This window comes from Dermacentor variabilis, chromosome 11, assembly GCF_050947875.1.
Source record: "Dermacentor variabilis isolate Ectoservices chromosome 11, ASM5094787v1, whole genome shotgun sequence".
NCBI lineage: Eukaryota > Metazoa > Arthropoda > Arachnida > Ixodida > Ixodidae > Dermacentor > Dermacentor variabilis.
The window spans coordinates 123,326,320-123,398,408 of record NC_134578.1 but is presented as its reverse complement, the minus strand read 5'-3'; the positions used below and the strand labels follow the sequence as shown (position 1 = coordinate 123,398,408).

At 44.6% G+C, this 72,089-nt stretch overlaps 1 long non-coding RNA gene across 1 annotated transcript; it reads left to right on the top strand.

Moving 5' to 3' along the window:
- Nucleotides 1-20,940: 20,940 nt before the first annotated feature.
- Nucleotides 20,941-49,912, top strand: LOC142563620 (uncharacterized). Its single transcript, XR_012824358.1, has 3 exons — nucleotides 20,941-21,071; nucleotides 25,039-25,065; nucleotides 49,427-49,912. It is a non-coding gene; the product is annotated as an uncharacterized LOC142563620 (long non-coding RNA).
- The last annotated feature ends 22,177 nt before the right edge of the window (nucleotides 49,913-72,089 follow it).

The following is a 72,089-nucleotide window of genomic DNA, read 5'->3' as shown; positions in this document are numbered from 1 at the left end:
AGCCCAGAGTCGCTTCGACAAAAGGACTTGCCTGCAATTTGCGTCGCTATGTTGTAGGTCACTATAGCAAGGGGCATGTTTTGCTGATTGAATATCACTCGAAACAGCTTTATTACTTGTACTAGAGGTTTGAAAACAGAGCAAATTGTAGAGTTCTTCATAGAGATTTCATATATGTCATTAGTATTTTTTTAGGTGCTTCTTGAGTTATGTCCTACACAATGGGAAAATACGGTGATCTTTGTGGACACTTTCTAGTGTACTAAATTTTCCCAAAAAGCAGTGTGCTGTAGCTAACTAAGCTCTTTGTAGACTGCAAAGTGCCAATATCTATTCAAACAGCATGCAAAGTTACTAGAAGTATGCAAGATTAGTAGGCAGGCAGACAGGCCTGCCTACTAATCTTGCATACTTCTCACGCTATTGTAAAAAAAATTATTGAATATACTTCAAAAACATTATATCAAAATAGCATCAGAATAACCTTATGCACTTATAATTCTCCTATACTAACGAAATTTGGCATACATACTTTTCCAGATATGCAGAATACTGATATCTAATTGAAATTGCAATCTGTAAAATTATTTATAGTGGCCTAATATCTTTTGCATAGTTCAAGTAATTGTACAAGCCATTTGGGTAGGTATCACCACTTTCTAGTATACAACTAGCTAAATAAGATACAGCATGAAGCTATTTCTGAAAATTTTATACACCAGAAAGTGCCCACAAAAATATTTTGCCACTGTGCAGGACATAACTAAAAAACAGCAGCTACACAAAAATCAATGACAATTCAAATCTAATAAAACACTTCATGAATGATAGTATATTCAAATCCAGTACTAATATATAAAAAAGTTGTTTTGAGGAGTATTTCCCCTTAATAAGTGGGTGTCAGTGTATTCTACCACAGCGTTAGAAAATGCCTTCAGGCATACCATGGGGAGCTTTATAAATAGCACAAGCACGCATCTGCCTAAAAAGCCCCACGCCCTGCTTGCATTCTTTAGTCAGTTCTGCATTCTGTGGTATGTCACCATTTGCATCCCTTTACATTGAGTGCGCAAAACCAAAAACAGCCTATTACCATATTTACTCGCATAATAATCGCACCCCTAAATTTTGTCGTCAAAATTCGATTTTTTATTTCCAGTGTAATGATTGCACCTCGAACTTGCCGAAGCGATATGTCATGTGCCAAGTCTAGCTAATAATGATCGCGCTTACCATCTGTCGACTGCTATGCGAACGACTCAAGACAAACCAAGCGGTCTGCATGCACCAAACATTCTTAAGCAGATGCCCCTTTTCATTCCTTTCATCACTTTCCGCACTTCTATGACAAAAAAAAAGCTACAACCAAACTTGCCTTTATTATGTGCAGGCTTTATAATGGTTGTGACCAACAAAAACAAAAAAAGGCGTCTTTTGATTCTTCTTGTCTGCACTCCTGGGAACGCAACAAATCACGAGCGGCAATGATAGCAGCCACGTTTACACTGACACGTTAGAAGTGTACCCTATTCATTCGCCGACGTTTGTAACGTAGCTAAGATATTCGCCCACCCTTAGCGGAAACGTGCCATATTAGGATAGTGGTGAAGACAAATGCCGCAGTTTCCGCAGCATGCCCGCCATGTGTTCCTATGTCACTGGCAGCTAAGCGCCCATCTGTTTCTGTCCCCTCAAAGTGGACATGGCTATGTTATTGCCGCAAGCTTGCCGATATTATTCATTACTGATACGGAAGAAACTGTTTGAATGCACGTAATGTACTCACGAGAAGAAAAAAAATCGCGTGCGGCGCATTCGGCTTGCTCTGCCGGCCACCATTTTTTTCTGTGTCCCGCACTACATACAGTGGCAGCCGCCTATTTGCTGACCTGTTGTCATCCTGTAGCAAATGCCAGATGAAATTCTTTTTCTTTTTGCGGGAAATTTAACCCGCGTAATGATCGCACCCCTGAATTTGAGTCATTTTTTTTAAAAGTGCTATCATGCGTGTAAATAGGGTAACACTCTGAATTTTTAGCCTGTAAAGGGGTTGTATACAAATGGGGCAGCCAACCCTAGTGTGACAATAAACACACATTTGTTCTCACAATAGTGAAGCCACTCATAAAATATATCCTCACAAATTTGGAAATGAATGCCCAAAGAACCTTGCTGATTGTCACATTAGAACTCTAATAGAAAGGAACCATTAAAAAGTAGGTACTAAAGACACATATGAATCATAGTAACACAAGTATTTGCAAGTTTTGATGTTTATAATTCCTAGTTTAATTCACTTTCTCTAGTAAATGGGCTCTGACCTAGACTACTCAGTGCAGGAGACTAACCCAGACCTGGAAGCCAATATTTAAATCTGAAATAAAGACATTCATCCCACTACCATGTCACTGCTATGTCATCAGAAGCATGCATCCATGGACATAGTCTGTAAAATAATTTTACATGATCTGTACTGTTACTCTTGCACTAATAAATTAAGAAAGGCATTTGCTATTTAGAACACTGCTGTAAACCTTTGTGTTTGAGAAATGCAATACTCAAAAGTGTAACACAACCAGTGCGTGCATGAAACCTACAATGCCTTTGACATTCGTCAGTGTGGCAAATAGGCACTGAGAAATGCCAAGGGCACCATAGCTTTATGCTATAGTTTCTGCTATTTATATATATGTTTCTCTAGTTTAATATTTTTTTTTCTGTGCTCCTATATTCTTAACTTGTCCAAAAATAATGGGTGTTCGAAATAAGTACCCTATATTGCTCTTAAATTTTTCCTGCACCAAAGCCCACGTTAGGCTACATTTCTTGAACACTTTGCAGTGCTGTAGATTATCAAAATGAAGAAAAAAATGCCATAAGTTTGCATTTTAGCCTTCTGTATAACAATTATGAACCTATCAATTACATACACAAGTGCAAAAGAACTACGAAAAACCTGGCATAAAGACAGATATACATTATAATAGCAGGAATCGATGGTGAGAACTCTAATAGAAAGGAACCATTAAAAAGTAGGTACTAAAGACACATATGAATCATAGTAACACAAGTATTTGCTAAGAAGTTGAAGAGACACATAGAAAGCCTCTTCAAATCACTCCACCCCAACATTTATCCATGGTTTGATGAGTGACCACTGCTGCTGATGCTGTTGGGATAGGTGGGAGCTGAGGTACAGCTGTGAAATAGGTGGAACATGTAGAGGGGTCACCAAAGGTTGCACGCTGGTTGCACAGCAGGTTGCCTTGATCTCCGGACTCACTCGACACTCATGCGTTGAGCCTGCTTATACGTCGTTTGCAGGAGGCCTGGCCAGTGTATGGCACGGCTTGGGTAAAATTTCGAGGCAACCTGAAAAACACAGATCCATATCTATAAGCACCAAAATATTCTTCACAATAGGGCAAACCTGAAGTTTACCAACGGTACATAGCAGATAATGAAAACAGACACAAGACAGCAGACCTGAGGTATACAAATGTGCAAAAGTGTAAATGAATGTGAAGAGCTGCTTATAGGATGGAATGTTTCATTTTGTCTTTTGTAGGTCAATAATAGTATCTTAACATGAAGTCAAGTGTACTTGGCCCTCCCTAAAAATTTATATTATGGGGTTTTACGTGCAAAAACCACTGATTATGAGGCACGGCGTAGTGGAGGACTCCGGAAAGTTCGACTACCTGGGGTTCTTTAATGTGCAACTAAATCTAAGTACATGGGTGTTTTCGCATTTCGCCCCCATCGAAATGCGGCCGCCGTGGCCGGGGTTCGAGCCCGTGACCTCGTGCTCAGCAGCCCAACACCATAGCCACTGAGCAACCACGGTGGGTATAGCCCTCCCTATTTGTGTAAGTAGGCTATTCCATGCGAGCTGTCCCGACCTGGCACACGACCACTTGAATTTTTTTTTTTGAAAAACTGGAGGCCCTTCAATATAGGACAAATGTTAATTTCAAGAAATACTTAAAAAGTTTTTTACTGGCGCGAGCACTACGCGAGATTTTGTGTAACACACCAAACTATGCATCATAAAAGGCATAGCTAAAAAATTGGTTCCTTCATTAAGGGGGCCAAATTTTTCAGGACAATAAACAGAGGCCTTACACCAAAAATTGAACTGCTTATTAGCCACTGCTCAGTTTAATATGGGCCACTAAAAATGGACAACATGGCCTATTAACTTTAATTTCATAGAACTGGCTTACAGCAAAAGCTGCAAATTTATGTAATCCACATATTTTTACTTGTGCTGCATGCAAAAACTGGTTTCAGGAAGGTAAATTATGCAGCAGTGCACAGAGATGAGGATGAACTAGCAAAAAAAGTCAGTTTTGGTGTAAGTTTATCAGCATACTAACTATTGAGGCAGTCCTAGTAAATTTATGCCCAATACCATGTATGCGAGTACACTGTATAGTTTTTAAATTGCTAAACCTTTATCAGAGCAGCTTTGTGTTAAGCAAGAAAAAAAATTTACAAGTGGTCTCCTACTAGTTTCAAAATTTGCATCGTGTTTCGTCTAATCCACATAGCCTCTTGGCGGCTAAAGCAAAATGCATGGACTTGAGCATTCCTGCAGCGATAGCAGGGAGTCTAAACTGCTTTAAAGTTAATTCTTTCATTGCTGAGTGGCTACAAGCCATTTCACTCAAAAAGTTGCCAATTAATTACATGCATTTACCTTAATCTTTCTGTCGGCTTCCAGCCTGCTTGGCATCATCACGAAGGCTGCCAACTCCCTAGTGGACGTAGTCAGGACACGGTGGTGGCAGGAGCCGCCAAAGGCTTCGAACTCCCTAGTGGACGTAGTCAGGACACGGTGTTGGCAGGATGCAGGGGCGGGAGCCACCAGAGTGTACCTGCAGCAAATTTCCACAAATGCGCTTAGTCCTACCATGTCACAATTTATAAGAAAAAATCAGTTGTCTGTGTAACATGGATACCAATACAAATAAATGTAAACAGCTACGTCCTACAACGCAACTAGAACGTCGACAATAAAGAAATGGTACTCATGATTATGAAAATCCAAGCAATGACAAAAAAGAATGTGCATTCGATTTGTGCATGGAAGCTCGGTGGAAACCTGAGCTGCTAGTCAACTGCAAGCCTCCTAAAATGTCATTGTATATTTTTTACACGCACGATGTTAAGCTATATTAAAACAAGTTCAACATCTCTAAACATAAGTTAATCACGAAGCAATTCAATTAATGAATCCCAGTGGTCGTTAATGCAACAAAATGCAAGCTCTGAATGAAGCTGGCCAAACTGGGTAGTGAAAAATAACAATGTGGTTCTCTATATTTTGTTTTTCTGGCTTTCGCTGTAGCATTAGAATACACAAGAAATTTCACATTCCTGACATTTCAACCTGTTAATTTTTATTCCATAATGCATAATACTTCAGAAAGAACAATAATGCTGTCTTTTAATCGTAAATAGTGATAGAACAAGAAATTTTACTGGAGCCAATGTTTTGACAAGAAAACTTATCTCCTTCTCTTTGTCAAAACATTGGCTTCAGCGATGCTCCTTGTTCTACTGCTCTTCATCTCTCAAGTCTCTCTTCCTGTGTGCCTCTGTACTTTCAATGTTGTATCAATGAAATTGTAATAACGGAGAATTAGTAAATGTAGCTGATGAAGAACTTGGGCTTGTTGGTAGATAACGAAAGATTAACTGCGCAACATAGACATACGGACAAAGGAGGCTTATGTGTGTCGTCTCCTCCAGCCATGTCTCTCCTTTGGACAATTACTCCACATCGATGTAAAAGTATTACCCTTTGCCCAATAACGCTGAAATGAATAAAGGACAGGAAAGTGGACACAAAAATTACAACTAATAGCATCATATGTTAATGAGGTATGCAAAAGTGCCTGCTACGATCTGTCTCACCCATAACGTGCTGGATAAGATGGCGTCTTCTTCTGGATGTTGCCATTTCTTGAATACCTAAAATAAAGTACATTTCAAAATTACAAAAATACACAGAACAACAGCAGTAGCAGAGGAGATAACGCATTGTGTAGTAAAAGAAGGTAAACTAATCTCTGATATACCGCAGACGAAATTTCCTTTATTAAATTAGTACAAGAATACACCACACTTCATTTCATTCAATGCTGTGAGCGTTTCTTTGTACAAGAAAAAAAGGTATTTCTGCATGAAAACAGTAAAATAATCATAGCCTTCTACTTTTAAAAATACGCGACAGCGACTAAGCCAACTACAGCTGTATATACTTAAAATTGTTATATGCACATTACAATAGCCAAGACAGGATAAACTTGGGTTCATATGCAGCTCACCGGGAGGTACAACTTTGCAATCAACTCATTTCTGCTTGCCAAATATCTGCACTAACATAAGACTACAAATAAAAGACCCTCTTTTTCATAAAATACCGAACTCCAAATAGAAAATCCAGTAGGAATACCACAAATTCTCTACATGACACAGCCAGGCTTTGTAAGCCTAGTAGGATTTACAATATAAAGGTTGCAACAAATTCATGCTTTTGAATATTTAAAACCGTGAAAATAAAGATTACATAAAAAATAACATTATATATCGGCTTATATTGTGAGCTAATGTGTTTCCGACTTGCAGCCAAATGCACATTAAATTTGTTCTGTTTCAGCACTTTTAAAGCGTTGCCTCTGTTCGCTCGTGCATGCAGCCGTCTTAGCGCTACGAAAATATCCGTGCTGCCACGTCGCCTGACACTGCCATACAGCGTTGTAGCGTTTTTATTATTCGCGGTAATATACCTAAAGCGCTAGTAAATCTTCAGAATACACAAGCTGTTTTTTCGAGAACCTGTCTTCGCCAGCGAAAGTCACACTGGTGCTAGTATTGTATCTACACTTCAAGTTACGCAATACTTGGTATTCTACGGATTTTTCGATGCGACAGGCCACTCGTCATTGGAGTCGTTAAGAACGATGTTTATCTATGGCAGTACAGCTTTGCTATAATTTCAGATGCTCTCCTGAGGCTTCCGTCTGCCAGTAGTATTTTCGCATACATACGCGCACGCATGCCTATGAAACGTCTGTGAACTGCTAAGAGAAAAGTGGCGCAAAATGTAGCCGTACCGGAAGGGCCGAGTACGTGTCGTTTGCAAACTCGGAACAAAAGCTGATACGCTTACCTGAGAGGTTAAGAGAAATATGGCACAGGTCACTCTCCGCTGGTAGTCCTTCGTATGCATCTGGTCGTCTCTGCGTTGCGATCTCCCATATCACAACGAAAACGCAGTGCAAAACGCAACGCTTCCGGCGCTTGTGACGGTCCGGCAAGCTGCACTTGCTCGATGTCGGCAAAGACGAAATCGGCGACACGCCGCTGCTGGCGGAAGTCCTCTTCGTCGCAATCACACAGCACGGACAGACGTTCCCACCGTAACTTGCCGCAACGCCTGGTTGCAGTCGCCCCTAACGCAGCGCTTTCAGAACCACTCCATAGAATAAAGAACCACCACTCGACAACAACGTACACGCGCGAGATGCAACGCAATCGCAAAATGGCGTCATGCTATTGACGGCTTCGGCTTTGGATCATTCGTATCCGCACAACTGAGCAAAACAGTTGCGCTAGTTTCGGTTTTCTTTCCTCGCGTTGAAATAAAAACTGTTTTGCTGACTGATAATTTTACGTCACGTAAGTAATGTTCACGAATGAAACAGCCATGAATTTAAGAGCGTCTTGAAATACCCGCTGCGTTCACTTCGCAGAAGCAAAATTTGCTCTTCCAAATATGGTTACGTTTGAAATATCTATCGTTGCGCTGTCGGAGCGTGCTCGAAGTGGGAAGACGCGGCCTAATTGTGCTTAATTTGCTTAGCTATAACGGTGCGGCTGCCCTTGATCTATGTCGAGTGCAGTTTGCTCTGATGTAAGGTAGAACTACAAAGCCGCCGACGTTACCGAATAATGTAGTGCACCTGAAGCTGACAGAACTCCTGTACTTCCTACACAATTTCTTGCAACTGCGTTCCGCTGTCACCAAATGCGAGCGTAGTCATTTGGCGAGAGATTTAGCAACACATTTTCCAGAAATCTCGTTCACCGCTGTATCACGACGTGGAGAAGAAGCGTTGTTGGTCGTTCGAAAAATTTTGTTTATTGCGAATTTTGCGATAGCAGTTATATGGATACAACCGTCCAAATATATCTAACGGTGTTACCGTGAGCTTACGTATAAAGTCAAGTTCGATAAGATCATATCCCGCGCCGTTGGCTGTGCGCGTTAAAGGAAATGTTCGAGGCTGAGCCGGGCTGGATGGGCGCCCGAAGTCAAGTGTCTATCGGAGGTCACGTGATAAAACGCGCGCACTCTGGCCGTTGCTCTAGCCCGGTCTTGCGCCACCCGCGCTCTGTTTTGGAGATAATTTCCGAGGGATGCAAAGCTGGGGGGGGAGCGCTCAGATAGCGCAATTTTTCGGAGACGCTTTGAAGGAAGAGGCAGCAGAAGCGTTCGGTCCGCTCTGTTCGCGCCCTCCATCACGCCAACGCTGTGACAGCGAGTGTTCGCGTTCATTGAGTGAGATCTGTCGATGTTTGCACGTGCGCGCGTGACCCAGTGCTTGTTAATTTAAGGAGTAAGCGAATGTTTACTGCAGTTTATTCAGCCGATGAAACTACGAACCTTGGTTCGTGCAATAGTTCGTGGAGTGGTTCATGCAGCATTGGGGTGAAACTGCTACATTTTTGTTCTTATATTTCTAGGGTGTTCCAAAGCAGTGTTGCGCACGCTAATATTTGTTTCTGGTCGCGGAACGCAACGCACTGCGGCAGCCCAGTGGATTTGGTGTTGCGCTGCTGAGTTCGAGGTGACGGGTCCAATCACAACCCCGGCAGTCGCTTTCCAACGGGGTCAGAATGCGAAAACGCGCGTATACCGTGCATTCCATACATGTTAAATAATCCGAGCTGCTGAAAATAAATCTGCAGCTTCCCATTACCGCGAGCCTCATAACAAGATATTGATCTTGGAACTTCAATCTTCAAAATTTTGTTTTAAGTCGCGGAATTACATTTACAATCGACACTGTTGAGTGCGCCTATTGAACTTGTTATCTCGTTGCTGTGCTCTGTTTAGTAGTCAATATCTTTTTTTAGAATTACTTATGGTAAGAATCCAGTGTGACAAATCCATATCTTCCTTAGCATAGGAAACCAGCTATCCCTTAAGCATGTGAGGTACCAACAAACATGGTAAACGAGAATCAATATATAGAGTTCGAAGTAATTGCAGAACATGACAAGGATGAAAGAATGATACACCGCATTACAACCAGGACAGGAACCAGAGGGCCTGCCTAAAACAGAAGAGGTTATCTGGTATTTCTTCTCCTGCATTAAAATCTTTCTCTCGCCAGACTCATCTCGAATATCAGAGGAATCGCGATCTTCCACGACGACTCTTCGCGTGCTATTGAGAGTCAAACGACCCATGCGCAAATGTTGACTCTTGTTTTCTGACTCTACTCGCGCAAAAGTGGGTCTTCGGAACAAAAAAGAGAGTCAAGTTGCCGTGACTCACATTTTACTCTCTTTTTTCTTAGAGTGTAGCACCAGCAGGGCTGAGGTCCTATTATGTTCAGATGGCAGACGAGAAGCTGCCACGGCACAACCGCCAACTCTTGCAGAGAACGAAAGTACGTCCACCGCGAAGCATCGAAGGATGAATCGAGTGACAACTCTGATGATGATGCAAATCCATCGGCTAAAGCACACCTGTCGTCAATAAACGTGCTACTGCCTGCGATACCATCGCGGCCACCCTAGTCTTAAAGAAGATCCCACAAGCAAGTTAGGCCACTCGAACGCTTGGGCTACATGGGAAGCTGCGAACAATTCAGCGAGCGACGGGGAAAGTTGCGCACCTGCTTGTGCGCACATCTATCCTTGCATCCGGACACAAACGTGCCGATATTTCCTTTCAAGGTAACGTTCCCTCCCAGCGGTACTTTTCCTTTCACACTAACCCTCTCGCCCAACGTGGCTCCATATACGATGCAAGAAACGATTGCTGGCATTCATTCTGTCAGCGCGAACTGGCATCCGTCATTAGAGTGCCTTAGTTGAGCATCTTTACGGTACGCTCCGCTCCGAGCTGCCCCGCTAAGACACAGCGGAGCGACGCGCAATTTTCACGTTTTAATCATACGTTTAGCACAGCGGAGCGTACCTCTCGTAGTTTCAGCGCCCCCTGACCAAATTCAGGATAATGAAAAAAATAAAAACACCTATTGATCACTCTTATGCAGTAAAACGTATATATGTATATATGTATAACTTCTTTCTCCATGAAGTATCTAGACGTGCACTTGTAATGCGTTACCGGTCCATTTTATCCAATCGAAAATAAAGCGCCGTCTTGAGGAACGCCACGTGATAGCCAGCGCGCTTGCTTTCTCCAGCCAATCCATTTCTTTCTCACGCCAACGCTAGCCAAAGCGCTGCGCAGCACACTGCACAGCGGACAGTGTTTCTCGTTCCGCTAGCCCGCTTACGGCTGAGCGGACGGCGCATGCGTATTCGCGCTTCCGCTCGGCTTAGCTGCACAGCGGAGTGTAAACACGCTCAACTAAAGCACTTTATTACGTCCGTCGACTTGACTGATACGGAGCCTAGCGGGGGGAAAGGAGCGGCGCGGCTGGGACACGGGGTGTTACCGCACTCCTCTCCAATAAAAGCCCACGCGCTCGCTTCGGCGGTCTTTTCTCGCAGTGAAAAAAATAAAAATAAAGCGTTATTGTCTAATTGAACGCCGCAGAGTGGTCCTTCGAGTTACGGTCTCCTCGCGGGCTAACGAGCGCGTTCAGACGCTTCGCGTGTTTTGATTTCGCCTTGGCGAGGCGTACTCAGAATGCAGGCGAGAGCTTGCGCGGACAAGGAACGCGGGGGAACATTTATGCGTGGTTCTGCTTTCGCAGAGACCAGCGGAGCTGGGGAAGCCCAGCAAAAGTTAGATTGAGCGCGCGGTTTCGCATTACTTTACTGGCCTTCCCCCCGCTCCGCTGGTCTCTTGTGTTTGCGAAAGCAGAGCCACGCATATCTCTTTTTTTTTTTTGTCCCTAGGTGGTGCGCCATACGTTAAGCAATCAAAGCGGTTCCAAGGTCGATTCAAATAGGTCGCGACGCTTCGGGCGAAAGGCGGTTCAGCACAAATTGCCACCGACATCAGCAAGGGGGCTTATGGGAGCAGCGATTGAAGCGCGACTAGGTGTGGAGGAAACAAACATTGGGAAAGGAAAAAGCGTCTTTTAATTCAAGCGAGACATAGTTAGATTCATTCAATGAAAATAAAATTTCTGGTCAACTTGATATATTTGTGACAAGTTAAGAAAATACAAGTTAATTTAATTTTATTATTATTAATAAATGCATTTCTTTTCAGCGCCCATCCTTAGAGGGGCCGTTGACACCACTATCACGCGCAATCCAATGCACGTCCTGAAATGAACAAAAAGGCGTGCTCGTAAAGTTGACCTGTTGAAATACGCCCCCTCACGCGTTGTGCTTTTTTTTTGCTTGTCGAAGTTTGTCTGAACTTGGTGACGCGAATAGCTTCATTGCTTGTTAATCTGTTCAGTCAAAAGTAGTGTGTTACGACCGCCAGATAATTGTGTATCTTTTTCGTGCGACGGCGCAGGCCGACGGGCTTGGCGTCCTACGATAGGATCAGCACTCCACACCTAAAGCTTTCGTCGGCCTCTAAAGAATGTTCTGTGCAGGGGTGCGATTTCGACAACCGTACGGCTGGCCTTTTCCAGCTTCGCTTTCCGCGCTGAAAACTCGAAACGCCCATCAAATCGAATGGCAGGGCACTTGAATATATAGCTCCAAAGGCAGGCCAACAAAACAAATTTCGCGCCTTTCTGCTTTTAACGGACATGACGTCACATTATTTTTTCTTCCGCCGGAAGTGTTCCCACCACATACCTATGGCGCTAAGCCCCATGAACCACCGATGGACCGCCATGTTTTGAACGTATGGGTTCCTATGGAAGCTTCGCTATCAGGTGTAATTTACCTTGGCGGTTCTCTGGGTTTATGTCGCGGCTCTAATACGAGTTTGTTTCGCCGGGGCTGAACTTCTTAGGGTTATCCCTAATGGCTGTAGCGACTGCAGTAATCAGGTGGCTGGCTGACGGTTGCGACAGCCCAATAGGTTCCACATTCCCGACGCACTACTGAAAAAAAAAAAGAACGTGGCGAAAAATCAAGAACGGCGCAGTGCGCACAGCACTTGCGTCGCAGTGTCAACGCTACTAAATCTTGTGGTCCGAGATGTATTAGCTCGCCGAAAATTCATTACACTGTGTTTTTGGGGAGCCTAACATGCCTTCGGAACTCTCCTTCGCCAATGGAGAACGCGTGGCGCCGTGACCTCTTGTCATGTCGTCTTTTGATAACGCTCGCCAGCAACGCAACCGACGGAGACACACAGGTTGCAATCGCCATCTCTCTTCTTGCGTTGGCAAGGCGAGACTTGCAGACGATCACAGTTGTTTTCGCCACCATTTATATGATCCCGACAGCGCATGATGCTCGAGCTAGCCACTTTTCTGCGGTTCCGCTCACAGCCTTCCGCACGATGGAAAATGGAGCGAGACCCGCCGTGGTTCCTTAGTGCCTGTGTTGTTGAGCTGTGAAGCGCGAGGTTGCGGGTTCGAAATCCGGCCACGGCGACTGCAGTTTGATGTGGGCGAAATGCGAAAACACCTGTGTGCTGCACGTTAAGAAATCTCAGGTGGTCCAAATTTCGCGAGTCCCCCGCTATATGGTCTGCCTCATAATCAGTTCGTGTTTTTGTCACGTAAAACCGCATATTCTTCTTTAATTCAAATTGAGCGCTGTCTTCTTGTCTTCCTGCCTTGCACGCGCCAAATAGGGCCACCCCCCCCCCCCACCTCCTCGGCTCATCTCTGCACGCTTTCACTCCGGCCCACAGCATAAGACGTGCGGCAGCGATGTTATCACTCTTGGACTTTATGCGATGCACTATGGTGCCGACGAAGCCGACGGCCGAAATTCGCCGGGAGTGTCTGTGGTGCTACGAACAGGAAACCTGATGCGCAAATGTATTAGGACTATTTATGGGGAAAAGCTAGTAATAATTGCGCAGGCTCGCACAAAGTCACAGCTCCAAGAGCTAGTCTTCCACTTGCTCTTCGTCTCCCTCTTGCGCGTATGGTCCTGTTTATATACACCGTAACATAACCCGCGAGGGCTAGAGAGCAGTGCCGGAGCTTCTTAGAACGACAGCAAACCGGATGAACAGTACGGTTTTAAACAGAATATGTGGACGACGTCTGTTCGTAGCTAGAGCGAGGACGGCATGTCTTCAACAGGGGCGGTTTCGTAATTTAATTGACCTAATCGTTGCAATACCCGGTAGGGCCCGTTATAACGTGACAGCAGTTTTTCGGACAGGCCCGCGTGGCGACTCGGAGTCCGCAGCAGAACAAGATTTCCGGGAGAGAACTGAGGGGTCCGGTGGCGACTGTCGTAGCGAGTCTTTTGTGACGCCCGAGTCGTTGTAAGTCGATCACAGGCAATCTGGCGAGCCATAGGAGCCCAACCAGCGGCGTTATGGGCGTATTCAATGGTGTCTCGACACCGAAGGTAGCAAGGTGTTAAAAGTAAGAGTTGGATGGCGACCAAACAATAGGTAGAAAGGCGAGCAACCCGTGGTATCATAACGTGACGAATTGTACGCAAATGTCACTTAGGGCTAAGTGCTTTCCCAATCCCGGTGGTCTGCTGAAACTTACATAGACAACATCTCTGTAAGGGTGTGATTCAGTCGTTCAACCAGTTCAACCAGATTCAGTTGTTTTGCCTGGCCCGCTGTTGAAGGGCCTTTTCCATAGTAGTGGCTTCGTCATGGAACTCTGCAAGTGTCGCCGGCGGATTTCGAATGAGGCCAGCAAAGATTTCCTCTTTGACGCCGCGCATGAGATGGCGCACCTTTGTTTCAGTCACAGAAGGTCCCACACGCCTGAAAAGCCGATTCATGTCTTCTAATTACGCCGTCACTCGCTGATTCTGGCCTTGAATTATTGCCTCCAACGCTAACTCCGCCCTCTAATTCCTGTGCGCCCTGACGAAGGCATTGAGAAACTGTCCACGAAATTCTTCCCATGACGTCAGTGTCGCCTCGTGGTTCTCAAGCCATGTTTTCGCGGAATCCTCAAGATGGAAGTATACGTAGCGTAGCTTACGCTCGTTGTTACAGTCGTTGAGGTGGCAACCCGGTCAAAATGTTCAAGCCAGTCGACGGCGTCCTCTGAAGCACTTCCGTGGAACAGACTGACGACAACGTGCGATGCTGCAGGACGGCAAGAGGTGGTTGGTTCGTAATTCTAGTTCGTTCGGATAGCAGACTGTGCTGCGGCTGGAGTCCCTGGAGACGTCGGCTGGCATGTACGTGCACAGGGGTAAGCTCGGCTCAGCTACTCGCCGGGTTTAGGTCTAGGGTATGCTCCGGAGGTCTTAACATACACCGTACCCAGCGCCTCCACCAGAAATGTCACCCAGCTATTACAACTAGAACAGTTTACCACCGACATACTGGCAAAAAAACGACTGCCTTTTGCGATGCCTTCGTCGTTCTCGTTTTGCGTTTTGGTTCGTTTTGCGAACTTCGTCGTTCTCGCCTTAAGTGCCCCGTGTAATCACATGCAAACTTATTTTGCGTCAATATGCAGAAGACAAAGATAATGATAAATAGCCGGGCAAAGGAACACGAGTTCAGGATCGCCAACCGGCCTCTAGTGTCTGTGAAGGGGTACGTTTACCAAGATGAATTAATCACAGGGAACCCTGATCATGAGAACGAAATTCACAGAAGAATAAAACGGGGTTTGATTGCATACGGCAGACATTGCAAGCTCCTGACTGGGTGCTTATCATTATCATTGAAAAAGAAGGTGTATAATGCGTGCATTTTACCAGTGCCGTCATATGGCGCAGGGACATGGAGACTGACAAAGAAGCTTGAGAACACGTTAAAGGGACAGTAAAGTGAAAAATGATTTCTTCTGCATCAGTAAATTGCCGTTCGACAACACCAAAATCACCACTCTCACCACGATAAGAGGTTTGGTAAGAAAGAAAACGCGCAAGAACGAAATACGGTGGCGACGCCTACTTATGTTCCCTCACCTGGGGGCTGTGACGTTTTGGATTTTGATGGCATCTTCTAGGTTCTACTAATTAACATAGCGGTACAGATTGACTACATTGTGTTCAAAAGGAACCAAATATTAAACATGGCAAGTTTCGACAACCTTTATTCAGCCGACGCGGCCAAAATGCAAAAACATACTTTGGAATCCCTGACGTCACGCTGACGTACCGGCGCTGGGGTTTCGGCGCGAATTTCAAAAACTGATACTTGGAGCTTCATTTTCTCATCTAATAATCAAACTATTTTTTAAATGACTGCCTGCAGGGTTTTCAAACAATGCTGCATTAGTCTCAAGTGATTTATTGTTTCGCTTTAGTGTCCCTTTAAGGACCGCGCAAAGTGCGATGGAACGAAGATTGCTAGGCATAATGTTATGAGATAGAAAGAAATCGGTTCGGATCAGAGACCAAACGTGTATAGACAATATTCTCATTGACATGAAGAGGGAAAATGGAGCTGGGCAGATCAGAGCCGCTGTTAGATAACGGTTGAACCATTAGGGTTACAGAATAGGTATCAAGAGAAGGAAAACACAATCGAGGACGACAAAATACTAAGGGAGCGATGAAATTAGGAAATTCGCAGGCGCTAGTTGTAATCGGTTGGCGCAGGACAGGGGTAATTGGAGATCGCAGGGAGAGAGGCCTTCGTCCTGCAGTGGACATAAAACAGGCTGATGATGATGATGATGATGCTGATGCTGATGGTGGTGACAAAGCTATGTTGTGGCGCTGTCTTCTATGCCATTTCGGCAAAGCACCTGAAACCATTGGCCATTGTCTATTAACCTGCCACTGATATGCAATCCAGAGAAAGAAATAATTCGCAATTCCATTTCGAAAATTAGTAATATCTATAAACACTGAAAACATTCTCTCTTTTGGGGCATCTACATTGGGTTTTAGCCACAGGAACGTATGCATGGCCGTATGCGAGTCCCTTGGTGACAAAGGGAGAACACCTAAGTAATTTCCCGATTTTATATTTATTATTTTTAATATTCCAAGCAGATTGATTATTATTTATTACCCTCTAGCTGGCTGTCTTTTCGGAACACGTTTTCCTCTAACTGTCTACTGTGTAACCGACGGCTTCTTGGCCAATCTCTCGTAGTGGACACGCGCCACGGTATAGCAAGTAAATAAGCAAGCCAGAAGGCGAGGTCCATGTAAAATTGTTTTTTTAGATTACCTAATTAAAATACACTACCTTGCTTTCCCAGTTCCTGTTGTTCGCGCATCGTGGCAATATCTTCAATCGTGCACCACGGCTCATTCCACCAATACCTCTTTTTGGCGCGCCTTATAAGTACACCAGCACACTGTCCTGACTTGCACAAACACCACCAGATCAAGTTAAAACATTAAACTGCCTACCCAAATAAAGTTCCACCGTGCACGCTAACCGAGAGTCATTGGTAGCCGATGCCATTTGGTATCACATTGCGAAAGTTTGTCTCAGTGCGTAACCCACGGCCCCACGAGCTGCAGAATTTTGTCAAAAGTGTCCCGGTGCTAACTAAATAGATCGCTAAAATAGGTTGCAATGCTGTAGGCTTACTGTTTGAGTATTATTTCACTAAACATTGGGGCAAAACTCATCTCACGATGACTCTTGATGGTACTGCGATTTGAAAATGCTCAATGTATCGAGACACCGCATTTCTGAAGTTGCGTTTATTCAACATCTGTAGTGGTCACTCTGACACTTTCGTTGCTTCAGCTGGGTACGAAATTCTTCGCTATTGTCGTCCCACTTTGCTATGGCACTCACTCGCCGAGGTCTCTCATAAGCATGGTGGCAAGACGACGAGCGTATAACGCCACCGTAGTGAAAAAGAATAAATGACAAAAAGGGATGACATTGATGGAACGACCAAAGTGGTATGACGATGGCAGCATGACGACAATGAGATGGCCACAGCGTGATGACAATGACATGAGGACAGTGGGATGACGACAAGTGTATGAGATGATGGTGAGACGACGACAGTATGACAACAACGGAATGACGACGACGGTATGACAACGAATGCATAATGGCAACTGTCTCACGACAACGCAATCACAGCGATTACATAACAACGGTGGTATACTCGCGATTAAGATTTAGTGATGAAGAAGGAATGATATCAATGGGTCGATGGAGGCGGTATGAAGACGATGGCTTGACGTTACTGAAGTAATGACAATCGGAAGGCGACAGCGCGATGACAGCAGCATGACGACAATAGCATGATGACAACTGTGGGACAAAGACGGCATACGGGAGTGGGATGTCGAAGTTAGAATAACAGCTATGCAACAAACATGACGGCATCAAGACGACGTTATGACAACGAATGCATGACGATGACTGTATGACAACAGATTGACAACGGTATGAGGACAATGAGATAACGACGAGTGAATCATGACAAGAGCATGACGACGATGAGTCAGAAAGCCTGTATGACGACGATGCCGTAAGGGACCTGACATGACGAGATTAGGATGACGAAGCTGGGGTGACGATGATGGCACAGCTGCGTCGGCAAGATAACGAATAAGATAACGTGCGCCAACGAATGCGTCACAGTGACTGCTTGACGATGACGCAGTGATGACGATGGCATCAACTTGGCGGCATAATTATGACGTAATGGTTGCAGCATAAATATGGTAGACGATGAAGTAATGAATAGATGGAACGATAAAGGCAGCATAAAGACGACAGTATTACGTTCACCTACCGCGGTTGCTCGGTGGCTATGGTGTTGAACTGCTGAGCAGGAGGTCGCGGGATGGAATCCCGGACAAGGCGGATGCGTTCCGATAGGGGCAAAATGCTAAAACACCCCTGTACTTAGATTTAGGTGCGCGTTAGGGAACCCCAGGTGGTCGAAGTTTCCGAAGTCCTCCACTACAGCGTGCCTCATAATCAGAAAGAGGTTTTCGCACGTAAAACCCCCTAATTTAATTTAAATTTTTTATAACGTTCGCTAAAGTCCACCACCAACCAAAAGAACCCGCAATGTCACGTTGCTTTTACTACAATGAGAGATTTCACGCATTAGCAGTAAGCGTGCCACAGGATAACATGAACATCTCGTTTTTGTCGACGGCTAATGCGTGCCTCTTCGCGCACTGGATGTTTTACCACGAACGTGCCATTAGTGCTTCCGGACGATTTAAAAACTGGCTTACACAGCTTCCCAAGCTTTTCATGCATAAGTCACTAAGAAATCTGCAAAAATGTTTTGCCTGGCACGGGAAGTTCTGCTGCTGTAATATGCCTAGGTGTGCGTAAGCTTTTTTATACCGTACTAGGGTAGGTTGTACCTTACCGTTTGTGGTGCGGAACTACTATTCAAAAATACAGATGAAAAGTGAAAGAAAATTATGAATACGCCCGTGCTGGAGCTTTCACGTCTCCGAAGTTGATCTTATGATTGGTTTCGAACCCGGTTCCATCGCCACAGCAGCTCAGTGCTCCACCCATTACACCATGGACTACTCAGTCGTACTAGCTGGCGGTAAAAAGACACGCACAAACACACACACACCGGAAAGTGCATGAACTGTCCTGAGAATCCTAATCGAAACAGCGTTGCACAGTAAAACAAACCAGGCATAAAGAGACGGGCGCACAGTGACATCCGGATATGTGAAGGCCGAAGATTATAGGAACGCTACTTTTCAAGCGCTTCAGGGAGTATTCCGATAGGCGTTTTGAACGCCTTCACTTCGAGACGCATTTCAATCTTACAGCGTCTAGCAGCCCTGGCGGCTTTTTTTCTCTCGCTTAATTATTGAAAATACTTTTTTAAAGCGAAAGCTTTACTGGCCGCGAACTTACAATTTTGCTGTGGCAGTGTTCCGAGGAGGCAAATGTAGTCACAACGCGTGCCTCGCCGCGGATATTTCTCTCTCTCGCTCCCTAGTCACTACTGCGCATGCGTCTCTAGCAGCACCGAGCCACAGGTGTTCCGCCACTGCGCCTTTCAACAACCGCCGTTTGGTATGACGTCATGTGCGGTCGTTGCGCTCACCTCCACTCGCTTCGCCAGCTGCGTCGCATGACTGACTGTCGGAGGATTGAAAAGGAGAGCGCCCGTGCGCCGCAACCACAGTTCAGGCGGCAGTGTGGGCGGCGACAATTCTGATAAGCAGGAGGAGACCTATTATCGACATCGGAACGAGATAAGACAGGAAACGAATCGCCCAGGAAACAGAAGAACAGCGCGCCGAAGGACTGGCTGAACGCTGCAACATAGCTAGACAACCAGACTAACCTGGACTTGCAATCAGGATTCACCAAGGCTAACCATGCTATGCCTTAGCTTTTGCTACGTATATCATGGCATATCCGAGCTAAGCCACTGCCAATTTTTTTATTTTTTGATGGTTAAGTTAGGAAACTGGAATCTGATTTCTCCTAATATCTTCCACTTCTACTCTCGAAAAGAATTATTAGGGAAGTTCTACTCATTTCTTTCTGTACCTGATAACGCAGCAGTCGCCGGTTCCGCCGAGGCAGGTTATCACTACACTAGTTCACGAGAAAACAGCGCGGTGCCTCTACCATCTGTGAAAGTTGCGAAAATGCTGAAGACGGCGTAAGGGACAATTTCGAAAATTGCGGTGCGGCAGCCCAGAGCAATGATAAAAATATCAATATGAGGCAGTTTTGCCAATAAAAATGACATTTTTCGTGAAGAATAGCAATTTTCGAACACTTGTTTCTTCTTCTGAAGTTGTCTTTAAACAGCAGTACAAATTGGAGACAAATTTCTGCCGGTTTTACAAGCAACGGTGGGTAGGAAAACACGAAAACATAACTGCTGTAATAATTTTTTTCCGTAACCTTGTTTTGCGTACATGACTTGATCGTGAAAGCCCGTCGCGTGAGTAGAATTATTTTAGAGCAAAAATATGTGATAGGAACTCTGTACAATTATACATAACCCTGAATTTGGGAAAGAAAATCTGAGAGGGTCCAGCAAAACATGTGGTATGCGGTGTGGAACAACCTAAATGGAGCATTATCTAAGGAGCTTCATTGTCATTCTTCGCAACGTTAGATAACATGTTGTGCACTGTGCCAGCAAGCCCTTTAGGCAGGACAATACATAATGCGCAGCTGTGTCCTCTCTACGCGTACAGGACAAGCAACATTATTCAATTCGGCAAAACCGTGGCAAATGTTTTAAAACAAAAACGACGAGCCGTGAATACGCTTGATCGTCTGAAACGTAGTAACTGAAACACCGCATTTTATAGTTTTGTCCCTATAACAAGGATATCATTCATTCTTCATGCGATATTTCATGTCTGAATATTTATTAACTGCAAGATAGCCAAATGCCAAGCACAAATCTCAATAACAAATAATACGTTAAAAGGCAGGACCCCAATAAATGAAATACCCTGCAATAAGAAACACAGAAACTGCATTTGTTCACAACAATGAGAAAGCGTTTTTTTTAGAACCGTGGTGAACGTATCATCAGTTAACCGGAATGGCCTTAGCCTCATTGCGCAACTGCAGACGGTCCGACAGCAGGTGGGAACCTAAAGAATTCTCACAGAAGATCCCGAAGGTCAAAAACGCTTTACAATAAAGCCGACGTGTACTGCACGTAGGTAAGCGTGAACAGGAAGGCAAAAAAATATTCACCTATAGCACAGCTGCCATGATTTCTTTAGCAATGGGGATATTTAACAATGGGAAGAACAGGTTTTTGTGTAAGCTGGCAATTTCAACGGAAAGAACGCTGCCGCGTCTGTGCCTATCCGAATGATTTTTGTGGTGAACCTGGCTGTTTTCGCCGCGGTGGCATTCTGCATACCAAGTTGTGGTAAGGGTTGGTTGAATCAACGCTTTGTCAGTCATACGATTACGTTTTGTGGTCATAGCAGACGACGGCTTATCACAAGTAAACATTTATCTGCAGGTTATTTGCGTGTGCTCCTGAGCAATCCTAAGCTATATTTAGGTCACAGTGGCTGCCTTTGGTTCAGAGCATTATGCACACCGGAGCTCACCTCAAAGGAAGGTTGTTGTGTTTTGACGCTAAAAGTATCACTAAAATAACGCCGCAGTTTTAATGCATAAGCATTTATATCCTTACTTAATGAGAAAACTGTCCATCACGTAAGACAAAAAAGTGGACCGATCCCGGAGATAGTGCAATGCCGGACCAACCCACGGGGGAAGTGAAGCATGCTGCAAGCGCTCAGCAAAGTAAAGCAAAAAGTACTAACAATCTTTGAATCACGCTTACAATATAGATAGAACCCGCAGCTACAAGCGGCTTTCTCTTCGTGCTGCCTGTCGCATCCAGGCGAACGAAGCGGCGAGAACATAGCGCTCACAAAGCGTCCTGCTCCTTTCGCGAACCGACTTCAAGATATGAGCCTGCGCTTCTCATCAACGCGAAGAGGCGAGAACACGGCGCTGGAAACTATCGGCAGTCGGCGCACTCTGTCTGCATCGCAGATTTCAAGATTTCAAGATATGGCCGCGCGGAGCATAATGGTTCGACGCGGACCCACAAGGTGTTGAGAGTGATACGAGCTTATAACAATCAGACCGGCATCAGCGATCCTGGCGCGCCACCTGCGGCAGTTAGCTTGCCTCATCAATTCACCTTGCGCCGCCGTCGGCAGCAGTGCGTGTTGCCACCGGGCTGTCGTTTACACCGGTCGTACAAACATTCATATCACTGATAAGGACACCAGGCTATACGTGGGGATGACCAAGTTGTACTATGCTTACGCATACTTAAAGAACTCCCAGAGGACGTTCTGCGTGATTTTCTTCTAAAATATTTAACCTTTCAAAGCACGGATTGGTGAGACAGCGTATGTATATAGGCAGGTGCCACTCAACCGGGAAAACTTGGTATATCCACCGCCCGAAAGATACTTGCTCTCAGTCTGCACTATAATAAATACAGGGAACGCCCATGAAAGACCACTAAATACGGTGTAAAAGTACATCCATAGACTCTTCACTTTGAAAACTTAAGTATGTTTGCAGCACAAGGCAAATCGGAGGAGAAATCATGGTTTGTTTGGAGTCTTGAGAATTGGCTATGGATATTAGAAAAAAAAAAGTTATGCCGAAGCAATCCCCATGTTGGAACCAGTGTTTAGCGACGCTTTCGTGCAACGAGTAAATGCTATGACACTAAATGGTATTTCTATACAACAGCAGCTTCGGTTTGTTGGTTTTGCACACACTTGTGATGTCTTCTTCTCGTCTCGTGTCTCCGTCTACTTTTGCGCTGTTAATCCCAGGACTATACCCTATGCGTGCAAATGTCTTGATTACCATCTATGCAACGTGTAATATCACGGAATATGTTTGCGCCCCGTACCAGTCGCACTTTAATATGATACATTGTTTATATTTATGCACTACACCGTTCAAAATCTAAGCCGAGATGCAAACCCCAGTTAATCTGAACGCACACTATGGGACGTTGATGCATTGATGTCGTGAGGACGATGGGCATTTTTTTCCAGGGAAGAATGGTCAGGACAGACGTATGCTGAGAGAAGCCCGACACGTAAGAAAGTGGTAGAGTTTACCGTTATTTTTTCTGTTTTATTCCTGTGTCAATGGGCTAATGGAAGCTAACTCATGCACACATGTTCTTACGCGAACGTGGACTCAGGCGCATGAGCTTCGCGACGTGAGTAATGATTCTATTCAGCCAGACAGCTGCAGTAGCAGCCATGGCCAGGGAAGTCTGGTAGGGTTTGGTAAAGAAGCTTTAGTTTTAGACACGAGAGCTTCTAGTCACTTTCCAAGGCAAAACTTAATTGACGTCTAAGAAATTATACGGCCGGGTTCCTTGTGGATAGATCTTGCCATCGCTTTCAGTGCTTCAACCTGAAACTACCAAATTTTATTGCGATAGCAATTATATGAAGACTCCAGGCGCATTTCTGTCGTCGCCGTCGGCCTCGCCGTGAGGTACCGTACAAAGTACAAGGGCGAAAAAATCGTCGCCGCGCGTTGTCTGTTGTATGTGCAAGTGAAGCATGCGAGAGTGAGACGCCGATCGCGGCTCAATCTCGCGCACGATGGCGAGGAAAGCGGAGAGGAAGAGTGCCGTCTTCCGTCGCACGCCTCCAGGGAAGGGTACGGAGGGGGGGCGCGTTCTGCTCCGGACGGCCCGGGCGGCCGCGCACACCCACCCTAGCCGGTGTATCTTGACAGCCATCTGCGACGCTGATCCGGTGTGCCATGGGTAGGGGGCATGTTCTACTCTGGACGGCTCCAGTGGACGCGCGCGATCGCTCGTGCCGCTGTATACTTTGAAAGCGACAACCGAAGGGGACTGGGTCCCCCGCGCGCTGCGTTTTGCCGGCTTTGCGTTCATGCGAGATGCAGAAGGAAGGTGAATTCGCTCGCTGCTGCTGCCGCATTTACTTACTCCAGCGTTTCGACAGCGAGTTACTGCCATCCTTGAGTGAGATGTGTTCATGTTTGTTTCTGCGAGGGCGACACAATGTCTATCAGTTTATTTAGTATGCCTGTGTTTACAACTTTATAGGACCGGTAAAATTACTATACTTAGCTGGTATAGCTGTCCACTAATTTGCTATCGCGATCGAGGCTTCGTTTCTGAGGGAAACTGCGACATGTTTTTCTCAATCTGCTATCTCACCAGACGAGTTTTCTTCAAACCCTTGCCTAAGCTTTCAATTGCATGTGCTTCCCCATGGTATTGCATTGATTGCTTTTAGCGTTACTTGTGAGCCGTATTTTTATGCATATATCCGCAAGTACAATTCGCAAGCGTTAAACGTAAATTTAGAGACGAGAGCTGGCAAACTGCATAGAACGGTTAATAGCGCCTTTTATTTCAAGTGCATGGTGTTGTGACCATCACGAAAATATTACATTATTACCTGTCGTCATAAACCATAAAATTATTGAAATGACAAGGAAGAATACTTAGCAGGTACATGCACTTGGGCTTGGAAATTAAAAACTTGGAAACGCTTGGAAACTGACGCTCCAATACAGCATGTTCCGTAGCTATATTTTTTACGCTTGCACTACCCGTGTTAGTGACATTTTTCGACTTCTTCGTGGTGGTAACTTATTTAGAGCATAAAATGACTAATGCGTTGGAAATGTGAAATTTCACTGAAATCATTTCAAATAACGACTCGGATAGGCGAAAGGAATTACTTCTCTTCTGTGGATTTTCGCGCCAACATATCCTAACCCAAGGCAACATCTTCTACGACGCTCTTTGTGCTTTCCTTTTTAGGGGTTGCATTTTACTTCTGTTGCTTCCCGTTTATTACCCTCTCCTTAAGCATATTTCATACATAGTGACGGATACTACCACAGGTTCCGCATAAGTGATTGCTGCTTTTAGGCTAGTGTTGCGTGAATGCTGTCTTAAACTTTACACGGGGAGGGCCATGGTTCGGCACTGAAGGCTCAAAACCATTTCAGTGGAATTTCTACTCAGGGTGCTTCAGAGAATTAGTTCGAAATTTCTTAAAAAGTGAAGTGACCAATAATAAAATAAAAATTAAAATATTTCGTCGAAATTATTTTTGTCACGAAGGCGCCCAGTATAATTTGTCTCAAGATACCAATCAGACGTCTAATAATGCGATTGACACTCACCCGACAGGGCTGCGTTTAAATTTTTACTCACGACTCCGCACTCACAGCAAAAACCGATTTGTCTTTCGTAAATGCCTGTTGTGTGCAAGTTATTATATTTATTAGCAGCCATCGTGTTGCGTTTTCTGTAAATAAGTAACGCGGATATTGTTGCTTTGTTACAGAGAGACCGAAATGCCACTACCCTGATGGTACGTAGATAGAAGACTAATCATTATTCTTCCATCTTGCCGAAAACCGTTCGAAATTTTCAATGCAAGCTTTTATTATTCCGTAGAAGGTGCCACAAATGGGACAATACATTTAGTGCCTCTTTTGTAGTTGCAGTGATGGCAATATGAACCTCGCCACCAAGCTATGCTTTGGAGCAGGGTTTGTGAGCCTTTGACAACGCTATGATTTTTTTCTGCACTAAAAATGCTGCCGCACAATTAACCCATCGTAATTATTGCAGCTGCTCATATATCTCATGAATAAATTGAAACTAGCGTTAAAGATCGTGTGCAGCAGGGCAAAACGGCCTCGTCCCCTCGAACGAGTGGTAAGAATGGTAAGAATGGTAAGTGGTAAGAAAAGAAAGGTACACGTGTTCAACAAAAGAAAAATCAAAATTGACGTTTTGTACGAAAGCCTCAGGAGCTTAACATACTTAACGTAAACTGCCGGAGTGTGGTTAATAAAGTCACAGAACTTGAGGGAATCTTGGTGGCCCATAACCCTGAAATAATTATCCTCACGGAAACATGGTTAAATGATTCTGTCAAAGATAACGAATTTGTTCCTCGTGGGTACAGTGTGCACAGGAAAGATCGAGGGAGCAAAGGTGGGGGTGTGGCTTTGCTGTTCAAGGAGCGTTTTAATATTCTGAGAATGCCAGATATACCGAACATTGAGGGAATATTCTGTAAAGCCTATCAGGGCGCAATTAGATATGTATTGGGAGTACTTTACCGACCACCTAATTCCTCTCCTGATTTCTTTGCTCATCTGCAAAGTTACCTGATTGCTCATGTGAAGCCTGGTGATCGATTAATTCTGGGCGGAGACTTCAATATGCCAAACGTAGATTGGTCAACCTTCACACTAAATGTTTCTAATGACAGGCTACAAGAAGGGTTGTTTGATATGATTTTTTCTTTTGATCTACGGCAAGTAGTTGACAGTTTCACTAGAATACAAGGTAACTCCCGCTCCATCCTTGATCTGTTTTTCTTAATTGGATCTATCACGGGGAAAACAAAGTGCGAAGTACTGCCTGGAATTTCCGATCACTCTGCTGTGTTGTTGACCCTTTCGGGCGTCTCTGTGAAGAAATCTGTTGATGTCACTTCCGTGCTCAACTTCTCGCGTGCAGATGATGTCGCCATATTGGATATGCTTTCGTTTAGTTATGACTCATTTAAAGGCAGCAGCGCAGACATTCATACACTGTGGAATCAATTTAAAGATCTTTTAAATGATTGCATCAAACGCTTTGTCCCTTGCATGCTAAAGAAAAGGAAAGGCAAATCTCCTTGGATTTCTCGAGACACATTGCAATTAAGACGATTAAAGCGCCTGAAGACAAAAAGACGTACCGCAAGAGACTTGGACGCTTTGCTTACTAAAATTTCCGAACTCTCCTCTGAGCTAAAAATGAAAGTTTCTTCAGATAAGCAACGCTACTTCGGGGCGAAACTTCCTAAATTTATTTCAACATCTCCTGAAAAGTTCTGGAGGCTAATTTCTCCCAGTAAGCAAATTAATGATGCTTTCGTCGTAAATGGTGTTTTGAGTAAAGATAGTGCAGTAGTAGCAGATGCATTTAACTTACATTTTAGATCTGTGTTTACGCAAGACAATGGTTCATTGCCATACTTTCATGCTTCATACCCTCCTATGTCTGACGTTACTATTAATGAGAATGGAATACTTAACACGCTCCTTAACCTTGATATTAGGAAATCACCTGGTCCTGATGGTTTGCCAAATGAATTCTTAAAGCGTTATGCGCCATGGGTCTCTAAATATCTGAGTGTGCTCTTTTCTAAATCACTTAATGAAGGCGAGATTCCAATCGACTGGAAAACGGCAGCAGTGAAACCTATCTTCAAAAATGGTAATTAGCAGCACGTCTTGAATTGTCGTCCTATTTCTTTGATTTCAACATCATGCAAACTTCTGGAGCATATAATACATAAACATCTTACTGAGTTCCTTTCAAAGAATAAAATATTATCATGCCATCAGCATGGCTTCAGAAAGGGTTTCTCTACATGCACAAAATTAGTAACTACTGTACACGATTTCGCTAAGGCAATAAATTCAGGTAAGCAGGTCGATGCAATCTTCATGGACTTTGCGAAAGCCTTTGACAAGGTTTCCCACAAAAAGCTACTCCACAAGCTTGATGTTACTCTGGGTAATGCCAAAATTGCTACTCGGCTTTCTGCATATCTTTCAAACCGATATCAATATGTTTCATTTAAAAACCATGCCTCTCGGAGGCTTCCCGTTGAGTCTGGTGTTCCACAGGGTTCGGTGCTCGGACCACTGTTGTTTCTAGTTCTCATTAATGATATCGTTAATGACATTCCCGTAAAAATTAGATTATATGCGGATGATTGTGTAATGTGTTCAGAAATAGATAGCGTCAGTGACCAACTACGACTAAATGAAGCCTTTGAAAAAGTTGTAAAATGGTGTAGTGACTGGCAAATGGCTATCAATTTTGACAAAACTGTATTTATGAAAATTTCGCGCAAACTTAGAAATCTGCACTTCCAGTACTCGGCGTGTAATGTCTTACTATCTGAGGTTGAGCACATAAAATATCTTGGTATTTGGATTTCTAAAGATCTTAGATGGAACAAACATATCAACACTGTATGCAATTCCGCCAATCAGAGGCTTTTCTTTCTCAGGAAGGCCTTGAGACTGACAACACCTGAAGTTCGCCTTCTTGCATTTAACGCAATTGTGCTGCCACTTTTAGATTACGGATCCATCATATGATATCCTTTCACTAAAAAGATATTAATAAAGTAGAAGGTATTCAAAAGCGGGCTGTTCGATATGTATATAACAGCTTTGGGCGCACGTCGATGATAGCCTTGCTAAGCAGAGCCAATTTGCCAACTCTAACCCAAAGGAATCGTGTTCTCAGATTAAAATTTTTCTTTCAGCTCATTAAAGGATACTACAGCATAGATATTTCTGAGATTATTTCCTTTTCAACAGGTTATGCTACTAGGCAACGGCATGCACTTACAATTACCCCCTTCACTAGTCGCAAAAATTGCTTTAAATACTCATTTTTTCCTAGGGTCGTAACTGAATAGAATCAGCTATCCAACGATGTGGTGTTGCAGCCATCTCTGAATTTGTTTATGTCCCATATTGTGTAATTTTCTTATTTGCGCTCTGTTACATTTGCACTTGCAGTAGATGCATTGATTCAGTTGTACTCGTAGCGTATCTTTTATTTCATGATATCTGTATTGTCTTTTTTCTAGTCCACGTAATTTTTCTTTTGTTTGCCCTGCTAATCATGTCATAATGATGTATCCCCATCCTGCAAAAATCCCATAACGGGATTGCAGTATTTGTAAATAAAAAAAAATCATCATCGTCATCATAATCATAATCGTCATCATCAGCCTGGTTACGCCCACTGCAGGGCAAAGGCATCTCCCCTACTTCTCCAACTACCCCGCTCATGTACTAATTGTGGCCATGTTGTCCCTGCAAACTTCTTAATCTCATCCGCCCACCTAACTTTCTGCCGCCACCTGATACGCTTCCCTTCCCTTGGAATCCAGGCCGTAACCCCTAATGACCATCGGGTATCTTCACTCCTCATTACATGTCCTGCCCATGCCCATATCTTTTTCTTGATTTCAACTAAGATGTCATTAAGTCGCGTTTGTTCACTCACGCAATCTGCTCTCTTCTTATGCCTTAACGTTACACCCATCATTATTCTTTCCGTAGATCGTTGCGTCGTCCGCAATTTAAGTAAAGCTCTTTTCGTAAGCCTCTAGGTTTCTGCCCCGTACGTGAGTACTGGTAAGATACAGCTGTTATAAACTTTTCTCTTGAGGGATAATGACAACCTGCTGGTCATGATCTGAGAATGCCTACTAAACGCACCCCAGCCCATTCTTATTCTTCTGATTATTTCAGTCTCATGATCCGGATCCGCGGTCACTACCTGCGCTAAGTAGATGTATTCTTTTACCACTTCCAGTGCCTCGCTACCTATTGTAAACTGCTGTTCTCTTCCGAAAGTGTTAAACATTACTTTAGTTTTCTGCTGAATTATTTTTAGACGCACCATTCTCCTTTGCCTCTCCAAGTCAGTGAGCATGTATTGCAATTGGTCCCCTGAGTTATTAAGCAAGCAAACATCATCAGCAAATCGCAAGTTACTAACGTATTCTCCATGAACTCGTAACCCTACTTCTTCCCAATCCAGGTTTCTGAATACCTCCTGTAAACACGCTGTGAATAGCATTGGAGAGATCGTATCTCCCTGCCTGACGCCTTTCTTTATTGGGATATTGTTGCTTTCTTTATGGAGGACTACGGTCGCTGTGGAGCCGCTATAGATATCTTTCAGTATTTTCACATACGGCTCGCCTACACCCTGATTCCGTAATGCCTCCATGACTGCTGAGGTTTCGACAGAATCAAATGCTTTTTCGTAATCAATGAAAGGTATATATAAGGGGTGGTTATATTCCGCACATTTCTCTATCACCTGATTGATAGTGTGAATATGGTCCATTGTTGAGTCGTCTTTACGGATTCCTGCCTGGTCCTTTGGTGGACAGATGTCTAAGGTGTTCCGGATTTTATTTGCGATTGCCTTAGTAAATGCTTTGTAGGTAACGGACAGTAAGCTGATCGGTCTATAATTTTTCAAGTCTTTGGCGTCCCCTTTCTTATCCATTAGGATTATGTTAGCGTTCTTCCAAGATTCCAGTACGCTCGAAGTCATGAGGCATTGCGTATACAGGGTGGCCAGTTTTTCTAGAACAATTTGCCCAGCATCCTTCAACAAATCTGCTGTTACCTGATCTTCCCCGCTGCCTTCCCCCTTTGCATAGCTCCCAAGGCTTTCTTTACTTCTTCCGGCGTTACTTGTGGGATTTGAAATTCCATTAGACTATTATCTCTTCCATTATCGTCTTGGGTGCCACTGGTACTGTATCAATAGAACTCCTCCGCCACTTGAAAGATCTCATCCATATTAGTAATGATATTGCCGGCTTTGTCTCTTAATGCATACATCTGATTCTTGCCTATTCCTAGTGTCTTCTTCACTGCTTTTAGGCTTCCTCCGTTCCTGAGAGCATGTTCAATTCTATCCATATTATACTTCCTTATGTCAGCTGTCTTAAACTTGTTGATTAACTTGGAAAGTTCTGCCAGTTCTATTCTAGCTGTAGGGTTAGAGGCTTTCATACGTTGGCGTTCTTGATCAGATCTTTCGTTTCCTGCGATAGCTTACTGGTATCCTGTCTAACGGAGTTGCCACCGACTTCTATTGGAGACTCCTTATTGATGCCCATAAGATTGTCGCTCATTGCTTCAACACTAAGGTCCTCTTCCTGAGTTAAAGCCGAATACCTGTTCTGTAGCTTGATCTGGAATTCCTCTATTTTTCCTCTTACCGCTAACTCATTTATCGGCTTTTTATGTACCAGTTTCTTCCGTTCCCTCCTTAAGTCTAGGCTAATTCGAGTTCTTAGCATCTTATGTTCACTGCAGCGCACCTTGCCGAGCACGTCCACATCTTTTATGATGCCAGGGTCAGTGCAGAGTATAATGTGTATTTCATTTCTAATGTCGCCGTTCGGGGTCCTCCACGTCCACTTTCGGCTATGGCGCTTGCGGAAGAAGGTATTCATTATCCGCATATTATTCTGTTCTGCAAACTCTACTAATAACTCTTCCCTGATATGCCTAGAGCCTATGCCATATTTCCCCCACTCCCGTGACTTGTCTCCAGCCTGCTTCTTGCCTACCATGGCATTGAAGTCGCCCATCATGGTAAGAATAAGCTATACGAAATATGTGTGCAATCGGTAACCGTATGCGGACGTATTGAGCAATGCTTCAGAATTCCTCTCAGTGCATGATTATGGGTTAACATTAAGCTGGGCCTACTTCCATATTGTGATTAGGGAGTTAAAGCTTTCAAAAAAAGGTTTTTAGTGGCCACCCTGTCTACCGGTTTAATTGTAGTATGTTCCTTTTGAAGGAAATCCGAAACTTACCGTTAGTGTGAGAAATCCTATCTAGGTCTTAACATATTCGTAAATACTGTCGCAAATGATTCATTATAGCCGGCTGCCCTACTTCTGTTTGTTGTGATCGACAACTGCCCTCACGACGTTATACTTGGATCGGACTTTTTATCTAGTCATTCAGCTCTCATCGACTGCGTGACCGGCGTTCTACAATTGGGAATGACTCAACTCACCGAAGCTCCGAGCACCGCCACACCGCACTTGTGCTCGCTTCACAATGTGCGTCTGTCACCTGAGGCAGTTACTTACGTCACTTTGACCGCCCAACCACAGGTTCCTGACAGTGAACATGTGCTTCGCCCCATCATCGACGTGCTTTTGAACCGGAACGTTACTGTTTCGCATACGTTGGTCACAGTTACTAATGATGACGTCGTTCTGCCTATTCTGAATTTCAGCCTGTGCCCTCAAGTGATTCCGGCCGGCATGTTCTTGGCCAGCGTTTCTAGTGGTTCCGAATTTGACATTGAGAGTCTGAATGCCGAAAGCGCCTTATTAGCGCCGAGCTCTAGTTTCTTAGCGGATGACTTCGCGAAAATTATTGCACATGACCTCACCTCTGCAAAAGCCACGCACATACGTCAACTGCTTGAATCGTACACTGACATCTTTGATTTCGGCGACAGGCCTTTAGGCCAAACATCTGTTGTTCACGACCGTTATAGACACTGGAGATACGAATCCTATTCGTTGGCGCCCCTTTCGGATATTTTTTTTTGTTATTTATTTCTTTCCACAAGTCAGGAGGTTCGTGGTTGTGGCGGAAAAACAAGGGGGAGAAAGCTGCAGAGAAAGCAGCTTGACCGGCCCCATGCTGAACTATATTGACTGGCCCCATGTTGGAGACTTCCAGTTGGTGATAACCTTCTCCTTCATTATTTTGTGCACTTGCCGGTTGTGCCGGTGTAATTGCAGTTAGACAGCACACGACCTTGTATATCGCGACAGAATAGCCCTTGCTGTCAAGCTGGCGTTTAATATGTTTTCACCAGCCTTCCCTATTTGGTTCCGTAGTCTCCTGGACGGTACTTGTGTGATTCGCTGATTGTATTCGAAGGGTCATTCACAGATTCGAAAACGGGGCTTCCGATTTCTGTAATAAACTTTCTTCGTGAAAAATTCATCATTTGCGTTCATAATTTCTTCGTCTTTTGAGCAGATGGGTGTGGCCCGCGTGACGAATGACGTGGCAACAGACTGCTTATGTCAAGGTGGTCTGCCCGCACTGAAATGACGATAACGGTCAGTGTGACTATTTTTCCTGTGCACAGCAAAAGAGAGCGTTGCACCCTTTCTGTGCGCGAATATGTTGAAGAAGGGAAGGCTCTTGTTGATGTGTGCACGGACTCCAGCTGACCCGAACGCACGTACCCGAACCAGCTTGTGGGTCAAGATTGGGCAGCCCGACGTCATGTTTACTCGGGCCTGGGCAGGGCCCGCGTCACTGTATCTTTCCGTCGGGCAGGCTGCGCCACGCACAGAGTCGGACTCGAGCCCAGCACATGAACGCTGTGGTAGAATGGTCCTCGCGCACGACATGCGTAATTTCTTCCTAGAATTTTAAAGGCTTGTTTGAAGCCCGAATCAATGGAGAAGTTTTTCTTTGCATGATAAATAAGGATGTAGTTGTGTGTGCTTTCCGAGTATATTAGGCTATGTATGTTTAATTAGAATCTCGTTCGACATGGTAAATTACATGTATGCCGTTTAACCTGGAGAAAAATTTAGAAATCTTAGCACTGTCGGGCCAGGCGTAGTACGGGTATACAGGCTCTGATGGACGACTGGTCACGCCAGGTGCACTCATAGCTTTTTACAGTCTGATGCGGGCATGCTTTTGAAGCATTCTGGGTGTCCGTCTTCTTAAATGTTGTCCGCGAAGAGCTCGACGCTTGTAAAGCAATGAAGGGGGCTAGTTGGTGAACGTTCATGGTTCACACTCGCATTCAGTGGTGAAATGGTAACACTCGCATTCAGTAGTGAAATTAATAGCCACTTCTATCGAGTGGAGAACAAGACGCGTTGTATCCTACTTTCGTGCAATGCAGGAGTCATCTACATTGCGGGCTAAAAAACGCAGCTGATGTATCGCACGCCTTTAGATGCACCTAATGTGTATGAGCCGTTGGAATTCTGGTTGCGGAATAGCTGATAAAAATTAATTCTACATTTTTTTGCTAACCAAAACCGCGACATGTTTATGAGGCACGCCTAAGCGGGTCATTTCAGATTAATTTTTATCGCGCGGGGTTCCCTAATCTGCACCCAGTGCATTCGTGTGTCTGCATTTCGCCCGCAGTGAAATCCGGATGGCGCGGCATAGATTTGATCATGCTACATTGGGCTTAGCAGCCCATTCCCAAAGTCACTACACTACTAAGTGCGTACACCTATTCAACAATGGCAAAAATCTTTACAGATCCGCGTAACTGCAATGGGGGTCCTCTATTTCTGTCACTACACAACGAATCGGTCATGGAAGACATTGAAGAGCAAGCCCTTGCTGACTTCGCCCCGGCGCTAAAATTTTTTCATTATGTCAAGGAGAGTAACATCAGAAATGTTCGGATCGAAATGTTCTCCTTGCGGCATTCCATCGAAAACCACGCGTGGCCTCGTTCCACAATCAGTGTGAAGTTCATATATTACAAGGCGTTTAAGATGGTTATATTAAAAGCAGTAGAAACACAATTGATATACCCGAAAAATCACGAGCCGGCTCATATTCAGACAATATGTGCAGGATGGTGGTATGCAGACTGCTGCTTTACCAGTGTCAAGACTTCACCATTGTTAGACCATTGTTGGAGCATTGTTAGGAATGTGACCCCTGAGGGTCGGACTCTCAATGTATGGTGCAGGTCACCCAAATTGTGATCTTTTTGAAAGGGTTCGGCTTTCGTCTCTACGCTTTGAGTATACATGCGCGTTATCTGTTTCTCTGCTTTCATGTATTCATCGTCGCCCTCACCATGTTTTCTTTCATTCCCATCGCCCCTACCTTTAGCGAAGTGTAGCTGGCTAGACGAACATGGGTTGATGTCGTTGCATTCCTTATCATCGTGAAACCTTCTCTGAAAAGAAGGAGTGGGGCAGGGCTAAGAACGACAATCGTCAGTGAAAACAAGAAAATATGCCAATTCAGTGCACGACCTAAGTGTTTCAGCAAGTCACGCCTTATGAGTATCTTAAGCGAAAATATGCGGCGTAGCTCTGAATAATAATTCATGTTAACCTGTCCACAAAAGTACTGCATTTTAGGGAATACCGGTTTACAGATGACGTTTGCTTGATTGCCTGCTTTGGTCGCGTCCTGTTGTGGCACATAGCTTAACCTGGGAGGACGCAAAAATATTCTTGTAGCGACCTATCATAATCTACTTAGCTGATATTGCAATGCGTCGGTGGCCACGAAATTGTGAACATCGCAGTTCGTTTTTATATGCCTTCGTTGAAAATGCCCATATAACCCAAGAACGTTTCTCAAGCGTAGCGTTTGCAAAAAGCGCCACAAGGTGTCGCTACCTGTGTTGGTACAGTGGGCCAGGCCACGTCCCCAGTAACTCGATATTCTAGGAAGGGGTATTGAGTTGACGGAGAGGCTACAACTCTGTAACAACGTGCCCCATAGGCGCCGACTACGGGGAGGCTCCGGGGCCCGATCCCCTCCCGATGTATTCCAGGTCGGGGGTAGAGCCCCCCGAACCACCCCCCCCCCTTCACCCTCCCCAAAGTGTCATTACCAGACTTATGTCGCCACATCATTTGAAGTTCTTTCTTAGTTGCCTCTACTTTTTCACCTAAAATGTTATTGTGGCTAAATGCGTACTGCACCACTTTTGGCGCGGACGTACACGGCTTTTAATTCATACTTTCGCTTTGCTTCTACAAATCTTGACAAAGGAGAACACGCTAATTAGAAACACCAACGGCGGCTACCTCATCCGTACATTTTTCGCTTGAGCATCCTTAAAAACATTTCCACTGTGAACACCATGCACTAATAAAATACATTTAAATATATACTCAGGACGACAATTTGTCATATATGTTTAAAAGAAGGAGGTAGCCAACTAAGAATTATTTCTAATTATATGAATAGCCTATGGCTAGATAATGAGAATGTTGCTTTGTGTTCACATCGCTTCAAATTGCTTTGCGTACATTTTTCACCCTGAATAAAACCTGGAAACTTTAGCGACCCTTTCGGCAGAGTCTTTTATAAACGGCGTGTGAAGTGCGCGCGAATTATGTGTGCCGCAGTACTGTTTCTGTTTCCAGTAATCAGTGCTAACGACTCATAAAGAAAGCTGCTCTAATAATTTGCAACATCTATTAGGGATGGAAACATCATTACTTACATGCAGACGTTATAAATATATCTTAATCGCCCGCAACCGAAATTAGACGAGCTGGATTCACTCTTAATGAGAATCAATAGCAGTCATGCGTAGTAGCGCTTATACTGGGACTCAAAAATAAGAAAGGTTGCAGTTTTGCCTCACTGGTGAAGCCGTGTTTGTGAGAGCGAAGTATAAGAGAGTTACACGAAGGAAGATTCCTACATACATACATACATACATACATACATACATACATACATACATACATACATACATACATACATACATACATACATACATACATACATACATACATGGGTGGGGTTCGGGAAGCTGGTCGAGGCGCCCCTTCCCCTCCCGAAAACTCATCTTCTTATATAAACCACTTATAACAGTCTTATTTCTTCTCTTGCTATTTCAATACACTGAGTTTGGACAAATAAATTATCATCCAAACACCTACCGATTCTTAAGCCATTCTGAAGTTCTCCCACTATGCTATTATTCTCTGCCCATGCTTGCAGCTTCTATCGCCTGCATTGCTAACCTGTACATTGCCCATCTAATAGTAAACGGTCTATATAAGAGAATTCTATCTCCCCCCCCCCTACCTTTATAATTTAAATTCATTCTAATTTGTCACCAACTCTGTCGTCAAATATTTAACGTTTTGTACTGCTTTTAACAGAGCTTCATTACTTTTTGGTCCTAGCTGAGGGACATCGCCGAAGAGCGCCTCTAGCGGCCGCCCCTGCAAACATGCGCGTTTTCTATGGGGGAGCGTCGTTTTTCGCTAATAACTGATCACACAAGCCATTTTTTCAAAAATTTCCGTAGAAATCGGCTCTGCGCGCCTAGCCTGAGGTCTCATACAAACACTATCATTACTTACGGCAAAAAACCCGTTCTAAGTTGAAGGCGAAATTTCAAGTCTGGTAGTCTATAGAAACGTTCAAATTCTGGACGATTTTTCTTTTTTGCCCACTAAAAATCGGTATGTGTTGAAAATTTGCATGGAATAGTATATTCCAGGGAATTTAGCATCTTGAAGGACTCAGATTTCCGCTGGTTGCAGCAGCAGCTCTTGAAATCGCAAAATGTCATTCCAAAATCAGAGTTTTCATAACAAGGTCGAAGTTGTCCTTCGATGGGTCGTGCAGCTGAGTTTAAAAACATGTTCAATTAGATGTGCTTTAAAGGCTTTGCCTCGGTCTGTGATGATGTGCGATGGGGCGCCATGTCGTAGGACGATGCTCTCCATGAAAAACTGGGCAACCTCGGAAGCTGTGCCTCGAGGCAGCGCTTTTGTCTGAGCATACCGTGTTAACTAGTCCGTGGCGACGATTATCCACCTGTTGCCAGAAGATGACAGTGGAAACGGGCCCAGAAGATCCATGCCGACCTGGTCGAAACGTTTGCCAGGTGGGTCAATCGGATTCAGCAATCCCGCAGGCTTCACAGCTGGCGACTTTCGGCGCTGGCATTCACGGCAGGCTTGGACGTACCGATTAACACACTCGCCAAGTTTCGGCCAGTAGCAGGATTCGCGCACTCTATCAAGCGTCCGCGTAAAACCCAAATGGCCAGACGGAGGCTCGTCAAGACAGGCGAACAAAACTTCGGCACGGAGGTCTGCTGGAACGACCAAAAGGTAGGTCTTGTTGGTGGCAGCGGAATTCTTCTTGTACAAGACGCCATGTCGTTAACCAAAAGACGACAATCCTCGAGCGATATGCCGGGGTATTGATAGGTTTCAGCCTTCCAGATGGCCGAATATAGGCCGTAGCGCGTTGTCTCCGCGCTGCCGTGTGGACAAATTTGTACCGCTTACGTCCCCAAGGAAAGCGCCGTCGTCCTCAATGTCGTGGTCGGTAGTGGCGATAGGGGCGCGCGAGAGTGTGTCAGCGTCTTCGTGTATGCGGCCCGACTTGTACACGATGGTCATGTCGTACTCCTGCAAACGTAGACTCCACCGTGCCAGTCGTCCAGAAGGGTCCCGGAAATTTGCAAGCCAGCATAATGAGTGATGATCAGTTACAACTTTGAATGGGTGGCCGTAAAGGTAAGGTCGAAATTTAGCCAGCGCCTATACGACGGCAAGACACCCTTTCTCCGTGGTGGTGTAGTTGGTCTCTGCACGCGATAGTGTGCGACTTACGTAGGCGATCACTCTTTCAATACCTTCCTGCCGTTGTACATGCAGCACACCAAGACCAACGTTACTGGCGTCTGTATGATCTTCCGTGTCCGCCTCCTCCTCAAAGTGGGCCAAAACTGGTGCTAACACCAGACGCTGTCGAAGCTCGGTGACAACAGTCTCTTGCTCTGAGGACCAGACAAACGATACATCGTCCCTCGTGTGGCGACTCAGTGGCTCCGCCATCTTTGACAAATTTTCGATGAAAGGCCGGTAGTATGCGCAAAGGCCCAGGAAGCGCCGGACACCTTTCTTGTCGGTCGGTGTGGGAAATGAGGCTACAGCGGCAGTTTTCGCGGGATCGGGGCTAACGCCTTCCGGGCTGACCACGTGTGGGAGAAACATCAGCTCCTTGTAGCCGAAATGACACTTCTGAGGTTTAGGGGTGAGGTTAGCCGATCGGATGGTTACGAGAACTTGCCGCAGTCGTGTCAGGTGGTCGTCAAATGTCGCCGAAAAAACCACCATGTCGTCGAGGTAGACGAGGCAGCTTTGACACTTTAGATCAGCGAGAACGGTGTCCATCATTCGCTGGAAAGTTACTGGTGCCGAACAGAGACCGAAAGGAAGTACTCTGAATTCGTAAAGGCCATCTGGAGTGATGAAAGCAGTTTTTTCGCGGTCTCGTTCATCGACTTCATTTTGCCAGTAACCGCTCTTTAGATCGAGAGACGAAAAATACTTAGCGCGCCGGAACCTGTCTAAAGAGTCATCGATACGTGGTAGTGGGTACACGTCCTTCTTGGTAACATCGTTGAGGCGTCGATAATCAACACAGAAAAGAAGCGTTCCGTCTTTCTTCTTGACTCAAACGGCCGGGGAGGACCACGGGCTGTGCGAAGGCTGACTGGCACCATCATCTAGCATCTCCTTGACTTGTGCTTGAATAGCCTCACGTTCTTTCGGCGAGACACGATAAGGCTGTTGTTTGATGGGACGTGCGTCGGCGGATGTCGTTATTCGGTGCTTCGTGATTGGCGTTTGGCCCACCTTAGTAGCTTGAGCGAAGCACGCGCGGAATTCGTTCAAGAGTTCCTGCAGTGCGCTCTTTTGGTCGTCCGTAAGCTCGGCGTTTACATCAATGTCTCGTAGCGAACCGTCGTCTGTATCCACTTGAGAAGCAAAGCACTAGACGATGTCCGCTGATGGTTCGGCGTAGGCGATGGCAGTGCCAGGAAAAGTGTCCCGATGCTAAAAGGTAAAGTTGGTAACGAGGACCTTTGTGTGGCTTTCTGTAAATACCGTGAGCCAGGAACACAGAAATATTGTTTTCTACAATAGCTTCACCGTCTTGTAACTCGTCGGACTTGTCCGGAACCATAACACTCGCACGCTGCAGCATCGTGATGCTATCGTCCGAAACTTGAAGTGCAGAATTATGTCCAGTGGCGTCGGTCTGTGTTGCCCTTTATGTCGAGAAAGTAATGCAGCGCTCGCGGAGGTCAATAATGGCGCCGTATTCCCGGAGAAAGTCCATCCCAAGAATTAAATCGCGGGAACACTCGCGTAGAACCAGACAAGTGGCGAGAAAAGCAGCACCGCGAATTTCTACTCTGGCCGTGCATAGGACAAGTGGTGTGACGACGTGGCCACCGGTCGTACGAACTGGTGCCCCATTCCGGGGCAATGTAACTTTTTTCAGAACGCTTTCCAGTTTTTCACTAATAGAGTAATCGGTGCCGGTATCTACAAGTGCACTCATTTTTCTGCCGTCGATCAACACACCCTTATAAAAATTTCTAGCAACATTCTTTAGACACTCTTTAGACTTTTGTTACTAGAACCTACCAACAGTCAATTGAAATCCTACCAGCTGTCTTTATACATCCTAACAACGCTCTAGTAACATCCTAGAAACAATTGGCCACCAACTTCCAATAGAAACATGTTCATAGGATGTCTTTAAACTTCCTACCAATTTCCTATGAACATTTGTCTTTATACACCCTAGTAACACACTTTCAAAAGAGAAATGTTCATATATATTCTGTTAACTTCCTACCAATCCCCTATTAACAAGCTTTCTTTATACACCATATTAACATTCTTTCAAAAGAAAAATTTCCATATATTTTCTGTTGACTTCCTACCAATCCCTATTAACAACCTTTCTTTATACACCGTATTAACATTCTTCCAATTGAACAATGTTTGTAAACGTTCTGCCAACTTCCTAACAATCACCTATTAACATTTGTCTTTAAACACCCCAGTAACATCCTATCAAGAATTGGCTACCGTACTTCAATTGAAGCATGTTCATAGATGGTCTGTAAACATTCTACTAACCACCAACCAACACAAGTCCTTAGGCTCTTTAGTAACACTCTGGCAATATTTTACTTCCATGTACTTGTGTACTTGCTACTGAGGTCTTATTATCCCCCTAGTAACATTTGTCGCACATACGACCTAGTAGCATAGTGTAAAAACTTGTCAGTATGCGTGAACATGTTGGTAAAAGGCAGTATGAAACCTAGAAGGTGCATGTACATGGAAAACAAATGCAAGTTTGCACTGAAAGAATTTTATTCACACAAAAATATTTACACAGAATTGTGAGAGAAGTAGTAGAGAAATTAATAAAAATAATAAATGAATAATGACTTAGTTGATTGCGGCATGGCAGCTGTCGCATAGTCTCTAGCAATCATCGATTATAATGTATTTTTTAGATTCAGAACTGATGTCTGAGAATGTTTGCAGAATGAACCAACCCTGCACAGAAACAAGATGGTCAGTGTTAACATCATGTTCAGGTTAGCATATCACATACACAGAACAGCTTTTTAACAGGGTTCACATGAATCCTAAAATTGTAACAGTCATCCCTGCTTACTTGCAGAGGAGATGGCAAGGATGAGGAACATTTTGCAATGCGTATCTTTTGCTGCGTTGTATTTACTACGTGTTATTAAAATTAGGAAAGTGTCCAAAATGTTTTCTCTACCAATTATCTGCATAAATGAGTTACTCACTCAAAAAGTTAATTGCATGGTTTATTCGTGGTGAAATTTGTAGCGCGCACATCAGACACGGACGCAGAGACGGTGGACACGCGAGCGCTTACTCACAGCTGGTTATTTTTGGAAGGACTGAACGTAACAGCGCCAGCTAGCTGCACCGAGCATGTGCAAAACGTGTCATCCATATTTATATAAGCAGATTACAGAGCCTGAAGCAGTATTCAAGAATACAAATGCTTTGTCAGTGATAGCAACCAATGGCTGACTGACGCATATTTAAGCACGCCTTATTATATGGAACGCTTCTGTAATTTGACGTGATCGTTTATTTTTACTCGAAAACAAAATATCAGTGTCAAAAAATACCAGTTCACAATGACATTGGTTGCAATGGTTAAACAAGTGCGAATGATTTTCTTTCACATTCGCACTTGTCTAACCAGTGCAACCTATGGCATTGTGAACCGGTTCGCTGAAACATGTAATTGTGAACCGTGAAACTATACGCTCAATATTCTACTATCTCTCACTAAGTGCAGCCAGAGTAGGAAAGAGCAAAGAATGATTTTAATATCAGACAATATTTAATACATTAAGTCATTGCGAATGCTGTGAAAACGAAGTATTCGCACGCTTCTTGTTTATAGCAACTTCAAGCGAACCGCATGACGCGGGGCAGCTGGAAAATGTAAGACAATCGTTCTTAAAACATTTCACGTCGTTACAGTTCGCGCTATAATAACCTGCCAAAATGCGGCGTGAGAAACAGAAATAAAATAACATCAAAATAATATGTTTATGAAAAATGATGGAAAAGAACATACCTTTTATTAGAGTTTGGAGATAGAGAAAACTTCGGCGCATAGCAGTCTTGAGGAACAGCTGTTCGCTATTTGCGCAGTTTAAAACACGGACAGTGCCAGTATTAAATCACTTCACGCGACACTGCATCGCAGCTGGCAGAGAAGTTCCAGAAACGCTCACATCACGGAACGAAGAAAGCACCGTGGGCTTCGAAAACACCTTGCTGGTTGGCTTGCATCGATCAATTAGCCACAACACAGCATAAGAATAAATAGAAGCAAAAATAGCTAGATTTCTGCTACAATACGCCACGAAACCTACATCGCTCCGACCGTGCCATGCAGGTGTCGCAAAGCAACTGATGGCGATTGCGATGGTCTCCCTCTTTGCCTCGACTCGGCCAACTGTCAAATTTGTGCGCATGCGCGGGAGTGGCATGGGCCATTCTTTCCATGCACCTGCTTCGCCTTGACCACCGCGGAACTAAAGCCCCTCTTTAAGCCGAAACATGCCCCCCCCCCCTTCCCCACTACCTTGCGATGGTTGACTCACACCTAGACATTCTTGCCTCTCGGTGAAAGCTGTGACCGGCCTTTTTGTACGCACGCCTTTCTGGGAACGAGGGACATTCCTCCCTAGAGGGAGGAATGTCCCTCGTGGCCAAGGTTGAAAAAAAAAAAAACTGACCGGACAGCCGGCTCGATTTTGTTGGGCATTTAGGGGCTGCATAGTTTTATCTTTCGAGACAATTATTGTTCTGAAAACCAACTAGTTCTCGAAATGTAATAAACATAATAAAATAAAATCATATTGGGTATATTATGTGTTTATTCTATTTTGCGCAAGAGCATCCTTTAGCACTTGCTGCTTTCGAAGACAAAACTTTGCTCTCTGGCGCCCAACGGTGAAGCACATTGTAGTACTATTTTTATAGTCAAATACATGTCCAAAGCGTGGCGGCTATGACGTTAGCAGTTTTCAGACGCGCGAAGCACGGCAAAAGCATGGCCTTTGATATCCTGGCTCTTGGTATACGGAATGCCATTATTACAGATGTCATGATGACCCCTTGTCGGAGCTCAAAATTTTGTCGCTGTTTTGTGAAGCAAGATCACTGAATATTAAGAGTGCATAATTATTTCTTTTCAATCTGTTTTCACACACAGCAAGCTACCATCGCCATAAAGCACATCAACTGACATAGTTACTTCGCCTTCACTTTGATGCAAGGTCCTATTTCCTTTAATGTGCAGAGGCCGTCGGTAGGAGGCAGGGACGAAAGCGTGCGAATGGGAACGCGTAGAAAGCTACATTTTTTTATACAGTAAGGGTAATTTAATTATTTTTTTCACAGAAAGGTGTTACTTGCACAAAGTTCAGCTTTTCTTTCTATTCGACCTGTGCGCTTCTCAGGTCAATACTCGCTCTCACTCAGCAGCAGCTGTATTTTGAAGCCTTTTGGACATTTGAGCGGCAACGTTCCAGCGCCGTGTTACCCTGAGTTTCGGCTCTTTTTCTTCTTTTTAACAAATATCGTGACGCTACTATGCTGACACGTTCCAGCTTAGGGCGTACTATTTATATCGCAGAATGCACTGACCTGATTATTTCGTTGCAAAGCTAATTGGTGGCATTGCAATAGCAGTGCGTGGTAAGGGCAAATTTACGCTCGAGCCCCACGCCACACCACCCGCCTGCCCGCACGCATGTGGTCGGGTGAAAATTTGCACATTTCGTAGACTGGTACACACAATTCGGTTTACACTGCATGTGCGAGCCCAGTGAATGCCAAAATTTGTGAACCAGTGGGCGAAATGTACAGTTTTTGGCACGACCGCACGCGTCACGGCTCAAGCATAAATCGGCCTTTAATTAACCAGCCCCAAGGTCGGGATAAGGCTCTGCAACTGGTGCGCGGCCTGCATAGTAGTCCGCTATCACACCGGTCAGGTTGTGTGGCGCAAGCATTTTTTCTCGGAGTGTGCTGACGTCACCGCACGCTCACGTAGTCCAGTAGAACCTTTAAAAATATTAGTTCTAACAGTTTACGAACATATTTCTTTAAACATTTTAGTAGCACTCCGTCAACAATTGGCTACCGACTTGGATTGGGACTATTATTTAAAACGAAGAGCTTGACACCTGAGTATGTCATATATCGGCATTAATGTGTGTTAGAAAAATTTATCAAAAACTTTCAAGTTACTTCCCATTCTAAATATTTTTAGGCGAACAGTACGAGCTGTGGACGTACTGGATACATGTCCTTCAAACAAAAAAAAATATAGTTCGGTGATGTATAGTAAAACATTCTTTACACAAAAGTAACGAGCCTTTTTTCGCAGTACTAAAGTGGTTATAGAGACAAAAGCTAGAAAAATACATGTTGATGGGGACCTTAAAATATTCTGCCACTAAAGTAACAATGAAGTCTTTTACGGTGTATTAAAAATATTCTTTATACAAAAGTAAGAAGGAAGTCTATTAACGGTGTATTTAAAACATTCTTTATACAAAAGTAAGAAGGAAGTCTGTTAAGTGTGTATTGAAAATATTCTTTATACAAAAGTAAGAAGGAAGTCTTTTAACGGTGTATTTAAAACATTATTTATACAAAAGTAAGAAGAAAGTCTGTTAACAGTGTATTGAATATATTCTTTATACAAAAGTAAGAAGGAAGTCTTTTAACGGTGTATTTAAAATATTCTTTATACAAAAGTCAGAAGAAAGTCTTTTAACGGTGTATTAAAAACATTCTTTATACAAAAGTCAGAAGAAAGTCTTTTAACGGTGTATTGAAAATATTCTTTATACTAAAGTAAGAAGGAAGTCTTTTGACTGTGTATGAACAAAGGTTACTAGAATGTAAATGTAAATAGACTGTCAATAAAGTAAATAGAAAGTTGGTAGGAGTTCTAAAGAATGTTAACGTTCATTTTTATAAGGGCAGGTATGTTCAGTGAAATCTTGTTCGCGGAAACTGGTTTTGGCATCATCGTGTTTTCGCTGTTCTGCGGTCGGCACGATACGAGGTCTTGAGCGCGTCGAGTATCAGCGGACCCGCCTCGGAAGGTCGCTGACGTCAGTTTTCCCGGCGTGGACTTGGTGACCGCCCATGCGTCGTCCTCGAGGTGATATCGCGAGCAGGGAAATATCGCCGCGGTGAGGGTGAGCGTGACTGCCGCTGCGATGGGCACCGCCTGCGCTGCTGTTCGAGGAATTCTGCGATGTAGGGTGGCCTTTGGCCGAACCTAGGTCGAGGTGAATCGATAGGAAAACCCCGCAGTCCGAGTCGTCGGTAGGGGCACTCCCGATACACATGACCCGCTTCGCCGCAGTGGTAGCACAGCGGTCGTCGATCGGGTCTTCGCCAAACTTCTGATTTCTTCGCGGGTGTTCGACGATCGTCGAAGTACGATAGCGGAGTTGTCCGAAAGACTTGCGCCGATTGCAACGCGACTGGCGGCGCCACATAAGTAGGTGCGAAAGCTTGGGCGGGACCCAGTAATGTTTCAGCTCAAGTCTGGCGCCGGGATTCGCTTGGCAGAGGTGGTGCTTCACTGCTGGAAAGAGATGCCTGCTGTACTTCGTTGCGTACGACGCTGGCGAGGGAGCTGACTGGAGATGGCGGCGTACCGTGGTGCTTCTGCAGCTCATCGCGAACCACTGAGCGAATCAGCTCGCAAACCAAGGCGATGTCGCACCCGAAGCCTACCGGCGTATCCGGAGTGCAGGCGGTATTTACTTGTCGGTTGTACAAGTTCTACCGTTGCTGAAGGGTTTTCTTCATCGCGGTGGCTTCGGTGAGGAACTCCGCAACAGTCTTGGGCGTATTCCGAACAAGACCGCCAAAGAGCTGCTCCTTTACGCCTCTCATCAGATGACGCATATTCTTCTCTTCCGACATGCTCGGATTAGCACGCTGAAAGAGACGCATCATGTCCTCCACGTACATCGTGACGCTCTCGTTGGGCTTTTGAACGCGTGACTGAAGGGTCCACTCCACTTTTTCACGGCGATCTGGGCTGGAGTAAGTCTCCAGTTGCTTGCGCTGGAACTCAGGCCAAGATGACAGGGCACTTTCACGGTTCATAAACCACGTGCGAGCACCATCATGGAGGCTGAAGTAGACGTTCCTGACTTTGGCGTTATCCCACTCGTTAAACGCAGCCACGAGCTCGAACTCCGCCAGCCAGTCTTCCACGTCTTCAAATGTGTCGCCATGAAACGCCGCCGGCACTTGGGACTTCAGCAGCGTTAGGTAAGTCGGTGTCACCCGTTCCGTAGAAGTCGCAGCTGTCACAGTCATTACTTTTTCCTGGAGGTTTCCAAATTCTGGAACGGGGCCTCGGATTCACCGGCTTGTGCGCTGAACTGGAGTCAACTCTAACTCCGGGGCGAGGTTCTTGCAGCCCAGTGGGGTCTCCTGCATAAGTTGAGCGTACCCAGCAAGCTCCATCAAATTGTCGCGTATACCCTGCTGGAGTATACAAGCTGAATGAAGATACAGGCGGTTGCGCTTTACGAAAACGCAAGCGGCGACGCGCGATGCCGAGACGAACCTCGTTCTCCTCTTCTTCAGTCCCTTGCTGCGCCACACCATGTGGCAATATAACATGTTCTGCAAGTTCATATCTTTTATTGAAGGTGAAGTTTTTTGACGGCCTTACGAAAAAAAATCTTAGTGCCCTTCCACACTGTGCAGAGTGGAAGGGCACCAGCGAAGCTGCATAGGTGGTTCCCTTAATGGCGAACTGCAGCTCCGCCGGGTCCGCCCGACAGCGCACTATCTTCAGGCTCGGCCCGCGTATGAGAAGTGCTTAACGCCTGGTTCAGCTTCGCCGCGGGTCGGTCCGGCATTGCAGTATCTCCGGGATCGGCCCACGTATGGGAGTTTTTAGCTTACGCAGTTTTTGCTTAAATAAGCTTTTTATTGGTAGGCAATCCTTCCTGTACGACCCAACTAATGACTGCGTCAGGCAAATCAAGCACGCATTCACTGATGGCGAGACCACAGCTGTCAGTTCAGGCAGTCCCTTTGCTACGTAGGAATCGGCAAGCTGTAGTGACGTTGTTTCATCAGCACATGTCCCAGTGCTTCTTGCTAACGTAAGAAGTGTGATGAACAAGCGCGAAGCAATTAACTCTCTCGTAGACAACTGGGATGCCAGTATTATCGCTCCAACTGAAACGTGGCTGCATCCTCAGGTGTACGACTGTGAAACTTTTGACGTATCCCGCTTGTGATCCCTCTTACCCGTCTTCTTTCATTGCCGAACTTCATGACGCACTAAACACACTTCTTGTGCTGCATCCAAGAGCACCCGTTATATCAATGGGGGACTTTAACTTCCCGGATATAATTTGGAACGCTGATCCACCTGCTTGTTATCCATATTCTTCAAAGTGTGATGATTTTCTTGGTCTGTGTTCTTTATTTTCTTTAACTCAACTAGTATCTGAACCAACAAGAATTTCAAGGGACACTGCCAATATCTTAGACTTGATATTATGCTCTCATCCTGACCTTATTACGGATGTTTCATGTATACCTGGTGTAAGCGACCATATAGCTCTTTCATTTAACGTTACGTCTCCTCTGTCAACGCCGGCTGTTAAAGAAAGTTAATATACGCGTCTAAGACAAAGCAAACTTTAATGATATCAACTTGGAACTATCTAACTTCCTTGACTTCTTTTTAAGTAACTTCGATGATCGCACGATAGACAATAACTGGATCATATTCAGAAACAAAGTACGTGAACTATCTGATAAGTTTATTCCGTGAAGTATAATAGCATCAAATTCTAAGGCGCCTTGGTTTAATTCCCACGTAAAGAGGCTTTGCAATCGAAAGAAGCGCCTGTACCGCATTGCAAGAAAAAAGTCGCTTGGCATCTAAGTGGGACGCTTACAAGGACGCGAACGAAGCTTACATATCAGCTAAAAAGCTCGCTAAAAGTATGTTTCAAGAACACACTTTGCCTACAATACTTACAGAAGACCCGAAAAAGTTTTGGCGCTTCATAAACCCTTCCAAAGATGTTACGCTAACCTCCGCTGATTCTTGTTGATCAAAAATACCCGACGCTGAATATCCCCGAATCCTGAACTCCGTGTTCTGCAGTAATTTCGTTCTATGTCCTGATCTTGTGTTTCCCAATCTAGACAGCTGCAATTACCCGGCTATGGATTTTATTAGGATTGGGCCACTTGGGGTAAAAAAGGTAACTAAAAATATAAAGGTGTCGTCAAGCCCTGGCCCAGACCTGGTTACCGCAAAGTTTTTGAAAAGCACTTCTGTTTACTCATCTTTATTACTTTCAAAAATATTCCAGCAATCTTTGGACACCCGTCAGCTCCCTGCAGACTGGAAAATTGGGAAGGTGGTTCCACATCACAAGTCCGGCAACAAATGCTCGCCTCATAACTACCGCCCCATTTCCCTCACTAGCGTTCCTTGTAAAGTACTCGAACATATCTTGTTCTCTCATTTAGTTAAGCACTTAGACGATAACTCATTTTTCACACGCGCGCAGCATGGTTTCCACTAAAGTTTGTCCTGTGAAATACAACTGCTTTCGTTCACTCACGATCTTCATCTTATTCTTGATAAAGGTTCATGCGCAGACTGTGTTTTTGAAACTTTGAAAAGGCTTTCGACAAGGTATGTCACAAACTACTCATTTTTAAGCTTCGTAAACTAAATCTCGACCCGAATCTGTTTGCATGGCTAGAGCACTTTCTTCATAATCGATCCCAGTTCGTTGCGTGTAATAATCGCTTCTCTACATTTAGCCCTGTTGAATCTGGCGTTCCTGAAGGATCAGTGTTCGGCCCTCTCCTTTTTTTTAATTTATATTATTGACTTACCCAATGATATTTCTTCTAACATTTATATCTTTACCGACGATTGCAATATTCTTCGTGAAATTTCTGGTGCCGCTGATACTAACATTCTGCAAAAAGAGATTAACGCTGTCTGTAACTGGTGCGACTCGTGGTTAATGAAACTAAACCCATCTAGGTGCAAAACCATGCGTGTAGCCCGCCGTGAACTTCCTCTTCCGACCTATTACCTTAATAATACAGCCATGGAAGCAGTTAAATCTCACAAATACCTAGGTGTCCATTTAACCTGTACTCTTTCCTGGTCTTTACAGATCGACAGCGTTATCAATAAAAGTAATCGCATGTTAGGTTATATCCGTCGAAACTTCTCTTCCGCTCCGTCATCATTAAAGTTAATTTTGTACAAGACGCTAATTAGGAGTAAAATGGAATACGCTTCATAAATTTGGGACCCATATGCTGAGACACTAACTCAGCCTCTAGAACGTGTTCAAAATAATGCCTCGCGTTTCAACTTAAGCAATTATAACCGCACGGCTAGCGTAACCTCTATGAAAAACATCCTCCAACTTCCACCACTTTCTGCTCGCCGCAAATGCTCTCGCCTGGCTCTGTTTCATAAAATATATTTCAATAATTCACATCTGCGCGAAAATCTTATTTCATCCCCAACCTACATATCTCCTCGCATTGATCTTTTTCACAAAGTTGGAGTTTTGCAGTGTCGCACTAGAGCTTTTCATGAGTCTTTTCTTCCTAGAACGTGTCAAGAATAGAACCACCTTCCCGCCGCGCTGATTGCTGTTGAAGACCACGCACAATTTCGTACGGCTATAATCGACACCATCGCTTCGGGCTTCACATATCTATAACTACATCACTTGATGCCTTCTTTGTTTTGTAACTTTTTTGACCCCACTCCCCTCTGTAATTCCTTGTGGCCTTGAGGGTATAATAAATGAAATGAAATGACATGAAAAAGCGAATGCGTGTATAGTTAAGTATTCAACTCTTCCACAAATAAATCAATCCACCGGGTGGGCACACTCTGACCATAATATACTAGATGTCAATGTGCTATCATTTCATGCAGATTGTTGGCAGCCAGCTGAGAGAGGACCGTGCCGAGCTACCATTGCAATGTTCGTCTTCAACACGACCACAAGGCGGTGCGAACCTTTTAAATGGGGAGGATGCTGCGAGAACTGCAACCTCTTCAAGACGAAATTTCGATGTAAAAAGAGCTGCTTGTGGTCCCGGCCAAGGGCGTCAACCTCTAATTTGCTTCCGGGAAACCACAATAACAGATTAGTACCATAATGTGAAGGAGTGGCCACACAGTCTGGGCTTTCATTAGGCCGAATTTTTAACACTCAGACGATGTATTCGGCATTTCCACACAGCAATCGGCAAACAGGAACATAAATATTAAACACAGTACGGATCTTAAAAGCTGACTTTTATTCTTTATAAGCTTTTGTTAGCTTTCGCAATTCTTCGTTTATTCACCGTAGAATATTTTAACAAAAGCGTGTCTTCAAATTTTTACACAACCAATAAAATGTCTGCGAAGAACACCTATTTTCGTGTAAGTATATCTGTCTTTATATTTGAAGTGCGAATAAATTCTGATAGTTTTTTTAGGTTAGCAGTGACAGTGTCTACAGTGCTGTCCACGGCACAATCCTCGGAAGCAGCCTGATGATCCACACCGTACTATAGTATTGTCAGCAACTAGATCACATCAAGGACCCTTTGAAATTGAAGGTTCCGAATGGGCTCAATTGTGTCGTTTTTAAAAACTGCGATGCGCTTTCCGAGGGCAGTGGTAAACCAACGAGTCGGGGAGGGCTTCTAATGGTAAATCCTTACATAGGCGGCCAGTTCACCAAGGGTAAAATTCCTGAAGATTCTCATTCGTAAGTTCTATGTCATATCGGCTAGATGGCTTTGCTAAAGATATATCCAGCACCAAACTTGGCTAAAATTTTACCTTACGCACAATTCTAACGAAACAGCTTTCTTTTTCTTTATATATGAGCCGTGATATCACCGTCTTTATTCGTTCTTTATTGCACAGCGCGGGATACAAGAATGAACAAGAATGTCACATTACATTGTCCCTCAAGAACATTTACGCAAATACAATTTAAAGAGAAGCTTCCTGTGCCACTTGCACGCGAATTGGCAGTCGTCGTTCTTTTCTGGATTGTTACATTTGTCGATATACCGGGTGTATCAGTGAACATTTTCACAGTTTCTTAAAGGTTGCCTGTGGGAGATAGCGCAATTTTAGTTCATGAGCTCATCTACGCGAAGCGGCGAACATTACTTGCACAAACAATTTAAAAGCATAATCGACTAAATAAGAATTCACCAAGTTCGACCTAATTACCCTATGACCCACATTAAAATTCACAAATTCTAGCCACGGAGTTCGCTAGGCGGATCCACTTGGAACGAATTTTCAGGATGACACTAGTTTCGAGATATTATTTCGCGAAGTTTGCAGCGATATGTAAGGGCGTTCCAGTTACCTTCTTAACAAAAACGTCGTTTTACGCATGAAAGCCCGAAAGTAACATGTGAAGCAGGAACTATCACTGAGGCAAAGTCGAAACCTGAGAAGTTGCAAAGACGTGCACTATGGGTGAACGTAAATATGGATGTTACAAATAAACGAAATAATTATTGAGTTGTCAGCCGCATGGTACTAGCAACACGGCATGGATGTGAAGTTTATTCCTTCCGTATAGTTCGTACGATGTGCACATACACCGCTAATTACACACAAAGATCGTAGCTTCATCTAAACACACTGAATTAAGTGGTCGAACTGTGCGACGCAATGAAGGCGCACAAGAGAGCATGATTCGAGCAACGTATACGCTCATCTTGCTGATATTACGCGGTCTAGTGACCACGCGTCGCGTCGTGCACGCTTCATATTGTTCACAAGGTCGATCCAAATAAGTTGCGAAGCTTCGGGCTAAAAGCGGTTCAGTACAAATTGTCACGGCCATCAGCAAGGGTGGTTATAGAAGCAGCGACTGAAGCGCGACTATGTTTGGAGGGAACAAACATTGGGAAAGAGTAAAAGCGTTTTTTAATTCCAGCGAGACACAGTTAGATTCATGCAACGAAAATAAAATTCCTGGTAAGTTGTATATATTCATGACGGGCAAAGAAAATACAAGTTCATCTTATTTTATTATTATCAATAAATACTTTTTTTTCAGCGCCCATCGTTACAGGGGGCGTTGACGCCGCTATCACTTGCAGTGCAGGGCAGTTGTTCAAGTGTGCAGAAAGGCGCGCTCTTAAAGTTCACCTGTTAGAATACGCACCGCTCACACGTTGTGCTGTTGTGCTTGTTGAAGCTTGTCTGAATATGGTGACGCGAGTGGCTTCATCGCCTCTTAACCTGTTGATTCAAAAGTAGTGAGTTACGACCGCCAGATAATTGTTTAGTTGTTTTGGTGCGACTGCGCTGGACGACAGGCTTGGTGACCAAGGATAGTACGAGCTGTCTACACCTAAAGTTTTCGTCGGCCTCCAAAGAAATTATGTCCTGTGCAGGGTGCGCTGAAAGCTCGAAACGTACATCAAGTCGACTCGCGGAGCATTTGAATATAGAGCTCAAATGGCAGGCCACCAAAACTACTTTCGCGCCTTCGAAAACAAAATGATGTCACTTCTGTTTTTACCGGATATGGCAACACATTATTTTTTCTACCGCCGGAAATGTTCCCTCCACATAGATATGGTGCTTAGCCCCACGATCCGCAGGTGAACTGCCATGTTTTGAACGTATGGGTTCCTATGGAAACTACGCTACCAGGTATATTTGCCTTGTTGTTCACTTCGCAATACCAGGACCCTGTGGTCGGCTTTTTCATGTCGTCATATTGACCGGACTACTACGCAGCAGGCGCGGAGTACCTTAAGACAGTCGAAGAAAATTCTTGCTCTTAATTTACAAACGCATATGAAGGCTTTCCTAAGTGAAGATGGAAACTATAAATAAAACATCGGGCGAAGCGACTGAAAGACGTGAGTGACGTCCTTTCGCCAAGGAATGATGTGAGTCTGGGGTTTAGAATAAGCATCTTCAGACAATCATAAGACGACAATGGCTGTCGTCTTCAAGCGCCCTTACACCGGAGGAGCGTTAGGGCGCTTGAATTGCTGACACTTGTTACAACTGGCCACATACTTTTCTATATCACGTTGCATACTAGTCCAGTAGAATCGGCCCTGAATGTTCATTGAAGAGCGGCACATACCCATTGTCACATACCCAGTCCCCCAAGTCGGTCACATGGTTGATTTCGAATGCGGTTTTCTCAACACAACAGGCGGATGCACTATCGATTAGACCATGGACAATTCAGCAAACCGGCGAGAAAGTGTTAAGACACATAGATAGATAGATAGATAGATAGATAGATAGATAGATAGATAGATAGATAGATAGATAGATAGATAGATAGATAGATAGATAGATAGATAGATAGATAGATAGATAGATAGATAGATAGATAGATAGATAGATAGATAGATAATCAGTTAGGCAGCGGGAACTGGGAGAAATATCCAAACAGTGCTAATCTAATTGAAGAAGAGTTTCAGCGCAAATTTTGTTCTGAGCACGTAAAGCAAACTGAAATACACTGAATCGCCGGCGGTTTCGTCGAAGCGCAATACAAGAAAGCAATTTCGGTGTATTTAACACTGAACGCAACTAGCCGACGGCGAAATGTTTCTTAATTACACTTTATGCGCTGATCTTTAATAATTTTGTCGAGCTTTTTACATAAATGACTAAACCGTTATAATATTCGCGTAGCTAGATAGACACCTTCATGCATATATAGCTCTGACTGTTTTCGCTACGTATCCATATCCGAAAACTATCATACATTTGCATGTTCTGAAGAGCCGATGGTAGTGGGGAAGTGAAAACAACAGAGATACATGTTTGATGGTACTGAAAAAAAACACGTTGATTTTGTTTTATTTCATTCTAACTTGTAATTTCTGCATAGCCACATCGCCGCATCATGTAGTGCCCTTCTAAATTGTTTCTCCGAAACATTATTCATTATTCATCGAGTTCATTATTTGCTCTTTTGGATAACAGGATCTTCAGTCATGATCCATGTTCCAGCGTTATCTAAATTATGGAACCAAATGTTAAGCTCACGAAAACTTGGGGAGAAATTCAGAAAGTCCAGTTACGTTAAGCTAGAGGCCCAACCAATGTCACACTGCACTGCCTCGTTTGTGGTTTTGCCGTGGGCTTGGGTGGACGCCAGGTGGGGCGCCGCCTACTTCGCTTTTGCTTCAGGCGTTCCAACTCTGCAGAACTTGCGAGCGGCAGTAGTAGTGCACAAACAAGGGCTGTGTTAAATATTGATACTGTTATACGTATATATCGCGTGTTGGAGTTAGCTGCCGTTCTCTAAACATATTGGGGTATGATGTCCCGAAATGTATGCATAATTTGTATAGCGTGCGTTTCCTATCAATAAAACTACTCGCTACTCTCTAGCCATGAACATATATCCCACTGATACGCCCGTGCCCTCCGTGACCTCACAGTTTCGGGAGCGCAGAGTTAACGGAAATTCACGCAAGTGAGAAGACAATTGCTGGTTGGGGCCAATAAAAATTTTAATGGGTAAACATTTTTGTTAGGATGTAGTACTCTGATAGCCGAATACGTGGACTACTATTTCAGTACTCTTACATTTCGTCATTAGGTTGGAACCTTATATTAAAAACTTGTACGTACTCCTCCCTTCACAAGCAAAGCGACATAGAGAAAATCTTCTCTCATTTGATGAGGAAGCATGCCTAGTATACCGGCGATGTTGGGCAAGTTTACGGGAATTCTTAGAAATCGCCTGTGGCAGCACAATGCCTGTCTTTGATCTAGTATATTTGAAGATGTGGACATTAATACCACGATAAATCGAAAGAAATAGCAAACTAAGTGACGAAAAATTGCTAACGTAGATATAAATAGTTTACGGCATACATTCCAATTCAGGAATTGTACCGGTGAAGTTGTAACACGCATCCATTTGAAAGGAAATTCCAGGACAACACCAGTTTCGAGATATTATATTCCAGATAGTGGGTCGAAATACCTGGGTGTTCCAGTTACATTTGTGCCCCGATATATAACAAAATGTTTAATTAGGAAGAAGCCGAACAATGCTGCATTTTTACTGACAGTTTGATGGCGCATATCACTAAGTCAATCTGGAAATTAAAATGTGGCGCCATCTAGGAAGGATGTAGCGAAGAAGCATTTTACGAGCGAAAGAAGTGATACGAAGCGGCGCCACCGTTTCAAGTGCCGAAACTAGTATGAACGCGTCCGGTGGGCCAAGGTGGGTGCTTCTCGCGTCAACTGCCACCGAATCACTTCGGTACGCTTCAATCTCCATGCTACACCGATGCCTCGACCGCCGATGGTGCTCACTACCACTTAGCTTGCCGAACGCAAGCGCAAGCAGACCGCAGCCAAACATGGTCGGTTCGCCGCAAAGACAGCCGAAACCCGAACCACTCAATTGAGGATGGGTTAGCCACCCGTGAACGACGGCCAGACCAAACGAAGCAAACACATGGAGACGATCTACGAGCAGAGCCTGACCGCGATTGGGAAGGTGGCAGGAGCCCTTGCTCGCCCGTACGCCTGCGCTAACGCTTATTTCGAGAAGCATTTCATCAAGGACTCATTTGGTAATTCTCTTGTGTCAGTGATCGCCTTTCGTTTTCCTAGGAAATTAACCACGTTTAAGAGAGGTTCGTGTGCCACTCTACGGTCACATTTGCGATCAGGCCATGTGGCGAACTTCGTGGTGTGTGCGAGCTGCCGAACTAGCTTGAACGAGAACAAATTGAACGGCTTCATGTACCCGCAGAAACTCGCCCACTTGCCTCCACTGAATGCAAATAGCGAACACTTCGTTTCGCGTCACATACCCTTGGACCTGACCGTGTGCTTTACTACCAGTGCTCAGCTGGTACCAGTACCAGTCAGCTCTACCGGCGCTACAACATCCCGGTGCCCCACGGAGCAATCGGTTGGTGTCTCGCAGAGTTAGGGCTCTCTGAAGAGGCTCATAACGCTGAAGAATTTGACACCGTCTTCATGGAACATTCAGTTCAGACCACAATGATCCTCAATGTAGACTTTACTCCCGTACGAGTCATCAATAGTGCCAACTCTACGCCAGAGAGAATAACACATCCCTAAGCATACTTATGGAGGAGCACGCCATTTCCATTCATTTTCTTAAATTTACTTGAACCATGCCAGGTGCATTCACTATGATGTGCGGCCCACTGTTCTTGACCTTGTCACAAGCTACATTCGCCGCATGGATCGACACAGAGGGGTGCCTTCGCATCAGTTTTACATGACAGTGCAGCAACTAAAATTTAAGACCACTTGCGGTTAACGTTACACGCACTTAGTCGTTTGCTGAGGGCGAAAATGAGTTATCGTACCCATAATTACTTTGGCGCAAAACAACGGATGCAAGAAAGACGACAGGACAAGGCCCTACTCTCAACTCACATCATTTTATTGCGTCACTACTTTATAGAGTGCAGAATCCAGATGAACATGCGCAGTGAGCCCCATGTGCAAGAACCGCCACAACATCAGATCACCAGAGCGCACTTGTGTGACAGAATCCCAAAAACCATATTCAGCGCTGTATAGGGTTAAAGAAGGCACACTAATGCAGTGCGAACCCAATGAGTGTATAAAAGAAAGCTTTCAATAATTCTCGGGCGCTGGTATCACGGCTCATCTTCGAAACCATAGTATCATGAAACATAGCTTTGCACTTGTATATTTTACAATGTTGAGCCAAATGGGAACCTGAGACTGTCGGTAAGGATCGCTCATGTTCTCTAAGACGCTTGTTAACAAAGCGGCTTGACTGCCCTGCATACACTTTGCCACATGACAATAGAATCGTATACACGACACCGACGATAGCATCTGCAACCTTCGCGTGGTTCATTATACAATCTGCTTTATTACTTGTTTTTGAAATACGGCTGCACAACATTGACAGTTTCTTAGGAGCGGAACACCCTAATGAGATGTGGTATCTATTGGCGACATTCTTTAGATTGTGAGACACTCCATGGCAATACGGCACAACTTCAGGCCTCTCCTTTTTTTTGTAACACAATTACTTTTGTGATGCTTACTTTTCAGATTCTGATCCCGCAGGGGCGTCTGCGTAAGCAGGCGTTTGGTGTGTTGCGACACCACGTACCCGAGCACACGAGGGTTGGACCCCCCCGCGTGTAGCCGTGCGCGGCTTAGCCGTGTCCGGGGAAAGGGGGATCCTGGGGGTTGAGTCGATGCCGGGTGTTTGGACCTTTAAGGCCCCCCGGTGGAGGCAACACACCTCTTTGGCCTCTGCTTCACGTATTGGCCTCTGCTTCACGTAGACGGCACCCCCGGACTGACCCACCCGGGGGAAATCGGTAGTTGCCTTTTCCTGTCTCTCTCTCCATCCAGCCTTCGTCTTTCTCTTACTTTTTCATCTTTCCTGTCTTCTCCTAGCTTCCGTTTACTTCCAATATTTCCAGGCAGCAAGGGTTAACCTTGTGTGAATAACCAACCTAGGTTATCTCATATTTGGTTATAGTGATAACGTACAGCTGGCGTTTGCAGGACCTGTTTTTACAGTCCCTGTAACGTCCCCTTGTTGGGCTCCATGGTGGGTGGCTGGCGTTGTTGCCGAAAATTAAGCTCTCCTATGGCAAATTCCTTCCCACCCCTCCTTGATCGCCCTCAGAAAAGAGGGCGCACCGAAGATGTATTCAAGTTCTTTGGTCGTGAAAGACCCAACTTCCCACGATTTCATGTGATTCACTCGGAAAAGTCAGACACACAAGTACCCACAATCTCCCCATTTCTAGTTTCAAAGTCTTTAACTGAGGCCCTTGGTCAAGGTTACAAGGCAACAAGGATGGCAAGTGGAGATCTCCTCTTGGAGCTCCAGAATCTGAAACAATTTGAAAAGCTACCCAGTCTCGTGTCATTTGGGGACGTTCAAGTGACAGTGACTCCGTACCGCACTATGAACACTACCCGCGGCGTTGTATCAGACGATGATTTGCTTCAGCTGACAGACGCAGAGCTCTTGGAGGGCTTTAGTGAGCAAAATGTTGTCAATGTGAAAAGAATAAAGATGAGGCGCGACAGTAAAGAGATTGCGACCAAACACATAATACTCACCTTCAATTCAAGTGTCCTGCCCGAGTCAATCGAGGCCCGGTACATCAAGCTCCGTGTTAGGCCGTACGTGCCAAACCCACTCCGTTGTTTCAAATGCCAGCGCTTCGGCCACAGCTTGCAGAGCTGCCGCGGCCGCCAAACTTGTGCTAAATGCAGTGCCAAAGAACACACCACTGAAACTTGTGAGAACGCTCTCCGCTGTGTAAACTGTGATGGGGAGCACGCCGCGTACTCGAGGTCGTGCCCATCCTGGAAGAAAGAAAAGGAAATTGTTACATTTAAAGTCACGGAAAATATCACCTTCAAAAAGGCACGCAAGCGGGTTTCATACCTGCCCAAGAAAAGCTTTGCCGATGTGACGCGTCAAGGGGCAACGTCACAACGGCCTCCGGCGGCTGTCCGGCCCACAGTCAGTGAGTCGGCAGCTACGCCATCTGCCGCCGCGGCGGTTGCAGCTAGCGCTGCTCCGCCAACCCAGCCGACGGGGCCATCGAACCCGAAGGTGGACGCAGCCGAGGCTGCCCCAACCTCAGAGGCCCCTTCCAGCGCTGGCAACTGCCGGCGCAGCCAAATCCTCCAGGGAGCCCCATCGACCTACGGGCTGGTGGGCGCAGGGGTCTTGCCCTCCAAGGCGGGACCCTCGCTGGTAACTTCCCGCTCGCAAGAGCACGTGTCCGGCGCCTCACAAGAGGCGATGGACACCCATCCTCAAGGCGCACCAAGCGCCTAAGGAGCGGCGAGGCTCCCTCGAGCGCTCCAGAGAGAACAAAACCCCTATTACAGGGCCTCGAAAGGGCTCTGTAATTTAATCACTGAAATCTGCGTAATTAATACTTCTGTTTCCGTATACACAGCACCCATTTGCTCCCAATATGGATACACAAATAATTCAATGGAACATCAGAGGTCTTCTTAGGAACCTTGATGATGTGCAAGAGCTTATCCAAAAACACAATCCAACAGTGCTGTGTCTACAGGAAACACACCTAAAACCACAACATACAAACTTTCTCCGACCGTATGTCAAGTTTCGCAAAGATCGCGATGATGCAGTCGTATCATCAGGCGGTGTTGCCATTTTGGTCCATAAAAGTATCTCCTGTCAGGGTTTACAGCTACAAACGCCCCTTGAAGCAGTGGCTGTTCGAGCTGTTCTTTTAAATAAACTCGTCACCATTTGCTCGCTTTATGTACCCCCCCACTTCAAATTCCAGATTCCAGAGGAATTCCAGATCAAGCTACAGAACAGGTATACAGCTTTAACTCAGGAAGAGGACCTTAGTGTTGAAGCAATGAACGACAATCTTGTGGGCATCATTAAGGAGTGTGCAATGGAAGTCGGTGGTAACTCCGTTAAGCAGGATACCAGCAAACTATTGCAGGAGACGAAAGATCTGATCAAGAAACGCCAATGTATGAAAGCATCTAACCCTACAGCTAGAATAGAACTGGCAGAACTTTCGAAGTTAATCAACAAGCGTAAGACAGCTGACATAAGGAAGTATAATATGGATAGAATTGAACATGCTCTCAGGAGCGGAGGAAACCTAAAAAACAGTGAAGAAGAAACTAGGAATTGGCAAGAATCAGATGTATGCGTTAAGAGACAAAGCCGGCAATATCATTACTAATATGGATGAGATTGTTCAAGTGGCTGAGGAGTTCTATGGAGATTTATACAGTACCAGTGGCACCCACGACGATAATGGAAGAGAAAATAGTCTAGAGGAATTCGAAATCCCGAAGGTAACGCCGGAAGAAGTAAAGAAAGCCTTAGGAGATATGCAAAGGGGGAAGGCAGCTGGCGAGGATCAGGTAACAGCAGATTTGCTGAAGGATGGTGGACAGATTGTTCTAGAGAAACTGGCCACCCTGTATACGCAATGCCTCATGACCTCGAGCGTACCGGAATCTTGGAAGAACGCTAACATAATCCTAATCCATAAGAAAGGGGACGCCAAAGACTTGAAAAATTATAGACCGATCAGCTTACTGCCCGTTGCCTACAAAGTATTTACTAAGGTAATTGCAAATAGAATCAGGAACACCTTAGGCTTCTGTCAACCAAAGGACCAGGCAGGATTCCGTAAAGGCTACTCAACAATAGACCATATTCACACTATCAATCAAGTGATAGAGAAATGTGCAGAATATAAGCAACCGTTGTATATAGCTTTCATTGATTACGAGAAAGCGTTTGATTCAGTCGAAACCTCAGCAGTCATGGAGGCATTACGGAATCAGGGTGTAGATGAGCCATATGTAAAAATACTGGAAGATATCTATAGCGGCTCCACAGCCACCGTAGTCCTCCATAAGGCAAGCAACAAAATCCCAATAAAGAAAGGCGTCAGGCAGGGAGATACGATATCTCTAATGCTATTCACAGCATGTTTACAGGAGGTATTCAGAGACCTGGATTGGGAAGAATTGGGGATAAAAGTTAATGGAGAATACCTTAGTAACTTGCGATTCGCTGATGATATTGCCTTGCTTAGTAACTCAGGGGACCAATTGCAATGCATGCTCACTGACCTGGAGAGACAAAGCAGAAGAGTAGGTCTAACAATTAATATGCAGAAAACTAAAGTAATGCTTAACAGTCTCGGGAGAGAACAGCAATTTACAATAGGCAGCGAGGCACTGGAAGTCGTAAGGGAATGTATCTACTTAGGGCAGGTAGTGACGGCGGATCCGGATCATGAGACGGAAATAATCAGAAGAATAAGAATTGGCTGGAGTGCGTTTGGCAGGCATTCCGAAATCATGAACAGCAGGTTGCCGTTATCCCTCAAGAGAAAAGTATATAATAGCTGTGTCTTACCAGTACTCACCTACGGGGCAGAAACCTGGAGGCTTACGAAAAGGGTTCTGCTCAAATTGAGGACGACACAACGAGCTATGGAAAGAAGAATGATAGGTGTAACGTTAAGCGATAAGAAAAGAGCAGATTGGGTGAGGGAACAAACGCGAGTTAATGACATCTTAGTTGAAATCAAGAAAAAGATTACCGACGATTACGTTACTTCCTAATGCGAAATGTGAGCGCAGCAAATAAGCTGTTTCACCTTTTGGATAGATTGAGGCAAAGAAATCGAGCAACACATGTATGCGCTATCACATAATTTATTTTTTATTTTTCACACGTATTCCTTTAACAAAGACTCCACTAACAGTTCTTGACAGTCATGAAGGAAGCTTTGTGGTCGGAGAAATAGACTGATATATGTTCGACTTGGTACACCAATGCTTGATTCTCAAAGACGAGATCTATACAAGTGCCTCGCGAGGTTGTCACAGCCGTGGGGGAAGCAGAGGCTAAGCGCCGCCGCCGAGAAGACCCTGCCGTTCGCGCCGCCGAAGCGGAGGCTCATCGCCGCCGTCGAGAGCAACCAGCAGTAAGCGAGGCTGAAGCAGAAGCTCATCGCCGCCGCCGAGAAGACCCTGCAGTTCGCGCCGCCGAAGCGGAGGCTCATCGCCGCCGTCGAGAGCAACCAGCAGTAAGCGGAAGCGGAGGGGGGCGGCGTGTACACCCAGCGGCAAACGATGGGGGCAGAAGCGCGCGCAGCAAGCGGACAACACGATAAAGGGAGGAGGGAAGAGATAGCAGCGACTGACTGATGCCGCTGACGGCGATAGTGAGTCAACCCCAGCTATCCGCCACACAAGAACAGGGGGGGGGACCCTTTCCTCCTCTTTCTGCATGGCGGCGACGGTGTTCTATGCAGTCACGTTATCTTGACTCTCTAGCGGCGTCAGCGGCATCCAGCGGTATCAGTCGGTCGCTGCTAGCGCTGGGGGGATGAAAGGGGGGCGGAGCTGGTTACGAGGCCGACGCCGACGACGACGCCGACGACGACGCGAAACCCAGGAACGGACGCCAAAGAGCTGCGCTCTAAAAGAAATGGGCATGGGCAGCACATGTAATGAGGAGGGAAGATAACCGATGGTCATTAAGGGTTACGGACTGGATCCCAAGGGAAGGGTAGCGTAGCAGGGGGCGGCGGAAAGTCAGGTGGGCGGATGAGATTAAGAAGTTTGCAGGGACGGCATGGCCACAATTATTACATGACCGGGGTTGTTGGAGAAGTATGGGAGAGGCCTTTGCCCTGCAGTGGGCGTAACCAGGCTGATGATGATGATGATGACACTTCAAATTAAACAAGCATGAATTTCAGTCATTTATAGAGGAATTGCCAGAACCTTATGTTGTTCTTGGCGATTTCAATGCGCACAGCTCCCTGTGGGGCGACTCTCGTACAGACGCGCGAGGTCGTCTTGTTGGACAGTTCCTCTTTTCTTCCGGTGCGTGCTTGCTGAATAAAAAGGAACCCACATATTACTCTCTAGCAAACAGAACATTTTCTTCAATAGATCTTAGTATAGTTTCCCCGTCTATACTGCTCGAACTTGAATGGGAAGTTACGAAGAATCCTTACGGGAGCGACCACTTTCCCATACTGATAAGAACATCTAAAGAAAACGAATATCCTCCGCAAGCTCCTAGGTGGAAGATAGACACAGCCGACTGAGAGAAATTTCGAACTCTCACTAACATCTCATGGGCCGACATGTCTTCTCTAGAAATTGATGCTGCTGTAGAGTATCTTACATCATTCATAATAGATGCCGCATCAAAATGCGTATCCGAAGCGAGTGGTCTGGCATGCAAACGACGTGTACCGTGGTGGAACAGCGAATGTAGGATCGCCCGTAAGAATCAGAACGAGGCGTGGGGGTTGCTACGCGCTTCTCCCTCTGCAGAGAATCTTATGAACTTTAAAAAAATAAAGTCCCAAGGCAGGCGAACCCGCCGACAGGCCAGAAGAGAAAGCAGGCACAAGTTTTTATCGAGTATTAACTCGTTTAGGGATGAGGCCAAAGCCTGGAACAGAGTTAATAGGATTAGAGGGCGGCAAACACATTCACTCCCCCTGGTTAACACACAGGGCGATACACTACAAGACCAGGCAGACTCACTTGGGGAGCATTTTGAGAACGTGTCAAGTTCAACAAATTATTCACAATCCTTTCTCAAACACAAACAAACAGAAGAATGTAAGCCTCTAATCAGAAAATGTCGTCAGAACGAACTATACAACCGTCCTTTTAGTATTGCAGAGTTGAGAGCTGCCTTGAACGCATGCAAGAGCTCTGCGCCAGGATCGGACAGAATAATGTATGAAATGATTAAAAACGTACACAGTGACACGCAAGTTACAATACTTGCACTTTTTAACACTATTTGGGCTGTGGGGTACCTTCCAACCGCATGGAAACAAGCCATTGTTGTCCCTGTTTTGAAACAAGGCAAAGACCCTTCCTCAGTGGCAAGTTACCGCCCGATAGCCCTCACAAGCTGCCTTTGTAAGGTGTTTGAAAAGATGATTAATCGACGACTAATTCACTTCCTTGAACTGAAGAAAGTGCTAGATCCCTGTCAGTGTGGCTTTAGAGAAGGGCGGTCCACAACCGATCATCTTGTACGTATTGAAGGATATATTCGCGACGCTTTCGTCCACAAACAGTTTTTCCTATCGGTATTTCTGGATATGGAGAAGGCGTACGACACAACGTGGCGGTACGGAATCTTGCGAGATTTGTCGAGAATGGGCATCCATGGCAATATGCTAAAACTGATAGAAAGTTACCTGTCCAACCGTACCTTCCGCGTGAAAGTCGGGAATGTACTATCACGTCCATTTATACAGGAGACTGGTGTACCCCAGGGAGGTGTGCTCAGCTGCACGCTCTTTATAGTTAAAATGAACACACACCGCGCTTCATTACCACCACCTATATTTTATTCCGTGTACGTAGATGACATACAAATAGGTTTTAAATCATGTAACCTTGCAGTGTGCGAAAGACAAGTACAGCAGAGTTTGAACAAGATATCCAAGTGGGCAGACGAAAATGGATTTAAAGTCAACCCCCACAAAAGTTCATGTGTTCTCTTTACAAGAAAGAGAGGCCTGGTTCCAGACCCGTGCATGGAACTGGGTGGACAACAAATACCTGTCAACAAAGAACAGAAATTTCTAGTTGTAATACTTGACTCTAAGCTTACTTTCATCTCGCACATAAAATATCTCAAAACTAAATGTCTAAAAACTATGAACTTACTAAAGACGCTATCACACACAACATGGGGTAGCGACAGGAAATGTATAATGAATATTTATAAGAGCCTTATTCAATCTCGGTTAGACTATGGCGCCAGAGTGTACAGCTCTGCCGCCCCGAGTGCACTAAAGATGCTGGATCCCATCCACCACCTGGGTATCCGTCTGGCCACAGGCGCATTCAGAACTAGCCCCATTCAAAGCTTGTATGTAGAATCGGATCAGTGGCCACTCAACCTGCAAAGATCTTACATCAGCTTCACATACTTCCTTAAAGTGCGCTCCAATAATCAACATCCATGTTTCAACACTGTTAACGATATGACCTGCACTACACTTTTCCATAATCGCCCCTCTGTAAGAAAGCCTTTCTCGCTTCGAGTGAGGGAGCTTAGTGATGAGATACATGTCCCACTACTCAGCCTCGCCTAATGCATCCAACCCAATTGTTACCGCCTTGGGAGTGGCAGGTCATAGAATGCGACATATCCTTTTTAGAGGTAACAAAACACGCACCAGAGATCGAAATACGAATTCATTTCCTAGAACTCCAGCACAAGCACTCCTGCGCCGAGTTCTACACAGACGCTTCGAAGTCTAATGCCGGGGTGTCGTATGCTGCCGTCGGCCCATCCTTCTCAGAATCCGATGTACTACATCCGGAAACAAGTATATTTACGGCCGACGCCTACGCATTACTGACTGCTGTGAAGCATATAAGAAAATCAAAACTCCAAAAGTCAGCGATATATACAGTCTCCCTAAGCGTCGTGAAGGCCTTGATGTCACCCTATAGACACAAAAATCCAGTACTTAATGAACTATATTCCGTCTTGTGCAAAGCGTACATATCTAACCAGCATATAATTATATGCTGGGCGCCTGGCCATAGGAACATCCAGGGCAACGTTCTGGCGGACGAGATGGCCACATCTATAGCATCGCAAGCCGTTAACCCTACCGCCGAGGTGCCTGTCACAGATCTGAGGCCTTTCTTGCGAAGGCGGCTGCGGGCCCACTGGCAACGCATGTGGGACGCGGAAAAAGATAATAAGCTCCACCTAATAAAGCCACAGTTAGGACTCTGGCCCTCTACAACAAGATCGCGCCGAACAGATGTCCTATTCTGTCGTTTAAGAATACGACACACATATGGCACCCATAACTTTCTACTGACCGGAAGTGAGCCTCAAAACTGTGGTAGATGCGGGGAGAGGCTGACCGTACTCCACGTCCTCCTGGAGTGTCGCGAAGCCGAATCTGAGAGAAGGAGACATTTTTCCTTAGCATACCGCCAACACATTCCTCTTCATCCTCTAATGTTTCTCGGTCCAGAACCGCTTTTTAATACAAACAGTGTCCTAGGTTTCCTCAGAGATGTCGTCTTACATGTTATTAGTCCCATGAATTCGTAGCGCCGCCTCTCTCGAGAGGATGCCACTACGATAATTGTTTTGCGTAGCACATGCCTCCAGGCCCTTGTGCTTCAAGGGCTCTAAGGAGGCAGTAGTGCTCTGGCATTTCTTATAATCGTGATATATTTTACCTATCGTATCATTCTTTTTATATGCATCTAAATTTTCATAGTACAAGTCATACGTCATCGCCATAATTTTATCATACAGATTTTACGCATTTTAGAGCGTATATTTTAAGGCCTCTTTACAGCCACCTCACACCAACTTCATAGCAATCATAATTACACCGCAAACTCATTACCACAGACATGGCGCTCTTTGGCCACACCTGGCCCTTGCGCCATAAAACTCCACACATCATCATTTCAGATTCTGAAGGAATACCTCAGAGACTGACGTCACCACCACACTTCGGTAACCCGCAGCCTGCAGCCTATTTAACTGTGCAACTAAACTATGGTTCGCAATGTGATGACAGGATTTCATTAACGAAGATTCTAGACATATCAAACAATGGCGCGTTTCAGAATCTTTGAGTGCGCAAACGTATAAGGTAAAAGTTCCTTACATGTACGTGGCGAGTACATCCAACAGGCGTGACCTGTTTGTAAGGATAGCTGCATATCTAGAAACTGGAGTTTAGCGTTACTAGAGAGCTCATGTGAGAAAGTTAACCTTTGCCATTGTCAATGAAAATAGTTAAAACTATCAGCTACCGTTACAGAGCATTCATTGTTAGACTGTTTTTAACAACAAAATCGTCAGCATATATGAAGAATTGAACCAAGTCATTGCTTAAGCACTCTTAAGAGCGCGATCAATAAACTATAAAAAAATATTACAAGGACCAGGTGCCACACACGAACCAATCAACACACCATTTTTTAAATAAATAGCTTATTTTCTAACCAGATAAAAATTACCCTTAGATAAAATTCGAGAAGCGACAAGAAATTTCCTGAGGACAACCTGGTTGCATTGCGAAAGTGTACCTGGCCACTTTCTTCGATTCACGTCATCACACTACGGAATAGCTCATCGTGCGGTATTGAGTAATAAAGATCTTCGATGTCCACAGAAAAGATGTCGGCTACTGAATAGTTTTCTTCCAGAAAGGAAACAACATCGCAAGAATACTTTATGCTATAAGGATCATCAACAGTCAAATGCTTCAACTGTTTTTACAAAAAGCGGCTAACGAAAACCTGCCAACAGTTGCATTCACTGACTATTGTACGGAATGGCACATCCGGTTTTTGCGTTTCTGCAGTGAAAAAACCTCCAGAGCAAGCACCTTACATTTTTTGACATCTTTCACAATCTTAGTGGGCCCTATATTTTCAAACGAGTAAACAGCTTTGCGTTTTACTTTCTGAGCTTTCTCGTTTGCCAGAATGAAATTCTTGTCGACAGCCTCAATGGCTTCTTTGTTGAAGACAGCAGCCGGAGCTATCACGAAACCGCCTTCCTTGTGATTCAGTAACAACCGAAGTTCATTGTGTCTAAAGAAAGATACTACTCTCTTGATCACAGCAGTCGAAGGTGGCGCGCTTTTGGCGACGCTCCTACGAAGGCAAGCCACTATATCCAGGAGGCACCGTTCTTCGTCTTGTAGTTCTGCTTTCCTTGCGATACGCTGGTTCAAGGCCAGTAGGACTTGTGCAGGAATTCTTAGTTCCGTGCTAAACTTAGGCCCTTTATTTAAAAACACTGCAATTTCGTCAGGAAGCCTGACGTCACCCAGTGCTTGATATCCGGCGGTGACAGGTTGTGTTTCATCCTTCCTTTGCGGGGTCTGGACCGGAGGAGTAGCAACAGCTGTGTCCACCAGAATTCAGTAGTGTGAGCTGACAGACGCCTGTAGAACAGAAACTTCCTCTCGGCCACAATATAACCGTCCCGCGAGTAGCAGACGGCACTCAACCAGTCGTACAGAAGACGTACCTGCCACCAAATTTCAGAACGGACAATCCGACACATTCGCCGCACGTGACCATCGGAAGTCTTGACGCTCCCCAAGAGACCTGCCAAGTCTCGAGGAAAGTGTGCATTGTTCGTGCAGAACGGAAGCATCCTTCACGGCACCCAGCAAACGCCATGTGACTCACTAGAACAGCAGCTTCAAGAGACGACACACAGGCACAAAAATCAGAGCCCACAGTAGAAGAAAGATAGCGCAGCACATTCCGTTGGCGGGCTAGTTAGTGCGAATCCATAATTACTTCGTTTAGCGCAATACGACGGACACAACAAAGACGACGGGACAAGGCGCTACTCTCAACTGACATCATTTTATTGCGTCACTCCTTTATAGAGAGCAAAATCCAGAAGAACATGCGCATTGAGCTCCAATTGCAGGAACCACCGCAACATCCGACCACCAGAGCGCACTCATGTGACAGAATAAAAGAAATACATATTCAGAGCTGTGCAATATTAAAGAAGGCACACTAATGTAATGTGAACCCAGTGACTGTATGAAAAAATCTTCCGATAACTCTCGGGCCGTGGTATCATGGCTGTTTTTCAAAAACCTAGTATCATGAAACATAGCTTTTCACTTGCATATTGTGTTAACGATCCCCCTAGAGAAACTGAGTGATCCATACCGACAGGTCAGGTTCCCATTTATGCCAACGTTGTAAAATATGAAAATGCAAAGCTTTGTTTCATCAAGAGATACCGCCAGTGGGCCACCATACCTTAAATGTTAATGAGGACCAAGTCAGCATTCCGGCTCGCTCTAGCGTTGTCATCTCCGTCTCTAACGAAACACCCGCAGATGTAGAACGCGTCAACGAGGGCGACGAACGTGTACTGCTCGACCGCGAAATTTGCGTCCCGAGAGGGATTGCTCAACTGCGTGGATACAAAGCGAAAGTGATGTTGACAAACTTGAGCCAGCAGTGCAAGCACATCAACAAGGGCACGACGATTGCATACATCGATGAAATTGTGGAACAAGAAATGTGTTTATTCTCTAGGATTCTGTCGCATATACCCCGACGGCGAGAGTTTTCGAACTAGACTTCAACATAAATCCAAGTCTCCGCCTGAGCAAGCAGCAACAGCTCAGCACTCTTCTCCGACGATACGACGACTGCTTTTCGACGTCGTCTAGGATTCTACTAACACCAATTGTAAAGCATCGCATAATAACCAAAGAGTGCACTCGGACACTTCGCCAGAGCCCTTATCGAGTTTCAACACGAGAAGGTAAAGCCATAAGGCAACAAGTGGACAAAACTCTGCGCGACGACGTCATCCAGAGGTCATAAGCCCATGGGTGTCTCCTGTGGTCTTGGTGCAGAAAAAGGACGTATACTACGTTTCGGTTATCGAAATGTGGCATGTCGTAACGCAGTAGTAAACGTAAACGTATACTCTAAGAAAAAAGAGAGTGAAAAGTGAGTCACGGCACCCGGATTCTCTTTTTTCTACCGAAGACCCTGTTCTGTGCGAGTAGAGTCACAAAAGAAGAGTCAAGATTTCTGCAAGGGTCATTCGACTTTCAATGGCATGCGAAGAGCAGTCGTGAAAGATCACGACTTCTGTGAGACTGGAGAAGTCTCGGCAAGGGAAAGCTAAAACTTCAGGAGTCGAAAAGCTCGACAATTGTTTTTCGAAAATTTTCGGACTTTGTATGTAAACATGTTCCTAAATACAAGCTTTTAATTTACCCGTTACTTAAGTTATCGCAATAAGGTTACTACACAGTTCTACACACGTTTTACGTTTTAACATTGAACCGATAAGAGATAGTCATTATTTAATGGCACTTAAAAATTATTCTTGACAGTGAATAGAAGGGCACCGTGGCACAAATGACAATAAACTGTCCAAATATGGCATGTTACAAATAACTAAAGAACCATCAATTTACATCAAGAAAGTAATTTAATGCATAGAAACTTCCTATATTAAACTATTGCGTGTCCCTGATATCATCTATAAGCACACCATTTATAGAATGTGAATTCGGTGTTTGCATATCCATACAAAAACTAGAGCCTTTTCATTTGATCCAGTTAAGTGCATGACAAAAATAATGATTTATTAATGGCACATTTATTTGCTTTCCTTAATAAGCGATAAATGCTTGGATTAGTTATTTACATAACAGCAATAGAGGTAATGCAAGTTGAATGCACGTGCATGCACTTTTATTTATTTTATTTATTTATTTCTACAATACTGCAGGCCCAAATGGGGGCCCAAACAGGAGGGGCAGATTACATAAATATTTACATATGCACATATATACATACACATATGAAAAAGAAATACAAAAGCAATGCAATGTTTGTAAATATCAGAAAGAAATAAGAAAGCGCCGACTAAGTAAGATTACGAGAAGGCACACTGAAGTAAGACAACTTGACAAAGATTAGATCAATATCACACGCATATATGAGACTTGCAACCACTATCGCGAGAACGGGGGGGGGGGGCGAGTACCAGAAGTTGAACGAGCGACCATTGCAAAGTACTGAAAATAATAGAGTAAGGAAGATGTGGAAAGTATCAAATAATATTCACGTGTAAAAGAAGAAAAAGAAAACAGTAACAAGGCTTGCCGCAATGGCAATACCTTTAATATTAAAGACACATGCGTTTAATATAATAGGTGTTTTTCAATTGTGATAATGGCAGGCTGTTCCAATCTGTTACAGTGCGCGGGAAGAAGGAAAACTTAAAGAGGTTATTTCGGGTGTTATAAGGTGTTAAAGAATCGGCGTGACGATGCCGTGTTCGACGCGCTGTAAGTGGTTTAACATAAGCCTGTGGTGGGAAGGACAAACAGTTGTTTTTAAGCAAGAAAAGGAATTTTAGTCGTATTTTCCTGCGTAGCTGTAGCGTTTGTATATTATGTTGATTCATTAGGCTAGTAGGAGAGTCACTCAGTCTATATTTAGAAAAATAAACCTGACAGCTTTATGTTGGACCATCTCTAAAGCCTTAATATAAATTTTCTTATAGGGATCCCACACAATGCATGCATATTCTAGTTTAGGTCGGATGAGGGAAGTGTAAGCCAGTAATCTAGTACCAGAGGGAGCGTGCTTTAGTTTGTGCCTGAGGAGACAAAGCTTCCTGAAAGACGAGTTACATACGTTAGAAAATGTGGCTATTCCAGCTGAGATCACTGGTTATTGTGATTCCAAGATATTTATATTGGCTGACTTTGGTTAGCGGTTCAGAGTCGAGGTTACAGACAAACGACATTTTTAATTTTTTTTTGTTATGGACATGTAAACAGTTTTTCTCTGTTCAATTTCATAGCCCACCGACAGCACCAGGAAAGAATGTTTTGAAGGTCAGAGTTAAGCATTACTTGATCTTCCTGGCAAGTAACCTCGATAAACAACACACATTCATCAGCAAATAGTCTAACTTGGAACAGGATGAGAAATTTCGTTAGTGATGTCGTTTACGTACTTTAGAAATAGTAAAGGTCCTAGCACGCTGCCTTGAGGTACTCCAGAGGTTACTGAAAGTTCGATAGAACAGTAATTATCAATTGAAACAAACTGCTTGCGATTAAACAGATACGTTAACGTTGGTTATTGTGATTCCAAGATATTTATATTGGCTGACTTTGGTTAGCGGTTCAGAGTCGAGGTTATAGACAAACGACATTTTTAATTTTTTTTTGTTATGGACATGTAAACAGTTTTTCTCTGTTCAATTTCATAGCCCACCGACTGCACCAGGAAAGAATGTTTTGAAGGTCAGAGTTAAGCATTACTTGATCTTCCTGGCAAGTAACCTCGATAAACAACACACATTCATCAGCAAATAGTCTAACTTGGAACAGGATGAGAAATTTCGTTAGTGATGTCGTTTACGTACTTTAGAAATAGTAAAGGTCCTAGCACGCTGCCTTGAGGTACTCCAGAGGTTACTGAAAGTTCGATAGAACAGTAATTATCAATTGAAACAAACTGCTTGCGATTAAACAGATACGCCGCCACCCAGTTAATAATATAGGCTGGAAGGTCTATCGGCTGTAGTTTTCCTATAAGTTTATTGTGAGAAACAAGGTCAAACGCTTTCTTAAAGTCTAAAAATGTTACGTCAATGTGGCTTGACTTGTCAAGAGAAGTTGCAAAGTTGTGAATAATTGTGGTTAATTGTGTTACATACAGTAGAGAAACCCTTCCGGAAACCATGCTGATGAGGAGTCACAAACTAAGCTGAAAAACATTTTTTGTAAACAAGATAACGAAAATATGAATTACCAGATACATAACGAAAGGTATAACCACAAGGACAACTCAGTAACACTGTGAACAGCAACATTAATAAAACAAAACAATTTCCCATCTTGTTACAAGTTCTTCTCCAAAATAGAGATCAAGGCACTCTGAAAGTGCTTCATCTCCAGGTTTCACAGCATACATTGTACCACACCTTGCGACCCAATAGGAATATCGGTGCCTTCTGAATTCTAGTACTTCAAATCTTTCGACTAAAAAAGCAATTTCATTGCTCACAATGAAAATGCCAATAATCTGACAAAACTCTGGATCGTCCCCTCTGCGCATCAAAAGCACATCTTCTACTTTGTAGGTTACCTGCCGCAGTGTCACTGACTTTGCCTGCCAGGTGACGCCAACTGGCAGCGCCTCTTGAATGCATGGGTGAAGCTCAGCCCTCTCCACAGATTTTGCACTGTTTGTAGATAGTACATCGTCTAAAGCTAATTCACTGAACTCAAAGCTTTGGAGCAGCTGGTGCCTCTCTGCAGGGGTCTTGCAGATATTCCTGAAATTTTTGGCACGCGTTGCAAGGATCTTAAAATATTGGTGCTTTGCCTCGAACCTCATGCACCACAACTGCTTCAGTGGTACAAAAAGAGATATCATGCGGGGGTAATGTATGAGATAGTGCATCTTTGGAATGAGACAGACAGATGGGTAGCGACTG